The following is a 72089-nucleotide window of genomic DNA, read 5'->3' on the forward strand; positions in this document are numbered from 1 at the left end:
CTGCAAGACCTATCCACACATTCCCCTCAACAATTTTAAAAATGGCAAGCAATGAATTCCTAAAATCAGTGGGTGGTTAAGGCAGGGACTAAACATTGCCTCTATTCAATGGTTTGTCATGAATATTCCTGTATAAGCAACTCACCTTCACCAGTCTTGCATTTTCCAATGCCTTGTTTTAAATTTTGTTTTAATTTGAAGTTACCACCAGTATAAATATAGTGTGGTACTAGTATGTGGAATGTTCCAGCTGATTAGAGGTCACCTGTCTGGGATCTGATCCAATGGTCCCACCTCTCTTATGTGGCATTGGGCCAGAATGGTTCTCAGGTTCCCTACAGCACCAGCATACCGGCTAATTCTTTACTCCCATACCTGTCTACCTGGTGTCACCAATCTGAGGGAAGAAGAGACCTACAAAGGTGGAGGGAAAATGAAAATGTAGGGAATGCTTTTGGCGGAACTGGCCATTTCTGTGGTGGATAAACAGGAGCAGGGTAAAAAGAAAGTATAATAAGAGAGATTAAGTATAAGAGAAAGCGAGAGACAGAGGGGTCACATGCATTTTACCAGCTCTTATTTTGCGTTGACAGGTGGACGCAATAGACCCTTTCCATATATATGATGCAGTATACAAATAATAGTGCTTTCACCTTTATCTATCTTTCCATCATATTTTTTAAATGGATGCTTGAACAAAATGACAAAGATGCCTGGCAGTTACCCAGGAATTTAATAACAGTTGTTTATGTTTGTGTTCTCTTTAATTGAAACCCACACTGTGAAACTGGGGGTCCATGACGTTACGGAGTAACATGGGAGCTTTGAGGATGGATTTAAACTGTACTTAATGTAGACATTCTGCTACAATGACTCATTAGGAAAAAAAATTTTACTTATAGAAAAACAATCTTGTTCATTCTTTATTATTACATTATCTGTGTAAAGCTGCTTTAAACCAATGGCCATTGTTAAACGCAATATACAAATATTAATTGAATTGAACATTAGAGGCAAATTTTAAAGGGTAACATTTATATCCGGACCATGTGACCATTGGTAAATATATTAAAATTAATTGGATTTAAGTCCACATATTTTCTGCTTTTGTAGAGAGACTCTACTGTCTCTCTATTGAGAAAGACCAATATCACAGTAAAATCTGGTATGGCAGCATTCAATCAGCAGTTATAAGTAGATGAATTAAGTAGAAGATTAAATGTTTAGCTATTTAATAACTAAGTAATTCAGGTTTGGGAGAACTTAATAAAAACCCATTACTTATATATCTATTTACTACTACTGTAGATAGCTCATAGTTCGCTTTTAAGGTTTACTCGGAAGCACTCTTTAAAACCATAATAGTTTAGTTTAGTTTAGCAAAAATAATAAATCATGAGTGTAGGCTCTAAAGCTTAACATTTGTTTTATTAAGATTGGAAAAACTTAGTTGTGTATCTGACTGGATAGTCATGCAACATGTTTTGTTTTGAGTTTTTTTTTAGCAGCGTAGCTCAGACCTTTATTTTTTGGCATTCATGTATCTCAACGTTTTTCCACGTTATAATCAGGTGTAAGTTGGCTATGCTGCAAGTTATAATAAGTTGCTTGTTTTGTTCTGACTAAATTTAAAGAGAATTTAAGTCATACAAGATGGAGGAGTACTCAAAAATTCTGCTGATAAAAGATTAAATCCTCCACATCTGAAGGGGGAAGTAAATCAAAAAAATACATTTATTATACCAACCTGCTCAGTGTCATTTGAGTAAATTAAGCTTCAGCATGCAAGAATTCGATTACATGTGGCTGCTCTATTGTTTACAAAATTTCAGCATGTTTTTGATATTTGTTGAATTTTAGACTTTGATGACTAAATTTAAACCAGATTTCTGAAAGAGGTTTCACAGTAGGGCTCATTGTGAAACACACTATTAACCCAGCTGGATGCACCCATGGTATTTTTCAAACATAATACGAATTAGGATTCTGGGAAATGGCACTTTTCTTTAACAGCCTGCTCCTATAGGTAAGAGGACGGTCATTCCACACTTAGTTTGAGCTCAAGTCTTCATTGGTTGCCTTGCTGCATAAACTAAAAGAGAAGAATTGAAAAAGTAATAAGTGTGTGCAAAAAACCAGCAGAAACACTGCTGCCATCTAAGGAATGGACTTTTTAATTCAGCAACAAATGGTGTCTTGTTATTTTAGCAAAAGAACTGGTGGCCTCAACAGCACCCCTGTTATTTAAACTGGCTAAAGACTTTGCTTTAGCAAAAAGATTTACAAAGAGAAGATTATTTTACCTGTCACATACACATTATGGCACATTGCAATTCTTTTCTTCCCAGTGTCAGAGCTTGTTCAAAAGGCTTCAGGTATTGAACAGCAGAATGATAAAATCTGTGATCTCTGTGACTTTGACTGGGGCATAGATTTTGTTAGCAATTGTGCTAACAGAAAACATTTCCAATGCTCTAGAATAAAGTGTTGGTGTGTTTTGTACCACTTCAGCTGATGCTTAGAATTCTACTTGGTGATGCGAGGCGTAAATGCAATTGCTTGGCCATGAAAACCAATTCCATTAGGCTCCTGCTGATATTAATGCCAATAGAGGTTTGAAACTCTTTAGCAGAAACCCAGCTAGGAAGTGGAAGGCTACATCAAGTCTCAAGTGCTGAGGCACATAATCACCAATGCTCTCCTAATTTCCTGCTGATTCCACTTTTCAATAATGCCACCTACAGTTGACCATAGAATATCTAGCAGGGATAATATTTTAATAACTGACTTATTGCAAAGGTGGCATCCTATCCCAGGACAAATTCACTGAGCTCTTCAGAACAATCCAATGGTTTCTAAAAAAAATGTGTAAATGCAGAGTGCATGGCTAGGTGCTTGAATTTAAATGTCTGGGGTAATGGGCCAAATTAAAAGCTGTTTACAGAAGAACCTTAAGGACAGCCAGACCTGCTCAGGATTCAGCAGGCATGGAAAAGGTTTTCTGATTAGATGAAACCAAAATGAAATGACTTTTTTAAACTGCTAGATGATTGTCAATGTTCTCACGCTTAACTGCACTGGCTAAAACCATGCACATGTCTCATATATTACACAATTTAAAATGTGTTATTTAGCAAAGAAAACAATTATTAATGTAGTAAAATGTATCTTTTAGTAACATTTGTAGAAGGTCTCAAGTGGATAAGTTTTAGATAGCTTGTTATGTTTCTAATAAACAGTAAAGCAGAACACTTCTGTTCTTAAGTCCGGCAGTTTTTTTATAACAAACAGTTCTTCTTCATATTATTATTAATTCATTAATTACTTTATTTTTAATGTTAGATCATGCAGAATTGAGGGTGCTACCTCAACCTTACTACTTTTCATGACCTTGGAAGGAAATATTGTTGGTGTAATGATGCTGGAGAGCTGTTTAAACACTATTATAACCTTTATATGTTTAAAGTGTGGTGTAGGGGTGTGCTATGAAGCTGCAGTAACAGTCAAGACAGGTACCATGGATATGATTATAGATAAAGGCAAAAATGTCAGAAACAACTGAAAGTTAGTTACCACTGAAGATTTAATAGAATTTACATAATTCATAAAGCTAATGCTATTGAACTGTAATAAAAACTAGTCCAAGGACATTTACAGGTAATCTTATTTGCAATTAAAACTTTCAGAATTAAAACATAATTGCACACAGTAATGGGGTAAATACTATCTTTTCCCACTGTTGGATCGTTTTCCTATTAAAAGTCTTTATTAGTTTAATGTCCTAAACAGTTGCTAAACATAAAACCTGAACAATGTTCATTGAAGTGACAAGTGATGCAACAAGTGATCTCTTGAAAGCAGTGCTGTAGTAGTAGGTAGTAATGCATACACTTGTACTCCAAAAGTAAAAGAGCGCCATCTTGTGCAAATAGCCAAATTCACACCCGAGTTGGTCTATACAGTACTAGGGAATACCATCTAACATCGTAAACTAATCATTACTGCAAAGAAACCTTGTTTTGATAGTCAGTTAATTTTATTCATTCTAATGATAGATTGTTTTGCACTGTCTTCTTTATTATGTGATGATCAGCAGTAGAAATATGACTACCAGTGTTTAATTGACTGAGTGATTTTCTTCATTTTTGTAAATTAATATTTAGTTAATATTTTGAAAGTGGCCCCAGTGTCAATAACTTGTAACAGGTATCAGTATCTATCAGAATAGGTATTTTTTATTATTATTTATTATTAATGTATTTATTTATCTATTTATTTAAGTATTAGTCACAATTCAGAAATTACATATTCCTCAGGGTCTACGATTCATATTTTCTCAGACATATATAATGAAAGCATTATCGATCATTACTAACACTTATTTTTTTTTTGTCTGTTTGTATTGCACTTTGTCCAACAAAAAATGGAATATAGTTTTTATGTTCAGTAAATATGCTTACAGATTTATATCATCTAAAAACATTTCACACTGAAGTTCAATAGTAGTTTAGCTACTAGCATGCAGCCATACCATTCACTAATTTGAACAGTCAAAGTAGGAAAGTATAAGGATTTGAGTGATTCTGACAGGAGCCTAATTGTGATGGCTAGACCACGGGATCAGATCATAAAGACCTGTGAAGCTGTAAACTTGTCAGAGTGCCCATGCTGACCTCTGTTCACTACTGAAACTAACAATATGCAAGTGAACATCAAAAATGGAAAGTTAATTGATGAAAGTCTGGTAGGAGATCCCCTTCCCATTTTGTGAAGCTCAACAACATTTCGCTGCATGCTGTTATATGTATAATCTTTGGTCTTACCTATGAATAACTACGGGAATTTCACCATGTATTAACTCATTTTTAGAACCCTAGTGGAACAATTCTGTGTTCCTAGTCACAAATGTTTATTTAAAAATCTAAATAAAATGTAAAAAATTTTTTTATTATATTATTAATATTATATAAATATATTTACTCATATGAATTCATATGTGTATCAAATGTGTACCACACATTTAACAAACTGTGTTGTGTTTGCAATTGTTTAATATCATTTAAAGAGTATTTTAATGAGATTTCTAACAAAATATGAAAAAGTTATACAATAAGGAAAATTTTTCTTTTTCCATATTTGCCAAGGGTGCCAATATTAGTTAAAGACAGTGTACATCAGTAGACAGACAGACAGACAGATCCTTTGAAATAATGAAAACACACAATGTCTTTAAATTTCAACATGCATTCGGTTGTTCTGTAAATGTTCTTGAATACTTGAATGTTTCATACACTCAAATAAAAAAAACAACTGATGTTAATTAGAAGGTTATAACAAAAGTAATGAGATTTTTTAACTATTGTGTCTAATCGATACATTTAATTTGTAAACTCTACATAAATATTTCAGATTTAGGCATTAGGTTATAATTATGTCAATATTTTACACAAACAATGTTTAACCATTATGTGCAGATCTGTATTTTTTCCACCATTTAGCCAATATTTATATTTTAATATTGACAAAATAATACTTTTTTCCCCCTACCATAGAATTTTGTTTACAGAAAAAAAAATGGTTTTAAAACATAATCAAGCATGTAAACAGATGATGCTCAGGTAGTTTTTTCTTGCCACAGTTGCCACTGACTCGCTCATTAGGGACAAACTTACACTTCTAAAAAACAATCTTATTCATTCTTTCTCACTGCATTATCTGTGTTAAGCTGCTTTGAGACAACGTCCATTGTTAAAAGTGCTATGCAAATAAAAATTAAGTGAATTGAATTGATTCTGTCGATACCTGATCTCATGTCTTTAACATGAGATCATATTCCATCAACAGGCCAAAAGAGAAATTATTTTCATTCAAATAAATGTATTCCTCTGAAATTCATGTATTTTTAAGTGGGTTTGTTCCACAGGACAATATAAATTGTCTTTTACAGTAATTTTGTGCAATATATATTTTATTAAATCATGTATACTTGAGCTTCCACAGTTGCACATACCACAGTATAAACTCGACAGCAATTAATTTATAATTACATTAAACCAGAATGATTTCTTTAAGGTCTAGGAATTGATGATAGCTAAGAATAGGATATACAAAAAGATTTGTATGATATTTGCATTAAATTATTGATACAATTGTTTGAGATCCACGATAAAAAGCTGTACATTACGTTTTAGCTGTATATTATGTGTTTAACCAGTATATAAACATATAACTGTTGTATAGGTTGTAGAATATTAGTCATTATTTTCGTCTTAAACCATTATCAACGAAAATCCAGATATTTCTACAAAAGATCTGCACATGTTCTGTAATGTGTACTAACTACGTAACATGTCTGGACTTTGTATTTGCATTTCTTCACATTCATTTGGGATTAAAACAGAAGACGGTAATTCTTCCTTGAAATTTCATTACTGTCTCATATCGTCAGCCAGAACATAATAATGTAAAACTAATAATAAACAAACAATTCAAATAAATTAAGGCATAATTTGAAAGAATTCCTACAAATTCAAGTGAAAAAAACAGACATTTGTAAAATGAAACAGTCGAAATTTATAAGACAGTTAAACTGTTAATTGTTGTGTATAAAATATATTTAGCTGAATATGTTAAACTAATAGAGATAGTCTGATGTCAGGCTTTTCCACAGTGTAGAGTTTAGAGTTCATGTGAACCGCCATTTTCTGAATTTAGGCTCATGGACTGACTAAACTACATCCGAAAGACTAACAAGAAAGAAAACAATTGGTATAAAGAAATATGCAGATGGATTCCTTCGACTCATTCTAACTCAGTAATCACTGTAGACATGCGGTTTACTTTCTCCTGAAACATTTGAGCATTCTTTTGAATCAAACATGGCGCTCACACAGAACACATCCATACATCCGAGTTCTTTACACCACTGGGAATCATAGTAGGCGACTAAACCGAGGAGAAATATTTATTTCGTTTTCATATTCACATCAGGATTTAGCAGGGGAAAAAAAGAAAAAGAAAACGGTCGACTTACAAATCTGTTTACGTCCATATTCCTAAATAGAGCCAAAGAGACACAGTTCTCACCAAGCCATCGGCATCCTGTTGCTATTGTGTTGCAGTCATATAGATCTTTAAAACTTATCCTTAAGGTTATGCGATTATAAAGTACCCTACATTGATGTTTGTCATTTAAAGATGCAAATTTCTTTGTTGTAGGTGTCACCGGTGTTCAACTTTTACATACTCCTTCCTACAAGAATCCTATGTAAAATAAATCCAAACACATCACACCCCAGTTCAGCCTATAGAAAGTGTCGGATATCACAGGCGGAGCAACAAACAGCGAGCCGCTGCGCATTAACATTTCCGATATAAAAATCAAGAAAAAAGTAGTGTTAAGTGAGAGTTAAAAATACACACGAGCAAAACTATTTACAAAATAAATAAACGCGCGGGTAAAGATGCTTCACTAAATATACATTGTTTAGAAACATTCTAAGACAAGGTCAATTGAAAACGATGTATTTATACAACAAGCAAGTGTTTAAAGGGAAAAAAATCGACAATAAAAATACAAACTCTATAAAGTAGAAGAAGCCTTTTCTCCCGGCGGGTTTTAATCGAACAGCACTAAAGCAAACCAATGAATGAACACTGCTGTGCACGCCGGTGGGCGTGGCAAAGGGATGAGACACTCTTTTCTGATTGGGTGTTCATATCAACCAATCAAAACGCTTTATTTGTTTCCCACTTTGTGTGTGTGTGTGTGTGTGTGTGTGTGTGTGTGTGTGTGTGTGTGTGTGTGTGTGTGTGTGTGTGTGTGTGTGTGTGACAAAAAGAAAAAAATCACCCATATTAAACAAGAGATGCTGAATACAAATACTCAGAACAAACAGATTTGGATGTCATGTATGTTTACACAAACAACTGAAGAGCAAAAATATGTAACAAAAAGAATTCCAAAGGCCTTCTTTTATTGTGCCAAAGAAAGACAATCCATCTTTGCCTAATATCAAAATTGTCTCCGAAACCTCAAAGTGAATACATACATCTCCAATGGATTTTCCCTCCTTCCTGACATGAACCTGGCTCAAATCATTTTTCACCACCTCAGTGATGATGAACACTCATGATCTAATTTATTTAAGACAAACACGCTTAATTACTTTTTGTTTTAACATTAAAACACATCAGGAAAAAAAGTAATTTGATGTAAATATTTTTTTTATTATAAATACATAGCAATAGGGAAATATTATAAAGGGAACAGTAGATTCTTTCAGGAAGCAGTGCCATATAGTCTCAGGGAACTGTATTTGTCCTTGGGCACTTCAACACTTAAAATTGAATACTGTAATGTGTGTATAAATGACAGGTAAATCGCTTTCCTTTTTCAGTTTTAATGACTAAACTAATACTGCTGTTTATACTATTTAATAATTATATTTATTAATAACAAATATTTAGACAGCTTCTGCTTAGCAATATTCTCTTTGTTAAAAGTTTACATTTTCTAAAATAATCTTCCTATGTAGATGGCCTGGCTATGGCTACAAGCCCTACAAGCTGGCTACAAGCCCTACACTATAACCTTCACAGGCTGGAGCAGTTATATCAGATCTGGGTTTTGGAAGTAAATCTAAACAAAACTACAGCTCCAAATTTATCAGGATCCCAGTAACCAAAATATAAATATGTGTTGGGAGGAAAAGAAACAAATCACCAATTTGGTTAAATCCTTATTTATTAATTTATATAGATATGTTAGTTAATGGTCAATTAAATGTACCATACACAGTTTTTTTGTGGTGATTTAAATTGTACAAGTAAAAAGGTTCTTACAGTGTATAACGATACAGATATACAAATGTCAAGCAAAAATTTGCAGCATCTTAAAAATAATTAACCATATAGTTCATTGTGAATACCAAGATCAAAAACAACAGTCCACTCACACAACTGATCCTGAGCCATCCTTCAACTAAACCAACACACCAATGTTTATTATGCTTGCTTACAAACGTCTTGGTCTCCAGACCAGAACAAAACAATAACTCAAAAGTTCAAAAATTATAATGGCGCAAAAACACAATGCAGGAAAATGCAGTGATTGTAGATACTATAATGATGCAATGGAACACAACCTAAAAATAAACACAGGTAGTGCCTTAGTTACTGTTGACTGTCAACTGCATTTCGTTGCCTTGTACTTGTACATGTGTAATAACAATAAAGTTGAATCTAATCTAATCTAATCTTAGAGAATTGGGGAAAAAAAAACCCAATCATGCCTGCTTGAAGAATAAATACTCTTTGTAACTAAATTTACAAAATTGACTAAGGCCTTTAAAGAATTCTTAATTTTACAGTAAATATGTTTAACTTAACAATCAAATCTTTGAATAATGATTTGGTTGTTATCATAAATCATACTTTACTTAAACTTTGTTTTACTGTGCTTAAACTTTATTATTTTATCTGTTGCAAGATGAACTATACATTTACAGCACGGTAGTCATTGCCTTTACATATTACATATTTGTTCGACTTTAGTTTTATATATATATATATATATATATATATATATATATATATATATATATATATATATATATATATATATATATTTGTGTGTGTGTGTGTGTGTGTGTGTGTGTGTGTGGTTAATTGTTTTTTTTATTAGTGTGTTGTTTTTTTTTCTTGTGTGTGTGTGTGTGTGTGAGACTTGAAAAGTCAAAAGTGTAAAAGAAAAGATTTGTTTACGTATTTTTACAGTGTGTGTTTTCATGTTTACTATAAGGTTAAGCACCGCAAATGTCTTTTAGAGCTCTATCAAGCAGGATGTTTAATGAATGTCAGGTTCTCCCTCTCAGGCCTCCATAGATGTGTCTCCCCGCCCTGCCAGTTGTGTACTGAGTAGCGGGCGCGCGCCACGCCGCTTTACTACATCATTGACAGCCAATCACGAGGCAGGGAAAAAAAGTTCACCGAAATGAATACTACAGGAGTCCACACGGAATCACTTAATCCACAGCCAGGTTTTACTCACATCCAGTCTCTCTGTGTCCAGTCGCTATTTTATCGCCAGTATTTCTCCTATACCATTCCTTCCTAAGTCCTGCACTTATCCTAATTGATCACGCACGTCTCATTCACGTGCGGCACTGATTTGCAGTTTGAACACGTGGTTTACTAAAAAAACGGAATAAACGAGGGCTTTTTGGTCCCATTGTCTTCCCTCGATTTCATCTGGAGGCGGTGCCTACATTTATGTGTGACTTTTTCGGACAAATACACACAGAAACAGTGAATTTATTTTTCTTGAAGTCTGAAAGGAAAAGGAGGGGATGCAATAAGATTTTAGAGGCAGTCAGAGCGCAGGTCTCGTCTGTCAGAATTATCTTCTATCTATCCAGGCAGTGAGTGAGGAGAACACAGTGAGTGAGTGAGTTAGTGAGAACACAGTAAGTGAGAACACAGTGAGTGAGAACACACCCGCTCCGGCTGAGAGACAGTTAGCCTCTCTCTCTCTCTCCACTGCCCGTCCGAGGGACGCGATTAAAAGGATCTCCTTTTTTTTTTTGGCAAACGCGGTCGGCTTTCTTTCTGTTCTTTTTCCAAACGTGCAACATGAACAAGCTGTACATCGGGAACGTAAGCGAGCAGACGAGCGCGCTGGATCTGGAAACTATCTTTGAGCAGTGGAAGATACCGTTCAGTGCGCCCTTTTTACTCAAAACTGGTTACGCGTTTGTAGATTGTCCCGACGAGAAGATCGCGATGAAGGCCATCGATACACTTTCAGGTGAGCATGGAGACTTCATTGAATTTTTGGCACTTTGTATCCATCTACTGTGTGCACACGCGTAGAAGATGTGGTTTCGCTGCTGTTAGTGAGCGATGGTGTCGAGGTGTGTGTGTGGATTTGACCGTTTTTTTAACCTCAGCTTTTCCTCGCCGAAGATACAAAGTGGCTCATCTCTGCTCGAACAGGCCACAAAACTGCCTTTCAATAAAATTCGCACATTTCTGTGGATATACAGATTCAAACGAGTGTAAAATCCGCTTCAATTCACACTCCTGAGCGAAGCAGTTTCACTGTGTGTATTCTTAAAGCTCTAAGTCTTATTCACCCTTTCTTGCGTTCACACAGGCCTGATTTATTTGCCACTTGAAGTCTTTTAAGATACTATAACAATTTAAAACTATATTATTTGGTTAATAAACCCAACTTCATTGTTAAAACTGCATTCACCTCGTCGCCGTTATGAATGCTGACCTCCAGGTGGGTGGGTTGGTGGCTATTCGTAAGGTTCCTTTGATTAATACCAAAACATTTAAAAATGTCATCAGATATCCACCAACCGGTTATTTGCGTTTGTGTATTATGTATGGATTTGGAGAGACTCGAATGTTGTTTGTCCTCAAAGTCCGATTTCTCGCTGTGTTCCACTGAGGCCTCGTGGTGCAGGGGGCAACTCGTCTTCATATTTAACCACCAGGCCACTAGTGTGAATCACTTATTTATTTATCGAATTAATTTGAATCCACGGTGTGAATCTAATTTAATTGACGCAGTTGTACGTATACGTAATTTCAAAGAAATAGATTTTTTGAAAATATATTAACGGCTGCAAACTATTACTGAACACAACCTGTGACTAATACATGCAATTAATTTTCCCCCCAGGAAAAGTAGAACTTCATGGAAAACTTCTAGAGGTCGAGCATTCAGTCCCCAAGCGTCAAAGGTAATTACATATTCCACTTTAACAATCCGCTTTTTCTCGTAATAACATTTGCGTATATGATTGTAAATATTGTTTGTAGTTCAATTGTTCAACTCCGTGGGTATCCTAGACTCTTTGTTTTCACAAGATTTTCCCACAAACGTTTTATTGTGCATCCAAATACCTTTGGTACTGGATTCATTATTGAGCGCCAGATCTGTTTATAGGCCTTTTATCAAACATAACATACATATAGATGCACCGCTATTAAATAAAACAACTTGCTCCAAATCCGGCACATGAACATGTTCCCGACAAGGCCAGGTATTTTTCTTTTTATTATTCATTCATTCGTTCAATTTATTTATTTATTAATTTATTTATCTGTGGCGACCAATTTATAAGGAACTGCTCCCCCCGTGTCCTCTCACTTCCGCTTGTTTGCTCATGCGCGGTGTGTGAACGCCCCATTGCGCCCAGACACAGAGGGGTTCGAGGCCTAGTTAAGAGCTTCAGCTCAGATTGGGTCTGCATGCTGTATTTCCGCGTATTTAGATGCAGTTAAAAGCAGTGCTTTTAACACCAGCTTACTTGAGCGGGTCTGTAAAACAAATGCCCGTATCTCACTAGGTGTAAATTTGAACGGAGAACGTAACAGTTGTAACGTTAAGGGAGTTTACAAGCAAGTGATTGAACAAAAATATTTTTCAATTAAATTGTTCACACATTAACTGCGTAATGCTGCTTAAACGAATTTTACAAAATGTTTCTGGTGTAAAATATTTTGTGAAACCTACACAAATGGTAAACTCCTTTCAGTGAAAGTTGCTTCTCTTAAAATGTCATGTCTGGGGTGATTTGGGTAGAGTTAAATCTATCCACACCATTAATATTTTCCCCTTTATGTTGATTAAATGTGTTAATAGATTTGGGTATATGTGGGCAAAGATGCGGGACAATATTCTATAAAATAGCTGTCTAATGTTAAATGTGTTTATTGTGCCAGTTGATTAAAAGGAGAGTCAAAATAAGTTGCCATTCCTACAAGCATAAATTAGGTTGTAATGATGGCCTGATTTTTGTATATTGATAATGTATTGGGACCAATATATTCTACTGTGTGTGTGTGTGTGTGTGTGTGTGTGTGTGTGTGTGTGTGTGTGTGTGTGTGTGTCAGAGGTCATGTATGTAAAGTGGAATGTTTCTTAGCATGAAATGCAATACAGTGTGCTGAATGCTGGAAAAGCCACAGCTGCACAATCTCAACAGTCATAACACAGCAAAGGGTTCTTTGTGTGCATGCTAGTTTGTGACTTGTATTTTTTAATAATAGTAATCGTCTGCAATGTGTGTAGCTTGAAATTTTAGTAGCATAATACGGAATTGGTATTTGAGTCTGCTTAAACAAATTTTTTGTAACTTATCTACTGTGGGAGCTTTTGTCTCTTTCCACTGGGTCCTCCCAGGTAGCTTAAATGGATTTGTGTGAGTAGTTGGGGACTTGCAGGCAAGGTATGAAAGACTTCTTAAGTAGATTCAGATACTTGCAAAGGTGATGTGAAGCACTGTGTTAAAACATGCTTTAATAGAAACAAGTATGTGCAAAACGTTTTCTGTGTAGTTTAGTTAATTTGTGCCGTTTTTGTTTAGCTACATTTGAAAGTAGCCTCTTCAGTGAAAGTTGCATTGAAGGAACGTAGGATTGCTTATGTTAAGCCATTTAAAGACAAACTTTTAAGGATCTTGAATTTAGTTTTTACATTTTCCACGTCTTATTTTCCCACATGCTTGTATACCGGTGTTCGACGTGTTATGTGCCTTTTTTTTTTTTTTTCTTTTATAGTAGTGTCATATGGTTATGCACAATTCTAAAATGTTTGTGTTTTGAAATTTGCTGTGCATGTATTTGATTTATTTCATAAACATATTTTTGTAAATTAGTCTCAGATTGGGTTATTTAAAAACAATGTTTTTGCAGTGTGGGAAGTGTTATTTTTATTTATTTATTTTGTAAAAAGTCTGTACTTTAGGAGGGGTGGTGTTGCTGTGAAGTGTCATGTAAACCATTCCTCTAGTTTAGTGTCCTGGGTCAATGTGTTTATAAATCATGCTATCCCAAGGCTGTACATATGACTAACATTATATGCTGCAGTGCCTCTTGAACTTGCAGGTGGAATGGTGAAGAAAGACTGCATTTAAAAATACTGTTTAAAAGTCACAAGTACTTATTTTCAAAATGTGCCCCCAAAATTACTTTGTACGTGAGCATAAGCTGCAAGTTCAAGAGGCACTAAAGCATATAATGTTAGTAGTATGTACAGCCTTGGGCTAGCATGATTTAATAACTATAGTAACCACAGCCAGGGCAGAAGGGGGTCTTATAGCCTGAAGTGTGTGAGAGAGAGAGAGAGAGAGATAGATGTGATATAACTCTATTTATATTAACCCCCCCCCCTTATTAATAAAAATATTACAAGCAATTTGTTTTGCATTTCTCCCCCCTAACTGTACTAAACTTGTGCAGATAGATGGATAGATATTATAGAGAGGTCAGGGGTATGTTTATAGCATAATTAAGGTGTTAACTTCTTTTCAGGGCCAATGTACAGTTGCAGTGCAACATGTTTCACAAGAACACTTGGGCTCATAATTTTAACTAAAAACACAGCTCCTTTTTATTTAAATAGATTTATTATATATGATTGGATAGGTCATCAAAATAAAAAATGCACTGATTGGTGTTGGACATGCATTTTCCCCAACTAATCAGTCATGTAAATGTATGAGAAAAGAGGAAAAGTTATTTAATCTTCTGCATGCTAACAATACTACAATGCTAAAAATATCTAAAGCATTTGCACTTTAATTATATTAACACATTATTCTTTTACATTTAAACATCTGACCAGGGTCAGTGAGCCTTTAGAGCAACTCCTTAATGTTTTTATTTATTTTATTTACGCATTGTGTGACACCGACTGCTTCATACTAATCGTGTGTGTGTGTGTGTATGTATGTATGTATGTATGTGTGTGTGTGTGTATATATATATGTATATACAGTAAGGAAAATGAGTTTTTGAACACCCTGCTATTTTGCAAGTTCTCCCACTTAGAAATTATGGAGAGGTCTGAAATTGTCATTGTAGGTGCATGTCCACTGTGAGAGACATAATCTAAAAAAAAAAATCCAGAAATCACAATGTATGATTTTTTTTTTAACCTATTTATTTGTATGATACAGCTGCAAATAAGTATTTGAACACCTGAGAAAGTCAATCTTAATATTTGGTACAGTAGCCTTTGTTTGCAATTACAGAGGTCAAACGTTTCCTGTAGTTTTTCACCAGGTTTGCACACACTGCAAGAGGGATTTTGGCCCACTCCTCCACACAGATCTTCTCTAGATCAGTCAGGTTTCTGGCCTGTCGCTGAGAAACACGGAGTTTGAGCTCCCTCCAAAGATTCTTTATTGGGTTTAGGTCTGGAGACTAGCTAGACCACGCCAGAACCTTGATATGCTTCTTACAGAGCCACTCCTTGGTTATCCTGGCTGTGTGCTTCGGGTCATTGTCATGTTGGAAGACCCTGCCTCGACCCATCTTCAATGCTCTAACTGAGGTAAGAAAGTTGTTCCCCAAAATCTCGCAATACATGGCCTCGGTCATCCTCTCCTTAATACAGTGCAGTCGCCCTGTCCCATGTGCAGAAAAACACCCCCCAAAGCATGATGCTACCACCCCATGCTTCACAGTAGGGATGGTGTTCTTGGGATGGTACTCATCATTCTTCTTCCTCCAAACACGTTTAGTGGAATTATGACCCAAAAGTTCTATTTTGGTCTCATCTGACCACATGACTTTCTCCCATGACTCCTCTGGATCATCCAAATGGTCATTGGCAAACTTAAGACGTGCCTGGACATGTGCTGGTTTAAGCAGGGGAACCTTCTGTGCTATGCATGATTTCAAACCATGACGTCTTAGTGTATTACCAACAGTAACCTTGGAAACGGTGGTCCCAGCTCTTTTCAGGTCATTGACCAGCTCCTCCCGTGTAGTTCTGGGCTGATTTCTCACCATCCTTAGGATCATTGAGACCCCACGAGGTGAGATCTTGCATGGAGCCCCAGTCCGAGGGAGATTGACAGTCATGTTTAGCTTCTTCCATTTTCTAATGATTGCTCCAACAGTGGACCTTTTTTTTACCAAGCTGCTTGGCAATTTCCCCGTAGCCCTTTCCAGCCTTGTGGAGGTGTACAATTTTGTCTCTAGTGTCTTTGGACAGCTCTTTGGTCTTGGCCATGTTAGTAGTTGGATTCTTACTGATTGTATGGGGTGGACAGGTGTCTTTATGCAGCTAACGACCTCAAACAGGTGCATCTAATTTAGGATAATAAATGTAGTGGAGGTGGACATTTTAAAGGCAGACTAACAGGTCTTTGAGGGTCAGAATTCTAGCTGATAGACAGGTGTTCAAATACTTATTTGCAGCTGTATCATACAAATAAATAGTTTAAAAATCATACATTGTGATTTCTGGATTTTTTTTTTTTTAGATTGTCTCTCACAGGTTCATTCTTCTTCCTCATGAATGTACACATAGCACCCCATACTGACAGAAAAACACAGAATTGTTGACATTGTTGCAGATTTATTAAAAAAGAAAAACTGAAATATCACATGGTCCTAAGTATTCAGACCCTTTGCTCAGTATTTAGTAGAAGCCCCTTTTTTATCTAATACAGCCAGGAGTCTTTTTGGGAAAGATGCAACAAGTCTTTCACACCTGGATTTGGGGATCCTCTGCCATTCCTCCTTGTAGATCCTCTCCAGTTCTGTCAGGTTGGATGGTAAACGTTGGTGGACAGACATTTTTAGGTCTCTCCAGAGATGCTCAATTGGGTTTAAGTCAGGGCTCTGGCTGGGCCATTCAAGAACAGTCACGGAGTTGTTGTGAAGCCACTCCTTCGTTATTTTAGCTGTGTGCTTAGGGTCATTGTCTTGTTGGAAGGTAAACCTTCGGCCCAGTCTGAGGTCCAGAGTACTCTGGATTTTGTCCAGCACTCTGGTTTTTGTCCAGGATATCCCTGTACTTGGCCGCATTCATCTTTCCCTCGATTGCACCCAGTCGTCCTGTCCCTGAAGCTGAAAAACACCCCCACAGCATGATGCTGCCACCACCATGCTTCACTGTTGGGACTGTATTGGACAGGTGATAAGCAGTGCCTGGTTTTCTCCACACATACCGCTTAGAATTAAGGCCAAAAAGTTCTATTTTAGTCTCATCAGACCAGAGAATCTTATTTCTCACCATCTTGGAGTCCTTCAGGTGTTTTTTAGCAAACTCCATGCGGGCTTTCATGTGTCTTACACTGAGGAGAGGCTTCCGTCAGGCCACTCTGCCATAAAGCCCCGACTGGTGGAGGGCTGCAGTGATGGTTGACTTTCTACAACTTTCTCCCATCTCCTGACTGCATCTCTGGAGCTCAGCCACAGTGATCTTTGGGTTCTTTACCTCTTTTACCAAGGCTCTTTTTCCCCAATAGCTCAGTTTGGCCGGACGGCCAGCTCTAGGAAGGGTTCTGGTCATCCCAAACGTCTTCCATTTGAGGATTATGGAGGCCACTGTGCTCTTAGGAACCTTAAGTGCAGCAGAAATCTTTTTGTAACCTTGGCCAGATCTGTGCCTTGCCACAATTCTGTCTCTGAGCTCTTCAGGCAGTTCCTTTGACCTCATGATTCTCATTTGCTCTGACATGCATTGTGATCTGGAAGGTCTTATATAGACAGGTGTGTGGCTTTCCTAATCAAGTCCAATCAGTATAATCAAACACAGCTGGACTCAAATGAAGGTGTAGAACCATCTCAAGGATGATCAGAAGAAATGGAAAGCACCTGAGTTAAATGAGTGTCACAGCAAATGGTCTAAATACTTAGGACCATGTGATATTTCAGTTTTTCTTTTTTAATAAATCTGCAGCAATGTCAACAATTCTGTGTTTTTCTGTCAATATGGGGAGCTGTGTGTACATTCATGAGGAAGAAGAATGAACTTAAATGATTTTAGCAAATGGCTGCAATATAACAGAGTGAAAAATTTAAGGGGGTCTGAATACTTTCCGTACCCACTGTATATATCTCTCAAACCTTTTTTAATTATTTTTTTTATTTGGCTCGTTTGTTTTTACAAAGGAGGCTTTATTCTTAAAGTTTAGTAGAGACTGTCACAAATCTCTTGGAATTTGCTATCTACATTAGAATAAAAACTTTCTTTCGGCTTCTCCCGTTAGGGGTCGCCACAGCGGATCCTCCGCATGTTTGATTTGGCACATGGTTTTACGCTGGATACCCTTTCTAACGCAACCCTCCCCAATTTATCCGGGCTTGGGACTGGCACTGAAAGTGGCTGGGGTTAGTTCCCTGACCGGGAAACCAACCCGGGCCGCAGCGGTGAGGGCGCCGCATCCTAACCACTAGACCACCAGGGAACCTCAACAAACCTATATTTGTTTCTGCCCAGTTAAGCAGCCAAAAGTATTTTATCATGCTTTTTGAGAATGCTGACAGTAAATGTGTTGTGGGATACTTTGTCTGGCAGAATTTGTGTAATAGAATGACCATTAGTTATGCATACAGCTTGGTATTTCTTTGCAAGTTCAGTGATTTTAGAGTTGATGTATATCATATGAATATTGTCATTGGTCCCTTATTATTCCAGGTGTTGGCAACCCACATTTATCCTGTTTTGTACAGTAGTGAGAGTTGACCAGATTATGTAAAGAGGCTGAAAATGCTTGCTGTTGAATTCTCCTGTATTTGTTTTAATGCCTTAATTGTGTATATAAGCTAAGAAAAACACATGGGTCTTTACCATAGGCCTGTTCTTAGTTTAATCAGTCCAGTTTTGTAAATAAAAAAGTCCTAAAATAAGTCTTCCTGATGGAATTTGATTAATATATATATTTATATACCTACCGTATTTCGGACTATAAGCCGCTACTTTTTTCCCATGTTTTGAACCCCTTAAACAACGAAGCGGCTTATTTATGAATTTTTCCTGGGTTTTTCCCGGTTTCACAAACTTCAAGCCAAAAATGAGCCCCATAACATTAGACCAATAAAATTCCGGAACGGAAACGAAAAAACGCACCTCACCTGTGTTCTGAGCTGCATGGCATCGGGAGAAAAAAAGTTTTTTTTAAACGCACGACGATGCCAAAAGATAAACCCCTGAGAGAAATAGTTTTGAAAGGAAGGAGGACGACAGTGAACAATTACTTTCTTGGTCGGCTACTGTTTAGATACAAGCAGTTGTAACGCGTTGAGTCTGGGTCATGGGAGAGCTCACTAACTCCAGTTGCAACAGAAATCATATAAGCACAGACAGGTTTCCAAAACTTGTGCTTTTTTAATTTTTCTTAGCAGCAGCGTTATGGGTTAGTCAAAGAAACGTAGAAATCAGCATCACAAAATAATGACATATTCCTCGATCTCGCACACATGCAGTAATACCGGAAAAATGCGGCGGCAGGCTATTCCCAAAATGGCGCTCTGCTCTTAAAGGAGCCACAACAGTAACAGTCTTTTGTTAAAGCCTGTGTAAAGTTCATTAGTTTCACTGTAGACACCTGCGGCTTATACACAAGGTGTGGCTTATTTATGTTAAAAATAAAAATCTTTGTCAAATTCAGGCTTATATATGGGTGCGCTTTATAGTCCGGAAATTGCGGTGTATGTAAAAAATACAAATAAATAAATAAAAAACAAATAAAACCATACAGCATGCTTCACATGTATTCCTCTTGCATCTTTCCAAGAAATGAAAGGGGAGGGGAGTGGTAGCTTAATGGTTAAGGTGCTGGGTTATTAATCGGCAGGACAGGGGCTCAAGCCCCGTTATCGCCAAGCTGCCACTCTTGGGCCCTTGAGCAAGGCACCTAACCCTCTGTTCTCCAGGGGTGCCGTATCATGGCCGACCCTGCACTCTGACCCCAGCCTCTGAGTAAGCTGGGATATGCGAAGAACGAATTTCACTGTGCTGTAATGTATGACACAAAGGTTATTCTATTCTTTTCATAACTGTGCATTTCTTTTTTTGCAGATCAGTAGGTAAAATTTGGCAGCCAGTAAAATGTTAAACATTTTTAGACAAGTTTGATTACTTTCCACTTAATCAGAACCATTTCAATGTTATTTCATGTTTTAATGTAAGCTGATATAAAGGATGTGTATTAAATCTATCATAATGCAGCTTTTGGTCACTCTTTTGATGAATAAATGTGTTTTGTGACATTGCAATGTGAGTGGTTTCTTCTGAACTTGTGACTTGTATGGTTTTTACTTTAACTTACTTTCTCAGAAGCTGTAAACTGCAGATAAGGAATATCCCACCACACATGCAATGGGAGGTAAGTGTACTTTTGTAAGCTACCGTATTTTTCGGACTATAAGCCGCTACTTTTTTCCTACGTTTTGAACCTTGTGGCTTAAACAACGAAGCGGCTAATTTATGAATTTTTCCTGGGTTTTTCCCGGTTTCACAAACTTCAAGCCAAATGAGCGACATAACATTAGACCAATTAAATTTCCGAACGAAAAAACGCACCTCACCTGCGTTCTGAGCTGCATGGCATCGGGAGAAAAAGTTTTTTTTTTTAACGCACGACGATGCCAAAAGAAACTCCCGAGAGAAATAGTTGTGAAAGGAAGGAGAAAGACTTTCTTGGTCGGCTACTGTTTAGATACAAGCCGTTGTAACGTGTTGAGTCTGGGTGAAGGGAGAGCTCGAGTTGTAACTCCAGTTGCAACAGAAATCATATAAGCACAGACAGGTTTCCAAAAAAATAAGGGCTTTTTTTTTTTTTTTTTTTCTTGCCAACAGCATTACGGGTTAGTCAAAGAAACTTAGAAATGAGCATCAGAAAATAATGACACAATCCTCGTCTTGAACACACGCAGTAATATCGGAAAATGCAGTACCAGGCTATTCCCAAAATACCGCTATGCTCCTAAAAGAAGCGCAACATATTTCACCCGTTACACCGTGTCTTTCGTTAAAGCCTGTGTAAAGTACATTAGTGTAGACAGGCTAATAGACAGGTGCGGCTTATTTATGTTAAAAATAAAAATATTTTTTAAATTCAGTGGGTGCGGCTTATATGGGTGCGCTTTATAGTCCGGAAATTACAGTAATCAAAGTTACAAATATGATTTACAAAAATGTATTAATTCACTTATTAAATGCACCTTTCTGCCTGGTTGTGGTCTAATTCTTAAACACTCACTTGACTGACTTTTCTCTGTCCAAGTCTCTGAACTCCATTCAGATTAATTAAAGGTCTACCTGAGATTATGACCAGCCTTTTTGCATTAAAGTGGATAGATTCTGCCATACAAAGATTTAGATTTGAATATCCTGCATATATTTAAACTTGCTCCAGAGCGCTCTTGACCTCAGACTGTGGCAACGGTTCAACTTCCAATAGGACCACAACCCTAACCACACAGCCAAGATAACACAGACGTGGCTACGGGACGACTCCTTGAATGTCCTTGAGTGTCACAGCCAGAGCCCAGACTTAAACCAGATTGAACATCTCTGGAGATATCAGAAAATGGCTGTGCACAGACGTTTCCCATCCAACCGGCTAGAGCTTGAGAGGTTCTGCAAAGATGAATAGGGAAAAACTGCTCAAAAATAAGTGTGCCAAGCATGTATCAGATTTTAAACATACTACTTTCATGGCATTATGGGGTATTGTTTATAGATTTTTAAAAGAATAATGAATTTAATCCATTTTGGAATAAGGCTGTAACAAGTGCTGTGAATACTTTCCAGATGCACTGTACAAACAGATCCCCTTTTTGCTTCCAGTATTTAAGCAAGATGAGTGTGCCTTGGATTATTTCCCACTGCCTGTGTGCAATTTTAAGGCTCTGGTCTTCATGTGCACTTCACCCACTATACACACATCAACAAACAACCATTGGATATGCTTAAATTGCTGACCTCTAATGCAGCCAATGGCAGGTGCTGCTTGGTGACAAAAGAATTAGGATGTGAAGAGGAGACCGGAACTGGGTGTGTAGTGGTGGAGGTATAGAGGTGTGTGCAATGCTCCTCCTGCTTATTCTTTCATGTTTAACTGCATAATACGCTATACAATAGCACACCTATTTAAAACAAGTGTGCCACTGGTTAGAAATATTCACGGTAAGAGTTTCTCAATGTTGCATCTGTCATTTTGAGAAAGAAAACATGAACCTAAAATCAGTGAGTGCTGTCCACTAAACATGTTTTTGACACATTAGATACTTATAGAGAAGCTTATAGAGATTCTGTGGAATTAAATGACATTGCCTAATATCATGCAGCAGTTTTTGTCACGCCGTTTGGCTATTGGATAACGCTCTGCTACACAATCTTTCATTTTCTTTCCGCAGGTGTTGGATGGATTATTAGCTCAGTACGGCACAGTGGAGAGTTGTGAGCAAGGTTACTACATTCACAAGACATCGCTACTATTTTTAAGCTAGTTTTAAAAAGATTAAAGCTGTAGCCTTTACTTTACTTAATACTTATTCCTAATAATGTTTTACCTTAACAGTATTACTTGACAATGACCTGTGTACTATCAGAGTGTATTTTTAACTGCAAAGCACTTGTTAAACTCTGGATAAAGTATGTCTGCTAACAGTTAAAAAATATTTTTATTTCTGTAGTCAACACGGACACTGAGACAGCCGTAGTAAACGTGCGTTATGAAGTTAAGGAGCAGGCCAGACAGTGAGTACTCCTCATTCTGTGTTTAGGGAGAATACGGAGTTTCATTGTTCAGTTTTTAAAACCTGTAGTTGTTTCAGCTTTTTGATGCCACCTACAGGCAGAACAGAGACTTTACAGGACTCTTTTAGATGTTTTTTCTTTTGTGTTCATAGCTAATTGTCTAAAAAGGTTTGAGGGTCCTGTAATTCATTAAAATTATATTTATTTTTTAAGTTTGCTTTTGTCTTTACCATGTTTTTTACTTGTGCTGTATTTGCTTAGCTTTTTGTTTTAAATGTATTTTTGTTTTGTCCTTGTTCTATTTTAACCTGAGAAGGGTCTTAAAATGTTCTACTTTTTAAAACCTCTATTTATATTGGTATGGGCCAATAGTGGATTCAGATCTTCCCACTGTCGGTGCAAATTTGACAAGCTGGGAGCAGAAAAATGTCTTGATGGTGCTATGCATTTAAGGCAAGTTATTTTCAGCATGATCTCTTCTTACCAACACACTCAAACCTCTTTCTTCCTTGCTTTTAGAGCAGTTGAGAAACTGAATGGTTTCATGATGGAAAACTATGCACTGAAGGTGTGCTACATACCAGATGAGACTGTACTCTGCAATCCCCCAGCAATGGGAAACAGAAGAGGAGGAGCACCACGTGGCCTACCACGCCAAGCCTCTCCCTCTCTGGGTACTCGCCCTAAGCTGCAGTCTGACATTCCACTGCGCATGCTTGTGCCCACACAGTTTGTGGGTGCCATCATTGGCAAAGAGGGTGCTACCATTCGCAATATTACCAAACAGACACACTCAAAGTAAGCATGATTTTGTTACGCACTGTTGTTTAAAAAATAAAAATAAAAAAAATAAATAAAAATGTGGTAGCTTGGTGGTTAATACTTTTTTAAATTCTGATTAGAGGATTAAGTTCAAATGCCAGTACCACCAAGCTGCCACTGTTGGGCTCTTAAACAAGGCTCATTAACCTCAAATGCTCCTATTTCTAAGTCACCTTATATATGGGGCATCTTCCAAATGCCGTAAGTGTAAACTAAAATATTTGTGTGTGCTGAGATCTCGCATATGGATTTGCCTCTTCATTGCCCATTTATATACTAGTGTTAAATGTCTGCAGATGAGCAAATATTTAAAGGATTAAGTAATAAATACAAGTAATAAGATGCACTAGACACACCTGCTTTTTGACAGTGTCTGAATGTTCTGGTTCTCCTTCTTATATAAACATGCAGAATTGACATCCACCGTAAGGAAAATGCAGGAGCAGCAGAAAAACCCATAACAGTCCATTCGACTCCAGAGGGCTGTAGCTCTGCCTGCAAGAGCATCATGGAGATTATGCAGAAGGAGGCGCTAGACACAAAAATGTCAGTTGGTATTCTTATGTACTTCCACTCATGGACACATCTGGCTAGCTTCATTTGATCAGAGTTGCTCTTTTATTTGTATTACCTCTAATTGTGGATTTGCTGTTTCCTTTAATCTGCCTTTATTGCTTTTCACGGACAGCACTGAAGAGATTCCGCTGAAGGTTTTGGCTCATAATAACTTTGTGGGACGCCTAATTGGAAAAGAGGGCCGTAATTTGAAAAAAATTGAACAAGACACTGGAACCAAAATCACCATCTCACCGTGAGTGATTTGTTAATAGTATTGCTAGTTTTCATAATGTTTTATTTTATTGCTAAATTGAGTATATTTACTGCCATGTAATTAACGACGTAAACTTTTTGCTCTTTACACCAGTCTACAGGACCTGACACTGTATAACCCAGAGCGAACTATCACAGTGAAGGGCTCAATAGAGGCATGTGCCAGAGCCGAAGAGGAGGTCATGAAGAAAATCAGAGAGGCCTATGAGAATGATGTGGCTGCCATGAATGTATGTGGGAGCACTCAGGCTTTGTTTAGTTTTGAGGCTGAAAACAACAAAAAACAGCATTCTCGGATGTCTGTTTTTAAAACAGTCACTTTTACAGTTGTTGATTTAAGTCGCAAGCTTATTTATATATAAATGTGTGTGTGCAGCTTCAATCTAATTTGATTCCTGGTTTGAATTTGAATGCTCTGGGTCTATTTCCTGGTGGGACATCAGGCACAATGTCACCCTCTATGGTGCCAGGACCCATTTCGGGACCAGCGACTGGATACCCTTCTTTTGGGGTAAGTGTGAGTGGGTCATTTACCATTTAACTCTGGACATTGGATGCTTTTAGCTTGTTTTGGTCCATGCTGACCAAGGAGTAGGTCCTATCTGGACTAATGCGTTTTTTTTTTTTTCCCCCAGTCGATGTTAGTCTTGGTGACTGACACTGTATTTTCATATAAAATGTGAATTTTAAGAAAGTTTGGATTCTGTATAAAATGTAAATAAACAGGGATTTGCAAATACCATAAACCCATATTCTATTTACAATAATGCACAAATGAAAATTTTAAATGATTAATTGATTTTGATAGCTGCCACATTTGGGACAGGACTTTGTTTACCACTTATCAAACTAGTTTTTTTACTACCAACATTTTTTTTGGGGGGGGGGGGAGATATTGACCCATTTGTGTGATACAGGATTTTAGCTTTCCAGTCCTGGGTTGTCGTTGTATTTTTTGTTTCATAATGCGTTAATGTTAAAAGACCTGACTATATGCAGGCCAGTTCAGTACACATACTCTACAACTATGAGTCCATGCTGTTGTAATAGATGCAGTATGAGTTTCAGCATTTTTGTGCTGAAATAGGCAAGGCCTTCCCTGAAAAATGTCTGGATGGGACACATGTTGCTTTAAAACCTTTTATATACCTTTTAGCATTGATGGCACCTTTTCAGATGTGAAAGCTCTCTATTCTGTATACACTAATGCACCCTCATACCATCAGAGATGCAGGCATTTGAACTTAGCACTGATAAAAAGCCAGATGGTCCCTCTCCTCTTGAGTCAGGTCGTCTGTGTTCATGGTTTCAATTTTGAAAGTCTCACACCACAGAACAGTTTTCCACTTTGATTCAGTCCATTTTAAATTAGCTTTGGCCCAGAGAAGAGTGCAATGTTTCTGAATATTTACATATGGCTTTATTTTTTGTGTGACGAACCTGTATTGGTGTATGACCTGGCAAACTATGTTTAGATATTGAAATAAAGTGAGAAACCTCCAAAAATACAGAGGCTCTGCTTCCTTTAGATACTCTTTTTAAACTTGGTCATGTTATTGATCTGTTGCCAATGAATGCTCATGTCGCCACTGGCTTGCTCATCAGGGACAAACTTACTTATAAAGAACATATTCACTTTTAATCACCACATTATCGGTGTAAAGCTGCTTTGAGACAATGTTCATTGTTAAAAGTGCTATACAAATAAAAAGGAATTGAATGTTATTTAAAAAAAATTTCCTGTTTCTTTTACAGCCTTTTAAATACTTTTGTTTGAATAAAGTTTAGGTTTATGAATTTTGAAAATCTCCATTCTTTTTTTATAATTTACATTTTGCACAAAATCCCTCATCTTTTTTTTGAAAATGGGGTTATGCACTAAATTGCAAGATTAGTCTAATGTTGGCAAATAAGTGTTTGAACACTGAGTAGTTGTACCCATTTGTGATGGAGTGCTGTGGTGTGATTGTGTTAAGGGCTATGTGTAGCTATTGATAATGTTAGTAATCAAGTATTCTGCCGATTATTCCAATAATCATTGAGTAATTGGATAAGTACTTTTTCTTTAACATGCAATACTGGATATGCAAGAGTTTCCTTTTTATAAAAAATATTTCCATCCTGAAATTACATACAAGAATATCTGTGGAAACTAAACCCGTTTAATTGCCATATTACATAAAAATACAAATCCAACAAAAAATAAACATTAATTTTAAATTACTTTGCACTGTACTGTTTTTCGTGGTTTTAGTTTGAAATGATCTCAAACTTTGAAAACTTTGACAATCAGGCTTCTATGGGATTCAGGTCAAAGAAAATGACAGTTTTAATTCTAATTAGGCCTTATTTAGTTTATTTCTCGTAAACCACCAACATTTCTGGTGCATCTACCGGTAACCATGTTGTTGGTCTGAAGTTTGAAGCTGTTGGTGTATAAACGAGGCTCCTCTGCTTCATCGGTCTTGTTCCGTCTCCTCCAGAGCTGATTTGTTGGACATTGTTCTCTCCAGGGATTCGGAGTCTTAGTTTTATCTCATGTGATTATTTTGAGTGTATTTTATTTTCAATATGTAACGCTTTCTTGTACTACACAGGGGGCGCCGCTGCCCGATTGGCTTTAAAAAAAAAAAAAAAAAACCTGGTGAGAAATGGTCGGAATTATTCATACCTTTTTTTTCAAATGTAGCAAAAACAGGTTTCATTATGAACGTGAGTGAACGTGGCATTTTGGTCCTCGAGCAGTATCTTGCCCCTTTTTGCAAGTCCCCAAAACGCATTGCATCGCATGGCTGTTGGCTGCTTTCACCCTCATGTTACACTAAAAAAAAAAGAAAAAAAGGATCAGTATTTGTGTACAACCCCAGTTCCAAAACTGTTGAAACAATGTGTAAAATGTAAATAAAAATAAAATGCAGTGATTTGCAAACATAATAAATCCATTTTTATTCACTATAGAACAAACATTTAAACTGAGGAAATGTAATATTTAAAGGAAAAAAAATATTGAACTTGATTGTTTTTAGACAAACTTTTATTTACCCGTCCAACTTTGAGACGTTGCACTAAACAGCTGGAGGATTTAACAGGTCAGTAACATGATTGGGTATAAAAATTATTTTAGAATAATGTTGCACAAAATTTTGATGACTGTAACACACCTACAGTACATATCAGAATATTCATAATATTTGGTGCCTGTGGCATTTGGGCCCTTCCATTACAGAATCGTACCGGTTGTAATGTAATCTGCATAGGTTCACAAACACAAAAAAAGAAATTTAACACATTTTGCTGTGTCCTCCACAAAGGTGGCAGGTTGGAGCTCAATCATGCAAATATGAAGGCACACGTAAAAGTGATTTCAGAAAGGTTGCAGTCTTCTTTGGGTCAAACTCATTTAAAATAGACTGAAGCAAAGTGTGAAACGGTTCTGTTTTCAGACTAATTGAAATTTGAAACTGCACAATTATGCTAGCTCATTTAAACCATGCCACTGAAAATAATTATCTGAAATGAAGTGTTATATTTTAGAGTAGCTATGCTGATGTATAATATTTGAACATTACTATATAACTGATTGCATTCTCAACCAAAGTATGTAATGTCCATTTAAAGCAATGTGTCTATTCTGAAGCTACATTTTATTTTTCTCTCATCATAAGTGACCTCATAGGAGAATAATCAGTTTTTTTTTTTTTTTTTTTTTTTTTGTGAAGGTGCATGACTCGCAGTTAACTCAATTTCCACTTTTACTTGAGTAGAATCATTACTTTTTCCACCTCTGCATATAAGGACTGTTTAAAGATGTGGTGATACTCTGTTGTGAGCATTGCCCTATCCCAACTTTTATTGAAATTGAGATTTCCCCTTAATCCCCTTTCGTCCTCAATTTAAATGTTCTATTGTAAATGGCAAATCCTACAAATGTGTTAATCATTGCAGTTTGTATTTATTTATATTGTACACTGCATTCCAGTTTTATTTTGCGCAATTTGGATTGTATTTTTCATGTATGTGATTAAAGTTGGACAAAGCAATTGCTTGATTTATTATTTAATTTTTCTTCCCCTCTTTTTTTTATGTAGGTGATCTCATGTTTAGGGAAGGCCCTAAATATCTGCACCTGAACTATTAAAATACTTTTATATTACCTGGAGATTTGCATGTGTGGGGAAAAAAAACTTGTGATGTAGACTTGATTGCATAATGAGATGCTTTATAACATTGTAATTCAAAGTTTATGCATTGAATATGAAGGACTGGTTGTAAAGCATCAGCATGCTATCAGTCATGCGAGTTTGCTTTGCTCAACTTTAAAAACATTATTCACAGTTGTGCTTATAAACTATTTGCACAATATTTGAAGCTGAAATGTACTAGACTTGGGACATGTAGCAATTTTATTCCTTTTTGCAAATTAAAGTATGTACAGTCACTTTGTGTTCACAGCAGCCTGAGTCTGAGATGGTGCATCTCTTTATACCAGCACTGGCTGTTGGAGCCATCATTGGGAAGCAGGGCCAGCATATAAAACAGCTCAGCCGTTTTGCTGGTGCATCAATAAAAGTAGGTGATTGATAATAATCCCTCCCTCCACCACACCATACATTTATTTTTATATATATTGTGTGTATATGGCACCAATTAACTGTTGTAAAAAAGTACTGGAAAGTTTCAATACGTGTACTGTTGCAACCCTAAAAGAAAAAAACTTACATTTATTTATTTTTACGCACACACAGAAACATGCATACAAAGTGTTCTGTTATGTAGCTATATATGGTTGAAATGACAAAGTTCAAAGAAAGATGGAGATGGAAGAGACAAACAGATGCCAGAGGTGCAGGCCCAGCTGAAAGCAAAATGCCATCGAATCGAAAGTTGTTCAGTTTAATTTGTAAAGGTGTTTCTTCATTTAGAAACAACTAGATTGAGATTTATATCGGCTTGACCCTTTTGAATGCACTAGAATCCCACACATCACCCCTGCTGTTTAAAAAAATAAATAAATAAAATTTTACATTTGAGATTTTTAGACTGGTAACTTTACCTTAAGTAAAATGTAATTAAAGTAACTACTTTTTACTTGTAGAATATTTTGTTCCTATTTCCACCTCTGAAAGTCACACACTAATATTTCATTAGACTACTTTTTGCTTTAGTTATAGCAGGCATTTGCCTTGGCATCTTGATAATCTTATGGCTAGTCAGATTAGTTTTTCCCTCAAGTTGCATTAATTTCTTGCCACGATCTTGCATTGACTGGAGAGTTGAACTGCAAAGTAAACTCTTCTCCAGCACGTTCCAAAGAATCTCTGTGGGTTTAAGGTCTGGACTCTGTTGTGGCCAATCCTTGTACAAAAATGATCTCATGTTCTCCGACCCATTCTTTTAAGCCCAATAAATAAATCTTGGAATAGGCCCATGCCATCAGGGCAGGAAAAAATCTGTTGTATAAACCTGGTCATTCAGTATATTCTGGTATAACATGGTATTTGTGATGCAACGTTGCTGAACCTAGACCTGATTGACTGAAGAATCCCTGGATTGAAACACTGCCCCATAGGCTTGTATGGTAAGCATGATTGGTGCATCACTTCATATGTCTCTCCTTTTATCCTGACAGATCTGGAAAAGATTTGTCACATGACTTTTGTCCATTGCTCCAGAGTACAATATTTATGCTCTCTAGCAACTCGAAACTTATTAATGATGGATGGTTTTCTTATAGCTACACAGTTACTTATCATTATTAAACATGGCAGTGAGCTCTACACTTTTTGTACAAATTGTTTGCATGAAATCAAATAAGTGGTCTTCGTTCATGATTATTTAAAGTTTTTATATAAAAAATCCTTTTTTTTTTTTTTTTTTTTAATTTAATCCAAAATACCATTAATTCATTTACTAATTGACTTGAACATAACACAAGCAAAAACATTTTTGCCCCCAGGCAATATACCGTAATTTCCGGACTTATATAAGCCGCACCCACTGAATTTGACAAAGATTTTATTTTTAACATAAATAAGCCGGACCTGTCTATAATTGAAACTAATGAACTTTACACAGGCTTTAACGAAAGACACTAAATGCAATATGTTGCGCTTCTATTAGGAGCATAGCGGTATTTTGGGAATAGCATGTCACTGCATTCTTCCAGTATTACTGCGTGTGGAGTCCGAGGATTATGTCCTTTATTTTCTGATGCTCATTTCTTTGACTAACCCATAATGCTGTTGCCAAGAAAAATTAAAAAGCACGAGTTTTGGAAACCTGTCTGTGCTTATGATTTCTGTTGCAACTGGAGTTTGTGAGCTCTCCCTTGACCCAGACTCAACGCTTTACAACGGCTTGTATCTAAACAGTAGCTGACCAAGTAAGTTATTGTTCACTGTCTTTCTCCTTCCTTTCACAACTACAGTGGTACCTTGACCTACGAGTGCATTAATGTACGAGTTTTTCGAGGTACGAGCGGTCACTCTTTTTTTTTTTTTTTTAACGCGAGCAAAAAAATTGAGGTCCGAGCTTGAGACGCCGCTGCTAGATGGCGAAGCCAGAAAGCGAAGATTGTGTCTCAAATTAAGATAAGCAAAGAAGAAAAAGTAAAAATTTTAAACTTTAGGGATACGTAGTGTACAGGAGTGATGGTAAAAAACGAGTTTTCCTCTGCCTCCGTTTATCGCCTCTAGCCCCCCCTCCACACACACACACACACCGGCGTTTTCGTTAGCTCAAGTCGTCTCATCTCCATGGAAAATACACTGAATAAAACCTTATTGTATCTTTACATACTCTTTTTATCATGTTTTTATACGATAAGATTTATTAGATTTGTTATTTAGAAATGTATTTTCCAATTTAATAACGTGAAACATAAAAACAGGGATTCATTTTGAGGGTTGGAACGGATTAATGCCATTTTAAGTATTTTCAATATGGAAAACTGATTTGATGTGCGAGCAAATTGAGATGTGTTCGACCACGGAACAAATTAAACTCGTAGGACTCGTACCACTGTATTTCTCTGGGGAGTTTTTTTTTGATCATCGTCGTGCGCCAACGGTGGAAGTTTTTCTCCTGATGCCGTGCAGCTCAGAACACAGGGTTTTTTTTTTTTTTTTTTGTTTCCATTTGGAAATTTCATTGTCTATTATGTCGCTCAGTTTTTTGGCTTGAAGTTTGTGAAATAGGGAAAAACCCAGGAAAAATCCATAAATTAGTCGCTTCATTGTTTAAGCCGCGGACTTCAAAACGTGGGGAAAAAAGTAGCGGCTTATAGCCCGAAAAATATGGTACTGTATTTGTAGCATCTAAAAAAAAATAATGTTAATTCTTTAAAACAATAAATGTTAATAAATTTAAATAAAACTATTTTATTTTGCACCTTAAACATCCATGCAAGAACTTCCTAAAGTCCAATAAATAAAACATAACGGATTCCTTTGGTGGCCAGGGGTAGACTACTCTGCCACCCAGATAGTGCCAGGGATTATTTTGCCCTTTAATGGCAACACCCCATCATATAATCCTTCAGTGCAAGAGGTTGACTCGTGCTTCTTCCAGGCCTATTTACAGATTTTCTCAGGGCACATGTCTAGATGACTCTTTAGCCACCTGGTCTGGTCCCATCCAGAGGCATCATCCATGTCTATTCTACCCTTTTCCTTTTTCACAAAATCTCACTGCATCACCACCCTCTGTAAACAAAACACTACTGCTCACCTCTGGCAGCTTAGTACAAGGCTGGCGATTGCCAAATAACTCCCCAGGGCTGCAACCAGTAACAGAATGTGGAGTGGAGCGATAGGCCAGCAAAATGTGTACTTTCCCTATGCCAATCTTTATCGAAATGAGCTGCTTGTATGGCTTGGCACAGTGTTCTGTCTTTCGACCTCGCCATTCCAGTGAAGCCAGTATGTTGTGATGCGCCTGTGCTGAATTGCATTAAGTGCTAAGAATTCTTTGAATTCAGCCCCTGTAAATTGTGTGATTGTCAAACAATTGTCTCTGGAAATCCATGAGTGTTACAACTCCGAGTTGACTCTGATATTTTCCAGACAATGATTTCTGGAGGGGTTTCTGAACTCATGCAGTGATACTGATTTAATTTTTTTAAAATACAGTGACACTTGGGGGCTGAGGAACATGTGCATTTAATACCGATTTTCACCCTTGTCCTATGATATGCGTTGTAGATAATGAGATTCATAGTCTTTGCAATTTTGTTAAACATTATTCTTAAGTTGTTCCACTATTTGTATTAATTAGTTGCAAAATGTTCTTCCAACTGTTTCTTTTTAGTAACACTAAACATCGAATAAATTTTTCCCCAAAAAACAAATAATAAACCCCCCACCCCGGCCAGAGCATCCTAACTTTTCTAGAATTGTGGGATGTGTTGCATTTTCATTTTCTTCTTAATTCCTCTGTGTAGATTGCCCCTGCTGATGGAATGGATGCCAAGCAGAGGATGGTCATTATTTCTGGACCACCAGAGGCCCAATTCAAGGTACTAGAATTGGATCAGATAAAACTCAAATTGTTGTACTGTTACCCACAAAAATTCAGTGTAGTAGGACATTGTTCATAGCAAATCTTTAGTCAATGTTTGGGTTGTTTACATTTTAAAGAATTTGTATGAAACTGATCTCACTCAATGGTCATAGTGTTTAATTGGAGTGATAGGCATATCATTTTGATGATCGAAAAGTCGGACAACCCACCCCAAGCAGAGGATTAAAAAATAAATAAATAAAATTCAATTAGATGTTTTGCTTATTGTAATACTCTAATCCGGGGTATTCATGTATAAAATGTACTTAAAAATCCAAAAGCCACATAGCGAGTATCTTTCAATTTATATATTTTAAAGCTTATTGTGGTTGTTGAGTATATGGGGTATTTCTTCTTTGAACAAATTTCCCCATGCATAGTTTTTCATTTCTGTAAAAAACAAAGAAAATGATCATTTGAGTATTCAAGGTGAAGCAATTTGTGTAAATCATTTGTATTGTATTTTGCAGATAGCAAGTTGACAACTATGCTTAAAATCAATATAAAATATAATGCATTGCTTTTTTTTTTTTTTTAACAATTCTTAAACACAATCTGAATTTGAAGATGTAAGCATCTAGAATATATAATTAATTTATGTATATCATTTAATTATTATACAAGATTAAATTAAATATGCAAACAAAAACAAGCATCTGCATGTAGTAAACCGACTGTAAACCATGTTTGATAAATTACTGTTATAGTAGACAAATGTTATTTAAAAAAAATAAATAAATAATAGAACAGTGGCGGGCTGTGCATTTGATACCTAGGCCTTCAGTGGGGACTTACCCGACTTAATCCACCTCTTAATACACCCACCATCACATCGCAATTATAGAAACCATCAATACAATACAAAAACGTAATATAACACGTAGCATTACAGAGAAGGGCATTTCATATCTGGAGGGTGAATACCATTTTACTAAAGCAAGCTTCAAACCTCTACACTACAACTGCAACTGTGCACCTACATCATCTGGAGCAGTTGAGAATAAATTTTTGTCTAATAACATGACAAAAAAAACATTAAAAACTTAAATAAAATACAACCTATTTACCAGAGATGCAGACTCCTAATTTGCACTGCTCCTCAGAGGCTTTAAGCCAGTGGTACCGCTCGTATTCACTGGTCTGGAAGTGGTAAACAAACCCTTTCCTGGGCTGAGACAAGCAAGCTAGCTTTCGGGGTTGGCCGACCTCTTCTCATGATGTGTAGCTTCTCTTGAAAATTGATTTTTAACAATGTCTGAGACCAAATCATTTTATCTTTCTTGGTCAGCCACTGTGGGTGTAAAAAAGACTAACTCGGATGTACTAATGTGTGCAGAGCGCTACAGACATGTTTTGCTACTCAAACTTGGCTGTAACAGTTTCCCTTTGACTGACCAATCAGAAGACAGAAGAATGGTGGCCCTGTAAGGCGATTTTGAAATCTAATTGGTTAAGGAAACGGACCCATTGCTAATATAGTCTAAGACACAACAGCCAGCACTACTGATTGTGAAGGCTCTGGCAGATTAGATTGGCATGGCAGCACATAGAGGCTGAAATCTGAAACATACAAGTACTGGAAGCAGTGCAGCCAAGAGAAATGCTGCAAAATGAAGAGAATCTGTTGAAGAAAATTTACTACACTTTCATGGAACAAATATTTGAATTTAGGTTGTAAATGTAGGTCTGTGCTTCTGATATTGTTTAGGCCAGCAAAGAAGGCCTTGATGGCCTACCACTGAGAACAGCGAAATGCAGCAAGCTAACAGGCTTGATTCTTCTTCCTTTTTTTGGCTTCTCCCATTAGGGGTTGCCATAGCGCATCACCAGTCTTCGTTGTGCAGATCCGTAACACCACGTTTTTCACGTACCCGTGCATCACTGTGGTACTTCTATTCCACACAACTTGCAGGTACAGTTTTGCCTGAGTTTAATATAAAATGCTTCCATGCCTTGGATGGATACCTTTTCCTGCTGCCGGTTGACCCTGTACTGTCGTCTGCCTTTTTAGCAGGCGGCTGTATTATCATGAACCACACCTTTTGGGTAATGTTTTGTGTAAGGCAGAGACTAAACAAACTTGCAGTCCGCCACTTAATACGTTCGTGAGGGGGGGAAATGCGTGCTGAACCGAAAGCCCTATACCGAAAAGGTTTGGTACAAATGTGTACTGTTACACCCAATTTATATCACAAAATTATACACCCCTCACATTTTGGCAACCGTTTTAGTATATCTTCTCAAGGGACAATACTATAGAAATGAAACTTGGATATATTAGTCAATGTGCAGCTTGTATAGCAGTACAGATTTACTGTCTCTTGAAAATAACCCAATATGCAGCCAGTATTCTTAAAGCTGGCAATAGCTGGCAACAAAAGTGAGTACAAGTGAAATATATATTTTGTGGGGGCACCACTGTTACACAGGTTGTTGCTGGGATCCTCTTTGTGACTTCATAGAGCTGCTGGTTGTTACACATGGAACTTCTCTACCTTCTGCTTGAGGATGCCCCACAGGGGGCTCAAAGGTGTTCCGGTCTGGACACAATCTGCGTCAAGCAATTGTCTTGTCTTATCAGACCACAGGATATGGTTCCAGTAATTCCTGCTCTTGGACAGGTTGGCTCGTCAAGCGGTTTGTGCACGTTCTTGTGAGCCAGCTTCAGAAGAGGCTTCCTTCTGGGATGAGCGCCATTCAAACCGATTTGTTGCTGTGTGTGTGGTGTATGGTCTAAGCACTGACAAGTGGACCTTCCACTTCTTCCAACCTCTAAAGCAATGCTGGCAGCACGTTCTTTGCCATGAGGTGACATGTTGAAAATTAAGTGATCAGTTATATTACAGTATTGTACTCAAAGCACCAAATTTTAACTGCTCTAATGTAAGACAAATTTGCATAAAATAAAAGCATATAATTTCATGTGTTCATATGAAGTTGTATTTGCCTAATTAAAAAACTGATAAAAATTAGATGGTTGTCATTATGTAATACATACAATTGTTCACAGTACTTATTTTTACATGATGATGAACTCTTTTCTAATCCTGTCCATCGTTGTCACTCCCAATGAAAACCTCAACATCTTCAGCTCTGCTACCCCCAGCTCCACCTCCTGTCTTTTACTCAATGCCATGGTCTCTAAACCATACAAATTAGGAGGTCTCACCACAGTCCTATAAACTTTCCCTTTCACTCTTGCAGATACCCTTCTATCACAAATTACTCTTGCTATCACTCTTTTCCACCTGCACACTTTTCTTAACTTCTCTAACACACTCTCCATTACTTTGCACTGTTGACCTCCGGTACCTGAACTTCTCCACCTCTTATCCCTGCAGCCGCACCCCTCCACTGCCCTTCCTCTCATTCACACGCATGTACTGTCTGTCTTCTGACTTTCATGCCTCTTCTCTCCAGCACATACCTCCACCTCTCCAGGCTCTTTTCAACCTGCTCCCCACTCTCCCCACAAATAACGATATCCACAAACATCATAGTCCACAGAGACTTCTGTCTGACCTCGTTCTTTAACCTGGCCATCACAGAAAAGGGCTCAGAGCCGATCCTTGATGCAGTCCAACCTCCACCTTAAACCAGTCTGTCGTTCCCACTACACAATGCTGTCACACTGTCCTCACCACGCTCACATACTTCTGACACACCTGTCCTCGCTGCTCTCACTTCCTCCTTACTAATCCTATCCACTTCTTGCTTCATTATCTTCACATCATCCACCCTTCTCTCTCTCTCACTTTCCTCGTTCATCAGCTGCTCAAAATACTCCCTCCACCTTCTCAACATACTCTCCTCACTAGTCAACACATTTCAATCTCTATTCTTTATTGCTCGAACATCCAGCTTGGTCCCTCTGCCTGGTCAATTGGTGTCCTTCCTTATTGTCCAATTTCTCAAACAGCTCCTCATATGCATTTTATTTTGCTTTCGCCACATCCCTCTTTATCTGCTGCTGCATCTCCTAGTAGTCCTGCCTTCGTTTCTCATCTCTGTCGATCCCAATTCTGTTTTGCCAACCTCTTTCTTTTTTTATGCTTTCCTGTAATTTCTTATTCTACCACCATGTCAGTCTTCCTTTCTATACCCAGATGTCACACCAAGTACCTTTCTAGCTGTCTCCCTTATCTCTTCTGCAGTAGTTGCAGAACCTCATCCAGTAGCTCTTCAGCACCACCGAGCCCCTGTCTGACCTTTTCCTTGAACCTCACACTACAGTCTTCCTCTTTCAGTTTCCACAATCTTATTCTTCTTTTAGTCCTCACTCTCCTCCTCTTCTTCTTTACATCTAAAACCATTCTACAGACCACCATCCAATGCTGTTTAGCTACATTTATTCCCTGCCAACACCTTACAGTCTCCAATCTCCTTTAGGTTGCATCTCCTACATAGAACATAGTCCACCTGTGTGCACGTTCCTCTCATATATCACCCTATGATCCTCCTTCTTCTAAACCAAAGTATTTACTACTGCCATTTCCATCCTTTTAGCAAAGTCTACCACTCTCTGCCCTTCCACATTTCTCTCCTTAGGGCCATACCTACCAATCACCTCATCACCACCTACATACCCATTAAAGTCTACCCCAATCACTAATCTTTTTCTTAGGTACACCATCTACCACTTTATTTAACTCCAGAATATTCCTTCTCCTCCATCTCACAACCCACTTGTGGAGCATAAGCACTGAGGACATTTATAATCTCCCCTTCAACGTCCAGCTTCACATTAATTACCCTATCAGAAACTCTCTTCACCTACACTTCTCCTTTTCTTGCTGTATCTGTAGACGTCATCCTTATTCTCCTCCTTTGGCCAACAGTAGCCCAATTTCCAACGGTACAATGTTGGCAAACAATACCTTTTGGTGGTCGTTGGTAACCCGGGCCTTGACCAATCCGGTATGAATTTTTGATTCATGATCTGCACATTTGATTTGGCACATGGTTTTTATTCTGGATGCCCTTCCTAACGCAACCCTCCCCATTTATCCAGGCTTGGGACCGGCACGAAGAGTGCACTGGCTTGTGCAACCATAATGTCTTGGTTAAATCAACTTTTTAATCATGTAATTTATTGAGACTTGTGTGTGTGTGTGTATAAATGGATGGATGGATAGATGGATAGGGGGGTGTGTGTGTGTGTGTGTATGTAAAAATTGAAGAATGACAAACCTTTGATGCAAGTGTTTAAAATGTTTGTCTATTTTTATCTCAGGCTCAGGGACGTATCTTTGGGAAGCTGAAGGAAGAGAACTTTTTTGGGCCAAAGGAAGAGGTCAAACTAGAAGCTCACATTAAAGTGCCATCATTTGCTGCTGGCAGGGTCATTGGTAAAGGGGGCAAAACGGTAATGGACCCATTTATGATTGTAGAATGTTTCTATATTTAATAGTACATGAGGCTTTACATTTGTCTCTTTTTGTATTTTTCTTTTTTATAAATTTTTAACGAAGGCATCAATATCACTATGATATTCAAATGTGGTTTAATGCCTATTTGGATTGTTGGACATAGATTTTAAAAATAAGGGTTAGTGTCTCCTCACTCACTAACACGAGGTGATTAGGTTTTTTGCATTAGTTGTATTTTCATGCATCTGTAAGTTTAATGAATAAAGAGTGATTTGCATTTATAGACTTGACCATTTGTTCACAAAAATATTCAGATTTTGCCATGATTGATTGATAAACACTAATAGATACCACATTTAACTTAAAAAAAAAAAAAAAAAAAAAAAAAAAAAAAAAAAAAAAAAAAAAAAAAAAATTTTAGTAACTTGAGATCAAGAAGCAATTGCATTTAAAATGGTCACATTTGTGTTTAGGTGAATGAGCTACAGAACCTAACTAGTGCAGAGGTTGTTGTCCCCCGTGATCAGATACCGGATGAAAATGACCAAGTGGTAGTGAAGATTTCTGGCCACTTTTATGCAAGTCAGGTAATCAATTCCAGAAACTACATCTAAACTGGTGCAACTGGAGCCAAAGTAATATCAATATAAAGAAGAATACATAAATTTTGTTGCAGAAAATCTTTTATTTTGCTTACATGTGTGGATCATTGATGGGTGTGCATCTTCTTTTGCAGCTGGCTCAGCGAAAGATTCAGGAGATCCTCTCACAGGTGAGGCGACAGCAACCCAAAGCCTTACCTACTGGGGCTTCTGGACCACGGAGGAAATAATTCACCCAGTGCATGGTGATGATGAGTGCCGGATATCAGATGTGCCTATCTCTGGAGTTTACCCCACCTACTTTTTTTTTCTTTTTTTTTTTTTTTTACCCCACCCATCTCCTGCCGTTTCTATGAGAATATATTTAGTTCTAAACAGGGGAAAACGCATTTTTGAAAAATAGTCACCCCTTCACTGCCAGTGTGGTAACGGCACAATAACTATATTTTTCATGGGGTTTTTTTCTCCTTTTACCTCTCCTTTTTTTTTTTTTTTATTGGCTGAGCCTTACTTTCCTGGGTAGAGGTGGGTTTCTAAAAGCTGGGTATGGGATGAGATATGCCATGGTCAGAGATTTTGTCCCAGTATTGTTGATGGCATTTTATAAATTCAGATGCATTTTATAAAGAGAATTATTGTAGATACAAGATGAAATATAGAATGTGGCAGAGCAACACGGTCACTAATTATTACAGGAAGTGTTGATTGGTGTTAGCCAAGAAAACTAAGTTAATATGCATTTTTACTGATCTACCTCAGGCTAGAGTACCTCAGGGGAAGAAAAAAAAAAATGTATTTTTTTTTTTTTAGTGTTTTGCTTTGTTAATTTTGTATACTTTATAAAACCTTATAGTTCTTGAACATTTTTATTTTTTTAAGAAAAGGTAAGTCTGCTGTTACCACAAGACCCTTAAGCCCCACTTTTGTTTTAATGCAGACAGCTAATAAGTGTACAGAAGGATGTCTGCACAAGTGAGGTTTGCGGGCTTAAGGTTTACAGATAGGAATATTGTAAAACACTTCAGTGTTGCAGAAGAGCCACCGTTCTCTGGAAACATCAAAAAAGACGAACACCAAAAAAAACATACCAACAATACATACCGCAGCAATGCCATTTAGTTTAGCAATTATTGTAATGCCCTTTTGGCATGTACATTTTCTCCAGACATATAAACTGTTCAGGGATTTGCTTCAGGGATCATGTTAAGTCCTGCTGTCCTGTGCCTTCATCAAATTATCACAGACCAGATTAAAAAAAAAAAAAAAAAAAAAATCTATCCCAAGCCTTTGTTTCGATATTTCTTTGATGGCTTTCATTACATTTCACTTCATTACACTTTTCCACACTGCAAACATCTGTATCGAGTGTCCGTCTCTGCATATTGAAGATTTTCAGAAGTTTCAAATGCTTTTGATGTTACAATTCCAGTGGGTGCAACTTTATAGGCAGCAGTAATGAAGAAATAGATAACATTTTTTTTCCCAGTTTAAAAATGCAAGAAAAAATAACACACTTTTTGGAAGAAATATGGAGGAAAATTTGAGTTTCTTTATTTCATGCAAATGTAAATATGATTGTGGTAATAGAGCATTATTTATGCTTCCACGCTAGTAATATTGTCTACCTCAGCGGAGTCAAGAGTGGGTGGTGTTGAAGCTTGTGCCTCTCACTACATAAAGAACTCTGTAGCGGTACATGGAATCCCCCCTTGGGGCATTTGTTCTGCTTTGGCTTGGTGTGTTGTGCCTTGTGCTCACCGGGGAGGCACATGTGGTGGTTATTTGTTTTGTGTGTGTTTATTTTAGTCTCCCCCCCCCCCCCACACACACACACACACAGGTTATCTACCTCTTGGACACATTTGAATTAGAGGCATATTATTTTTTTTTTTTAATTTACGTTCGATTCTAAGTTTCCTTTCCTTACCTGCAAATGCTGTTTATTTGAAAACAAGAACATTATATATAAATCATGACAAGTGAGTAACCCCCTCCCCCACCTTATTTTGACTGCATTGTGATCTGATTACTGATTTAAATCCTCATTGTGTTGCTTTTTCTGTTTCTTGGTTTTGATGGGCTTTTTCATGCATAGATATAGCAACCCATTGTTTATTCTGAGTTTGATCATAACCCAGAAGTTTTTTGGTTTTGATTTCTTATTCTTTAAAATTGACTTGCCCTCTTATTTATAAATTACATGAATGAATTATTTTCCTCAATACTTATGAGGCTACCATTTATTCTTGTATACGATTTCTTGGCTGTGTTGTGTGGTGTAATATTTCAGTGGGAATGTGATGTGGAGTTTACAGAAAGTGGTCCAAATTCAGCATGAGTCACAACCCCTCTGACTGTGCTTGTCCCTTCACACACTTCCATTTTTCAATTGCCTCTAAAAAAAAAAAAATTAATAAATAGTCATGTTCATAAAAAACTGCTTGTGTGACTTGTCCCTTCACACACTTCCATTTTTCAATTGCCTCTAAAAAAAATTAGTCATGTTTATAAAAAACTGCTTGTGTGACTTGTGCGTGTACACAAAGTTCTGTTTTACTTGTCTGTTAAACCATAGTTTAAAATAAATTTAAACATTGTGTAGTGTCCAGAAACTTGGATCAAACGAGTATCTAGTTTTAAACAAAGTATGTACTTTCATACAGTTATGCTATATTGCCAAATGTACGTGGACACCTGCCCATCACGCATACAGTGGTGTGAAAGTGTTGGCCCCCATTCCTGATTTTTTTTTTTTTTTGCACTTTAATGTTTCAAATCAATCTAATTTTATTAGTAGTAAAAGATAACACAAGTGAACACAACATGCAGTTTTTAAATAAAGGTTTTTATTATTAAGGGAAAACAAAATCCAAAATCACATGGCCCTGTGTGAAAAAGTGTTTGCCCCCTAAACCTAATACCTGGTTAGGCCACCCTTAGCAGAAACAACTGCAGTCAAGCATTTGCAATAACGAGTCTGTTACAGCGCTGTGAAGGAATTTTGGTAAATAGTTTACAAATAAATAGTTTTAAAATCATATATTGTGATTTCTGGATTTTTGTTTTTAGATTGTCTCTCACAGTGGACATGCACCTACGATGACAATTTCAGACCCCTCCATGATTTCTAAGTGGGAGAACTTGCAAAATAGCAGGGTGTTCAAATACTTATTTTCCTCACTGTAGCTGGAACGAGAACAAGGTACCATGTTTGATTTGTTTAATGTGTATATGCATTGATATGTGGGTTAATCTATTTAACTGTGAACAAGTGTTTTAATGTGTTATCACTGTCACATCTGTGACATCATTGTGTGACATCACAAAAGGGTTTCTTATAAATGGCTATTCATGTTTATGTTTAAGAGCTGATTGTATTATTTGTTATTTATCTGTTCTGTAGCTCTTACGGTGTTTCACTAAGAAAAGGTTTTTCATCAAGGAAAGGTAGACTTTGTGTTTCCCAAAGAAAAGGCTGACGGCTGAACACAAAATAAAGGCTTTTTGAAACATCAGTACGCTTCACCATTGTCTGGCTGGGGGTTTGCTACACCACACATGCAGTGGGATCCAATTGGCACTGGTACGTCTCTAGATGGTTCAGGATGTTTGCGAGTTTGGCATCTACTTTTTTAAAGTTCATAATCTTCATGAGGTGGGACGTGACTGGAGCTGGCCAAACCTCGGGCTGGGGAGAGAAAGAGAAGCAGTGGAGAGGAATTAGCGTAGCTGCTGTTCATGATATTAACAGCACAAGTTAATAATGTGCATGTGATCAGATGTTCTGGAGCACAAGGTTATGATGTTATGTGTAGGCTTTGCTAAAAAATGTTTTTAATCTGCACTTAAATTGGGAGAGTGTGTCTGAGCCCTGAACACCGTCAGGAAAACTATTCCAGAGTTTAGGAGCTAAATGTGAAAATGCTCTACCACCTTTAGTGGACTTTGCTATTCTAGGAACTACTAGAAGCCCAGAGTTTTAAGATCTGGGGGAGCGTGACGGATTGTAGCGTGTTAAAAGACTGGAGAGATACATGGGAGCCAAACCATTTAGTGCTTTATAAGTGAGTGGCAGTAGTTTGTAGTCTATTCGAAACTTAACCAGAAGCCAATGTGGGGACGATAAGACTGGGGTTATGTGATCATATTTTCTTGACCTAGTAAGAACTCTTGCTGCCGCATTCTGAACTAACTGAAGCTTGTTTATTAATGACGCAGGACATCCACCTACACTGTTAAAAATGTTCCCGTTAAACAGTAAAGAACTGGCAGCACGGTTGCCAGCAACTTACTGTAAAATTACCAGTGTCTTAGTGTAGGTTAAAATTAGTTGTCTCCTGTTTATTAAAAAACAGTAAAGAACTGGCAGCACGGTTGCCAGCAATTTATTGTAAAATTAACATTGTCTTATTGTTGGTGAAATTTATAGTTGGCTAGTGTTTTTGCAAATACAACATAACACTGTTTATACATTAAAGTATATTTCTGAAAATATAATTAGCAGTTTTTTTTAAACCTTGTAATTAAAAAAAAATGCCAAAGTTTAACTACAAAACACCACATTACTACCATGTATAAATGTACACTTTCTTCTTCTTTCGGCTGTTCCCATTAGGGAGCTATACCACCCTGTCCTCTACATCTGCCTCTTTCACACCAACTACCTGCATGTCTTCCCTCACCACATCCATGAACCTCCTCCTTGGCCTTCCTCTTTTCCTTCTACCTGGTGGCTCCATCCTCAGCATTCTTCTACCAATATAATTCATGTCCCTCCTCTGCACATGTCCAAACCATCTCAATCTCGCCTCCCTCACTTTGTCACAAACTCATTTCTAATCTTGTCCATCCTTGTCACTCCCAACGAAAACCTTAACATCAGCTCTGCTACCTCCAGCTCCGCCTCCTGTCTTTTACTCAATGCCACTGTCTCTAATCCATACATCATTGCAGGTCTCACCACAGTCCTTTAAACTTTCCCTTTCATTCTTGCAGATACACTACTATCACAAATCACTCCTGTCACTCTTCTCCACCCACTCCACCCTGCCTGCACTCTTTTCTTTACTTCTCTAACACACTCTCCATTACTTTGCACTGTTGACCCCAGGTACCCTAACTCCTCCACCTTTTCCAGCTCTTCTCCCTGCAACCACATCACTCCACTGCCCTCCCGCTAATTCACACACATGTACTCGGTCTTACTCCTACTGGCTCTCATTCCCCTTCTCTCCAGCGCATATCTCCACCTCTCCAGGCTCTTCTCAACCTGCTCCCTACTCTCACCACAAAATCATATAAATGTACTCTTTAACAGAAGTAAATCAGCTTTAGAGAGTTGTTTCAAAACATCTCTTCTTTATTAAACTGTCTTAGTATAAAACCTAAATAACATTAAAGAAAATTACACAGGTTCTAAAATAAAAACAATGGTCAACCAAAAGTCCAAAGCATATTACATGTATGGAAATACATCTAAATGTAAAAAAAAAAATTACTCTCGAAATTAAGACAAAGTGAATGACACAAAACACCCAAGTATATACAGTATTTTTGAGTGAATATGCATGTGTGTGTTTTAAGTGTGTATGCGATGTTTGTGTGTGTGTGTGTAATGTGTGTAGTCTGTGGTGTGTATTACTTATATAAAGTCACACCTAAAATCTATTAATTTAAGTAGACTGGAGACACGTCCGCTTTGATACTCCTACAGCCTTGTCCTCTTTTCCGGATTTATCCCGATTAACCGCCTGAAAAACAAATGTGTGTGTTTAGAACTAGTGGAGGAGAAATGATTACTCACAGAGAACATATAGCAACGTATATTCTTGTATAAAGAACAGTTTTTATTCAGGAAAAAAAAAAGCTACAGCACGCAGATCCTTTGGGCAAAAAGTTAAACACAATACCACCGATATATACGTTTTTTTTCTAACGCTGGAGGCTTCACGAATTTGAGAAAAGCAGCGGAAAACAAGTCATTTTAGTATGATACAAAGACAATGTGATTTCAGTGAAATGGAGTTTGAAAAATTAACTTTACAGAAGGATTCACATATTTTGCTGAATGAAACTCACCCGGTAATTGGGAATAATGCAACCCGAGTCTGAAATCCAGCTGCACAACACAGTGGTGCATTTGGCGTATTAATCACTGAAAATGAGCAAATAGAAGAAAGATTACCTTACAATATCCACCATACGTGTTAGCTGTCATAGCAAATGTAATGAATTTTTGTCGCGCAAACAAAAGGAAACTCACCTTTTAATGTTATTAAGACGGATAAAAGTCCCCGCGTGCTCACTGCAGTTTACAAAAATACTGTATAGTAATGTTTTATTTTCTCTGAGTAATAAATATGGCAAAATGCCGTTATATTGTGTCTACATAATTTTACAACAACAATAAAAGCAGCACATTGCTGTTTTAAACATAACATTATTATACTGTTGAAATTCTGCCGTAAATTAACAGCAATTTCTAACAGTGTAGTAATGCATTACAGTAGTCTATTCTGGAGGTCATAAACGCATGGACGAGCTTCTTCTATTTCTTAGCTTAGAAATATTTCTAAGGTGAAAGAAGGCTGTTTTTGTAACTTGGTTGATATGATTTTTAAAAGATAAGTTGCTGTCTAAAATAACTCCCAGGTCTTTTACTGTTGAACCAGTGGTTACAGAACATCCGTCTAAATGCAGGTTGAGATGCTGGTGCTTCTGTATACTAGTTTTTGGGCCGATGAGCAAAATCTCCGTATTATCAGATTTAAAAGTAGAAAGTTATGGGTCATGCAATCTCTTATTTCCTTAACACACTCAGTTATCCGAGTTAATTGAGCTATATCGCCTGGTTTAGATGAGATATATAGTTGGGTATCATCAGCATAACAATGGAAGCTAATTAAATGCCTTCTAATAATATTTCCTAAGGGAAGCATGTATATTGTGAAGAGCAGGGGTCCTAGAACTGAACCTTGTGGCACGCCATAGTTCACTAGCATTAGCCTGGATAGCTCTCCATTTAAATCTACGAAATGATAACAATCGGACAGGTAGGATTTAAACCAGCTTAATGCCTGTCCCTGAATGCCGATGTAATTCTGTAAGCGATCTAGGAGAAGATCATGATCTATAGTGTCGAACGCAGCACTAAGATCTAGTAAAACTAACAGCGAGATGAAGCCTTGGTCTGAAGCTAAAAACAGGTCATTAGTGATTTTAACTAGGGCAGTTTCTGTGCTATGATGGGGCCTAAAACCTGATTGAAACTCCTCAAAGATATTGTTCTCTTGCAAGTGGGAACATAACTGGGCAGCGACAATCTTTTTTAAAATCTTAGACATAAATGGCAGATTTGAAATTGGTCTGTAATTCGATAGCGTGTTTGGATCCAGATTAATTAATAACTGCTAGCTTGAGGGATTTACATGACCTAAAGATAATGAGGAGTTAATAATATTCAGAAGAGGCTCACCAGCTGTATATAACACTTCCTTTAGTAGATTTGTTGGAATTGGATCTAACTGACATGTTGTTGATTTAGCTTTGATAATAACATCATACAGCTCTTCCTGTCCTATACATGTAAAACAGTGGAGTTGTGGAGTTGAAGGTAACACTGTGTCAGGAGATGGTCACAGAGGTTGTATTGTATAAGGTTTAAATGTTCATATTCTGTATGTGCTATACTTAACAACAATGTAGAGCTACAACACAACACAAGCTACATAAAGTGCATCGAGTGCAACCTAGTGCAAACAGTACAGACAGACAGTGCGGACAGACAACATAAGACGACCAGTAAACCTACTGTATACTTTGATTATACAGTACTGTGCGAGGAGAACTGTGAAACTATACCCGGGAGTGAATATAAACAGACACAATGTAGTGCAAAAAACAGCATGTAAACAGTATAATAGAGTCGATACAGTGAAAGGTGCAAAAAACAGCAGGTAAACAGTGTAGTTGGTCAAGTATAAATAATAAATAAATGATGGTGGAATGGATTGAGATGAGTAATGAGTGTGTGTTAAGTCCAGGTTGTTCAGTTTGGTAACACACATTTGTGTGTGTGTGCGTGTGCGCGCGTTTGCGTGTGCGTGTGCGAGTTCCCTTTCAGTTCTGTGTATTGAGGAGCCTGATGAATCCGGACTGACTGAGGTCTCCCAGTCAGGAAGTCCAGGATCCAGTTGCAGATTGAGGTGTTCAGGCCCAGTAGGCTCAACTTCTCAATTAGGTGCTGAGGAATGATTGTGTTGAATGCTGAGCTGAAGTCAATGAACAGCATTCGTACATTTGAGTCCTTGTTGTCCAGGTGGTTGAGGGCCAAATGGAGGGTTGTGGAGATGGCATCGTCCGTGGAATGGTTCGGACGATACGCAAACTGCATGGGGTCCTGGGAGGGTGGAAGCTGGGCCTTAATGTGTCTCATGATGAGCCTTTCAAAGCACTTCATCACTATGGGTGTGAGCGCGACGGGACAATAGTCATTGGGCCAGGAGACAGTAGAATTCTTCGGCACGGGAACAATGGTTGTTGTCTTGAGGCACGTGGGGAACAACGTTGCTGCTCAGGGAGATGTTGAAGATGTCAGTAACGACATCCGCTAGCTGTTCTGCACATTCCCTGAGCACTCTGCCAGGAATGTTGTCAGGTCCAGCAGACTTCTGTGGATTAACTCTATATAGAGTTTTCCCCACATTTCAGCTGTGGTTAGACTTTGCACCTGTGAGTGGGAAACAAAGAGACTCTGAAACAAAGAGACTCTGCCTTCAGAACAGCAACGACCAAACTGTCCCATGCCCGCACACGCAAAGAAAATCCACGACCACTTCCAGGACAGCGGAGACACCTGGCGCATGTGGCAGGGCATCCAGGCGCCTTCCTCGCCTTCACGTTGTTCTGTACCTCAAACCGGGCGTAGAAGTCGTTCAGCGCATCTGGGAGGGAGACGTCACGGTCACAAGCAGGCAATGTTGTCTTGTAGTTTGTGATCGCCTGGATGCCCTGTCACATGCGCCGGGTGTCTCCACTGTCCTGGAAGTGGTCGTGGATTTTCTTAGTGTGTGCGCGCTTCGCCTCTCTAATGGCATGGGACAGTTTGGTCGTTGCTGTACTTAATGCCTCTTGTCCCCTGTTCTGAAGGCAGAGTCTCTTTGTTTCAGCAGCACACGCACATTTGCAGTCATCCACGGCTTCTGGTTGGAGCGTGTAGTGATGGTCTTGGAGATGGTCACATCAACCATGCACTTGCTGACAAGCAGTCTGTATGCTGGAATTAACATAACAGAGCAGTGGTCTGAGTAGCCGAGATAAGGCAGGGCTCCGCACGATACGCGCCGGGGATGTTTGTGTAAACAAGATCCAGCATGTTCGCTTCACTTATTGCAAAGTCCACATGCTGATGGAGTTTAGGGAGCACAGTCAGCGAATCCTGAGATTCACATGGTTGAAATCTCCGGCGGTAATAAACAATCCATCGGGGTGAGCATTCTGCAGGTCGCTAATACCGCTGTAGAGTTCACACTGTGCCTTCTTAGCATTAGCGCTGGGAGGAATGTACACTCCGACAATGAAAACAGTGGTGAATTCCCGTGGTAAATAAAAGGGTCTGCATCTAACAGTCACAAACTCCACTAGTGATGAGCAATAGCTTGAAACAAGCACAGAGTTCTTGCACCATTCCGTGTTGATATAAACACACACGCCACCACTGCAAGTCTTACCGCACAGAGCTGCATTTCTGTCGGCACGATACACGGTTAGCGCGTCTAGCTGGATGGTGGCTTCCGGAACTCTGTCACTGAGCCACGTCTCCATGAAAACAAAGACACAGCATCTCTAAACTCTCGCCGTGTGGTCCGCTGGAGTCGGATGTAATCCAGTTTATTGTCCAGGGAGCAGACGTTTGAAGAAAAATGGACAGGAGATAGACATATTGTAGTAGCACTGACCCTGGTGTCAATATGAGTGATTCTAAATTGGTTCTCTGAGCCATTCTCTCTTTAAAGGTAAATGCAAACCAATATTGACTATCAGGATGCACTGAAACACTGAAGAATGCATGGGCTAGATAAACCACCAAAAACCAATTACTCCCTGCAGGGATTTGTGACAAAATGGTGTAAGATTTGGAGCACTGGGAGCTCTGGCCGCCACAGCATCGTTCATTGCTTTCAAATCCTCGACGAATCTCCACTCTTCTGGTTCACCAGGTGCCCATATCTTTTTAACAGGAAAGATCGGTGTTCTCACTGGTGAATTGTCACATGGGATAATGACTCCAGCCTTCAACAATGATTCAAATACATGATTATGCCTGCAACCGCTTCTGGTTTTAGTGGATATTGCAATCTACAAGGCCTAAAGTCTGATTTAGGTATATTGTGCACAGGTTGACAGTTCTTAATGAGGCACACATCTTGTTTGCTAGTGGTCCAGAGGGTGTTAGGCACCTCCTGGAGCTCTTCGTCACTCACTCTTATCTTAGGGTATGCCCGATTCATAAAATAATCGTGTGTTATGATTACTGTTCTTTTAGCCATTACCAATCAGTTTAGCATTTGTCAGTTACGTATCATCCCCAAATGAAATTTAATTCTTAAAGAGGTTTTCCATTTGACCTGCAATGCCTGTGGTGCCTTTTCTGATCAGGGAAGAATCACACAGCACACAGAGTGGAGCTTATGTTGTTCTTCGGTTTATTGCAGGCAGCAGGCTGTGTGTGTGTGTGTGTGTGTGTGTGTGTGTGTGCGCGTGTGTGTATATATATGTGTGTGTATATAATATTATATATATATATATATATATATACACAGTTAGGAAAATAAGTATTTGAACACCCTGCTATTTTGCAAGTTCTCCCACTTAGAAATCATGGAGGGGTCTGAAATTGTCATCGTAGGTGCATGGCCACTGTGAGAGACATAATCTAAAAAAAAAAAATCCAGAAAATCACAATATATAATATATATATAGGTCCACTGTTGGAGCAATCATTAGAAAATGGAAGAAGCTAAACATGACTGTCAATCTCCCTTGGACTGGGGCTCCATGCAAGATCTCACCTCCTGGGGTCTCAATGATCCTAAGGAAGGTGAGCAATCAGCCCAGAACTACACGGGAGGAGTTGGTCAATGACCTGAAAAGAGCTGGGACAATAATTTCCAAGTTTACTGTTGGTAATACACTACGACGTCATGGTTTGAAATCATGCATGGCACGGAAGGTTCCCCTGCTTAAACCAGCATATGTCCAGTCACGTCTTAAGTTTGCCAATGACCATTTGGATAATCCAGAGGAGTCATGAGAGAAAGTTATGTGGTCAGATGAGACCAAAATAGAACTTTTGGGTCATAATTCCACTAAACATGTTTGGAGGAAGAAGAATGATGAGTACCATCCCAAGAACACCATCCCTACTGTAAAGCACGGGGTGGTAGCATCATGCTTTGGGGGTGTTTTTCTGCACATGGGACAGGGCGACTGCACTGTATTAAGGAGAGGATGACCGGGGACACATATTGCGAGATTTTGGGGAACAACCTCCTCCCCTTAGTTAGAGCATTGGAGATGGGTCGAGGCTGGGTCTTTCAACATGACAATGACCCAAAGCACACAGCCAGGATAACCAAGGAGTGGCTCTGTAAGAAGCATATCAAGGTTCTAGCATGGCCTAGCCAGTCTCCAGATCTAAACCCAATAGAGAATCTTTGGAGGGAGCTCAAACTCCGTGTTTCTCAGCAACAGGCCAGAAACCTGATTGATCTAGAGAAGATCTGTGTTGAGGAGTGGGCCAAAATCCCTCCTGCAGTGTGTGCAAACCTGGTGAAAAACTACAGGAAACGTTTGAACTCTGTAATTGCAAACAAAGACTACTGTACCAAATATTAACATTGACTTTCTCAGGTGTTCAAAACTTATTTGCAGCTGTATCATACAAATAAATAGTTAAAAAAAAAATCATATTGTGATTTCTGGATTTTTTTTTTTTAGATTATGTCTCTCACAGTGGCCATGCACCTACGATGACAATTTCAGACCCCTTCATGATTTCTAAGTGGGAGAACTTGCAAAATAGCAGGGTGTTTAAATACTTATTTTCCTCACTGTATATACAGTATATATGATATAAATATTAGAAATATATATATTAGAAATATATAGACATTATAAAGAAAGCCTTACCTAAAGTTGTTTCCTGTTTAGACAAGAGGATATACTAGCCGGAGATGTGTGAGCCCAGATAAAGACTTTCTGTATACCTTACATACTAACATTGTAAATATTCTATAGACACTAACCAGACAAAGAAATGTGTGTGAACCAGTGTGAAAACCATCTTAACACTAACAGTATTTGTTGCTGTGACCAATCATGAATTCCACCCTAAATGCTGAAGGGTTAGGGTTATGGGGCTATTATAGGGCTATGAACCCAGGGACCCATGTCTCTCCATTTATTTTTCATTCACTTAGCCAAAGAGACATGTGGAAAGGAATCCTCCATGGTGAAGGAGTATAGCCCTCCTACCTTTACACAGATTCTAGACAAATCTATTTCAACAGCACAATAATGTTTACCCTTAAAAAACATTCCAGCAAAAGCTGGTCCCCTTTGTTTCACTTACTAAACCACTCCCTCTTATACAGTTAACCTGGTCCCCCCATATGTATGTGTGCTGTGCAGTGTAAGTCCTGTGGTGTCATTATAATTAGTTTTGTTTGGGTTAGTGCGGCATTATCTTCTGAGATGAGCTGCTGATTTTCTGAAGTCATTGGGGTTTCACCACTCGTACACATAAAGGAGTGGTATTGGGTCAAACTTTATACACTGGCCCACTATTCAGTTGAATACCTAATTTGCTCCTTAAGTCTCATCCCATTGAGTTTACAGGGCAGCAGTCAGACAATAAGATAAAGTATTTAAATGTTGCATTCTCTAAGTGGAACAGTGAAATGCTCTACTTCAGATATTCCTGCAGCCCCTATAGAGTGCAGTGATCGTCCGCTCATCTTAGGTTGTATAACAAATTCTTCTGCTCTTATCACTGAATTCCATGCCACTCAGTCTACTAAAATAAAGAAATAAGCTTTCTTTCAATATCAAGTGACATCATAGGCATTTTCTTGTAAGATGAGTTGGAATGTTCCTGGTATCAATAGCTTTTTTAACAGCTTTTCAGCATGCACTGTGTGCTGTTCTACCAGTGTGAGTTTGCCGGTGTCCCATGTCAAGCATGTGTTTTTTTAGCCTTGTCGTGCACCAATTGCACTGTTGAGCAAGTGAGCTTTGTAATAATAATCTGAGTATATGTTATCTATTCCAGTCCACATGTCTCACAAAGGTGTTATCTGCAGGCCACGGTATGTGCAGTTTTGTGAAGTACACGGCCAGTTTGTTTCCAAGAGTAGTCGCAATTCATGTGTGGTTGGACAGAATTCTTGTCAGAAGCTACGGAAGTCTGCTGCAAACTCCTCACTACCAATGTCTCGAGGTTCCAGTAGGTGTTTTAGGACATCTTCAACTATCCAGGGTCAGGGTCACTAGTAAAGTTATCAGGCCATGGTTGTTCCATTCTAATTCAATGTCTGGGGCTTGAATGGCCAAAAGTGAAAAGCGGGTATTAAGAGGCCCTCCCCATGCATGGTTTGGTTCCATGTTCAAGTGGAAATGAGAGGTAAAGAGATGCATGTTGTGAGTATCATGGAGGCAGGTCTGCAAGCAGAGGAGCCAAAGGAGATGGACTAGGCCAGGATCTGGAACAGATTTAACACACTGGACTGAGTGATGATGTTTAGATTGATCATATTTTCCCTTATTTTCCCTTAGGTCCCTTAGTTTTTCAGATCTAATATGCACCTCAAAATCAGTTTTTTCCATTTAATTTTCTCTTTTTATTACTTTCAACACATTCAATTGCCTTTTTCTAAAACTTCCCTTTTCTGAAAAACCAAACTCCATTACTCACATATTGAACTGTGACACTGAATCTGCCCATAATTAGTGTACATCAATGTTACATTTGGATGATATTAGTTGTCAATATTTACAGGGTTTTTATTTTGGTTTCACTTTTGCCCATGTTCCTCAAGGAAAAAAATAAATCAGAGATCAAATTTACAATTCTCAACTATTTTATTTTATTTTACCCGGATTTTACTCGCATATAACACATCTGTCATAAGTTTGATTTCTCCTGCAAACCAACTAAACTAAATACATTTTTTATAATAAATATTTACCTATTTTGACTGCAGAATCCGAATTTAAATTCTGCATATCCTACTGCAAATTATCTTTTGATCATCTCTCGATATAAGCAATAATGTCAAAGAGTTAATTACTTACTTTAGAGAATGAAATTGGTGTTGGTGTTCCGGTGTTCAGACAGAAACACAGAGTCAAGGTGTGGCACAACGATGTCCAATTTTGTGTTCCAGCTGAAGTTGATGCATTTGTACGTGTGTACAAGTCTGGTTTGCATGGCAGACAGGCAAAGCATGTTTCACACGAAAATTATGGACAATAAATAAATAAATGAATAAAAAAATGCAGCACAACATTTTAAAACAACAAATAAGATGTAACAACCTATAAACAACTATAAGAAAGACAATAAAATGCTTCTTATTTTCTAGTAAGTATAATGGCACTATAAGCATAATATATTTTTAAATAACTATAAACAATGAGAAATTTTACTTATGTTTACATGTCCTCCCACAATATTAGTCTGAGAAGACTGGTAAAACACAGACGATTTCGTCGTAATGAAGTGTCTGTCAGTTCATGTTCAAAAGAGAGAAGAGACAATTTGCTTAGGCGAACACTAAGCACTGAGGACCGTAGACATGCTTTTATGCATTTTTGGGGGGGAGAACAGGATTTTACCACTGCATGATGTCAACCAAATAATACAAGCACTTATTACTCTCCTGATGACATTAGGAAAGATGTCCTCAGGACTAACCTGAACTTCCCTGAGAGATGGGAGGTTCTGTCTAGCATCTGCCTTCTGTTTTAGTTGCTGCATGAACACTGAGTTAAGCATCACTAATTCTTGTTATATTGTTTAATTGCAACTGTAAGTGACTCCGGGTAAACCAGGTTAACAGGCAACAGCACCGCTAATGAAGCCATAGGTGTTGTCATAAAAACGGCTGTTCCTGATTTGTCGATCCAATACATCATTCCACAGATGCCATTTTTAATGCTGCCACTTTTCCCAAGAGAGCTTGTAATTATGGAGGCAGACAATTAAGCAGGAAGTTTCTTTTCTTTGGAGGCAGTGACGTAACGTTTCTGCACACTGGTTTACACAAATTCCTGTTATCTGTTTAGTGTCTATAGGGTCTTTACGATGTGACGTAACGTGACGTATTGTGTGTACGTAAGGTACATATATGGCTATTATGTCTTCTTACCCAATCAGGAAACAGCTTTAGGTCAGGCTTTTTTTCCATTGTGTATAGAAACACATATATACTTTGTTCCGTTCTGTGTGCTGTGTGATTCTTCCATGATCAGAAAGGGCACCACGGGCAATCGTAGATCGCATGGAAAACCTGTCCAAGAATTAAGTTTTGTTTGGGCATGATAAAAATCTAACATAAATAAAAAGAAGGAAAGTGTCTCTCCTTCTTAAAAAGTAAGAGACCCATACTCTTTATGGTTTTACACAAGTCACCAGGAGATTAATTGTCTTTGGATCAGTGTTTTGACTATGTATTTTTTACATTCATTTTTAAAACAGTTTATAGAAGGTTTACTGTTTTTCCTCTTGCTTTTATGTCTATGATATTTACCCATTGTAACAATAATATTTACTATCAATTAAATCTTTTTTCTGTAAGAAACGGTATGGTTTTATTCATATTAACATTTTATTTCGAATTTCTCAATGAATTAATTATGTTGAATAAATTGACCAGCTTCATCTAGCAGATCTACAACATATAAGATCTTTTTTTCATACCACTCTTGTTTAAATTCTGTCTTTCTATTTATTGTAATGGTACTGTTATTCCACAAAAGTAGAGTCATGCTGTGTGAAATTATGGGTGTACGTATATCATTTTCCAGTAATACAAAATTTGTTTGTGCAATTTTGAACGCTTATTTTGGCAATTTGGACACCTCAATCGAACTTTCTTAAATACATATTTTGGTATATTAAACCACATTAAATTAGGCTGTGTTAAATAGGTTTTATCCATTTTAGTTTGTGTACTCCAATCATTGATTCAAATTCAAGCTTTTAGACCTCCAATTTCATATTCTTTAATCGTCTGAGATTTTTTTCACATAGAGTTAAGCTTTTTAATCAGATAAGGAGAAACATAAAGAGAGTAACATGGGTAAATCAATTTAGATACACCTTCTGCTTTGGTCAAGAGAATTCCGCCCATAATAGACAGATCCAATGATTGAGATTTTTTCATAGTCAATTTTCTTTTCTATGTTTATTAGTTCTCTCGTATGAAATTATTTAGACATTAAAAATGAAGTATGTCACTTCATCTTTAACAGGAATGGATTCTTTATTTTCTTTATTACATGAATAGAGAGAAAAGAGTTAACATTTTCTTAAATATAAACATGGCCTGATGCTCTAGAAAAAACATAATTAATGTTAATGTTCTTGAATATAGATTTATCTCTTAAAAATATTACTGTGTAATCAGCAAATTGACTAATTTGATGGACATAATCAGAAATGATTTATTTTAATTGAGGATAGTTGACAACTAAATTAGCTAATATTTGTGTGCATAATATAAACAGTTTAGGAGAAATTGGACAACCTTGTCTAATTCCAATCAAAATCACAACTTTCTTTTACGTTTCCTTATAATTGGATTTCTAAAGGTTACTATAGAAAATAAAAATGTCATAATTGATTACTTTTTGTTCATCTGTTATATTATCATTAATCTTAAGATTACTAATAAAAATTTTTGTTAGCCTTGTTGTTCAAGGCTATTTTCTCCTTTTTTGATCCACCACGCTCTTAAATAAATATAAGCTCAATTTGCCTTTTCTTTTTTTTTCTTTTTTTCAATTCTTTTTATTAAAAAATCAACAATTACAAATACAAAAATGTAAACATAAATTCTCAATTTTTCCTTTTTTAACAAACAAAGAAAAAACACCCCCACCACCCAAAACACAAACAAACCCCCAGACAAAGACACACACACATGCGCACGCACACACAACCCACATCCCCCTGCTTAAACAACTGAAGAAACAAAATAAAGGTCATGCATACAGTCCAATTTTGACCAATTTAGATCTTTAATCAGGTAGCACCCGTAGTCTCCTAAAATAAGAAATAACAGGTTGCCACTTGCAAAAAAAAGTGCCAGTAGAACCCATCAGTGTATATTTTATTTTCTCCAACTTAAGAAAAAACATTAAGTCTTTAAACCACAGAGAGATGGAAGGACATCCTATTGTTTTCCAGTGTAGAAGTATGCAACGTCTGGCCAATAAAGATGAGAAAGCTAAAACATCTTTGTGTGCAGAACTCAGTGATACCGACTCGTTGGTAACCCCAAATATAGCGATCAGTGGGTATGGCGTCAATTGCACTCCAAATATCGAGGACATAATGCTGAAAAAACCTGTCCAGAATGCATGTAATTTCAAGCACAGAAAGAACATATGACTTAAATGACAGGGGGAAGCATGACATCTGTCACAACTGTCCTCAACCCAAGGATAGATTTTTGCCTGTTTCGATTTGGAAAGATGAATTCTGTACAAAACCTTAAACTGAATGAGACTGAGGCGGGCACAGAAAGTGGTAGACCGTATCCTATCTACGGCCTTCTCCCACTGTTCATCGCCAAACTGCAGCCCCAAATCCTCCTCCCATGCGGTCCTGGTTTTATCTGTATTACAGCTATTGAGAGATAAAATAAAACTGTATATCTGGGAGATCAAACTACGCTGGTGTGGAGTAAACATGACTAAACTCTCCCAAGGTTGCTTGGGGGGTACAGAGGGAAAATTGGGAAGGCATTTAGATACAAAGCTGCGGACTTGGAGATATCGAAAAAAATGAGCTGTAGGCAGCCCATACTCCAAGGATAGGCTGGCAAAACTTCTAAAGACGCCATCTTTGTACAAATTATAAAGTTGCTTAATGCCTTTTTCGTGGCATAGCGAGAAAGCTGAATCCAAAAGTGACGGGGGAAACAAATGATTTCTATTCAAGGGACTCAGTGCTGATAAAGCCCTAAATTTAAAGTGACGCCTAAACTGAAACCAAATCTTAAGTGTGTTCAGTACGACTGGATTGTCAGTATATTGAGATGGTTTGACTGGAAAAGGTGAGCAAAGCAGAGCAGATACAGAGAATGATCTACAAGACAGTAGCTCTAGATTGCACCAAGTGGATTCTGCGGAAAAACTTTCAGTTTTTGGATATGTGCAGCCCAGTAGTATATTTGAAAATTGGGCAAAGCAAGCCCACCACTGAGCCTACATCTCTGCAATAAAGTCTTACGGATTCTGGGCGGTTTTCCACTCCAAAGAAAATAATTAATGATTCTATCTAAAGAATCAAAAAAATACTTGGGTAAAAATAGTGGAAGCGATTGAAAAAAATAAAGAAACTTGGGCAGAACTTTCATTTTAACTGCATTGATTTTTCCTGTTAAAGACAGAGGTAGACTGCTCCACCTCTGAAAATCCGACTTCATGTCCGCCACAAGCGGAGCGAGATTGGCATGAAAAAGTCTGGGTAAGGAACGGGTCACCGTGATACCAAGGTATTTAAAGCCTAAACAGTTGAATTTGAATGGCAGATTCAGACACTGAAGTTGTAGAGCAGTATTGTTTACCGGATAACACTCACTCTTATGGAAATTTAATTTGTATCCCGAGAAAGAGCCAAAATCACCCAAGATAGATAAAATGACAGGAACAGAGGCTGCAGGATCAGTCACATATAACAATAAATCATCAGCATATAAGGACACCCTATATTCTGCCCCCTTGCGAGTTATACCCTTAAAGGCTAATGAGGATCTAAGTTTAATGGATAATGGCTCAATGGCAAGGGCGAATAGCAGTGGTGACAGTGGGCACCCCTGCCGGGTTCCACGCCCGAGACTGAAATAATCAGAGCTAATATTATTTGTACGAACACTGGCTTGCGGAGATTTATAAAGGAGTCAGATCCAGGAGACAAATGTATCACCAAACCCAAATTTCGTCAATATTGCAAACAGGTATTCCAACTCGACTCTATCAAACGCTTTCTCAGCATCCAATGAGACTACCACCTCAGGCAAAGGAGATGACTGCTTAGAGTAAATTATGTTGAAAAGTGTATAAAAAATGAGTGTTAAAAAATGAGTGTCGCCCTTTTATAAATCCAGTCTGCTCCAAAGATATGATATGTGGTAGTACATTTTCTAACCGGGATGCGATCACTTTCGCCAGCACTTTCACGTCGGCATTTAGCAGCAACAGCGGTCTATATGATCCGCACAGGTTGGGATCCTTGCCCTTCTTCAAGAGAAGGGCTATTGAGGCCTGATTAAAAGTAGGTGGTAGCACACCCCGACCCAGAGATTCATTGAACACACCAAGGAGCAGCGGCACCAATTTATCGATAAACCTCTTTAAAAACTCAACTGGAAAACCATCTGGGCCTGGGGCTTTATTAGACTGCATCGCCCTTATTGAAGCTCTGACTTCGTCAAGAGATAGTGGAGAGTCCAAGTCCCTTACAGAGACCGTATCAACAACAGGAAGATCGACTCCTTGAAGGAAATCACCCAGTCTCTTACTATCAGTAAGGCATTCAGATTTATAAAGAGCAGAGTAATATGACTTAAATACTGCATTGACCTCTATGGGATCGGTAACGGTGACATTTGAGTCATTATTAATCTGCGGTATTAGGCGCGATGCAGACTGCCGTCTCAGCTGATGAGCGAACAATCTGCTTGGTTTGTCACCGTATTCATAATACGATCCACGAGTTCGTAATAACATGCATTCAGTTTCCCTAGTGGAGAGGAGATCGAATTCTGCCTGCAACTCAACACGTTGTTTGTATAGCTCTGGAGACGGGTTGGACGCGTAGCTCTGATCGAGTAGGCTGATAGCCGATGAAATTTCCCTGAGTTTAGCTCTGTGCTTCCGATATGTGAAAGCAGAGTATGAAATGATTTGCCCCCTGAGATAGGCTTTCAGAGTCTCCCATAATAATGAGCATGGAGTAGAGTCAAGACGATTAAACAACAAGAATTCATCAATAGCTTTAGAAATAGACGCACAGAAATCCTTGTCTGCTAGGAGATGCGAATTAAACCGCCAGGGAGATTTTGTAGGTCTATGGGTTGAGATTTGGATATCCAACGCTAGAGGAGCATGATTAGAGATCACAATGCCCAAATAATCTGTAGATACAACGGAGCGATTAAGACGGCTATCAATAAAAAAATAATAAAATCTGTAATATGAATGATGCACCGTGGAGAAAAATGAAAAATTTTTTAACCCGGGATTGCGACATCTCCATGGGTCTACCAAGCCGTTTTGTGACACGAAATCGGAGAACGATTTAGACATTGCAGATTGGGATACAGAACGAGATCCAAAACAGGGTTAAAAACACAATTCAAATCACCACAAAAAATTATCAAATGGGTATTTATAACGGGAAGACTGCCAAGTAACCTATTCGCAAAATCAGGATCATCAAAGTTTGGACCGTAAATATTAACCAGCAGAACCTTGGTCTGCATCAGCGTACCAGCCACAGTGACATACCTGCCATTCCTATCTGCAATTGTATGGGTAGGTGAAAACTGTATGCGTCTATTTACTAGGATTGCCACCCCTCGTGCCTTAGAATTGAAATTGGAGTGGAAAGTTTGACCCACCCAAGGACGGTGAAGCCTATGATGATCTCTGACTCTGAGGTGTGTTTCCTGTAAAAATACTATGTCGGCGCGTAAGCGTTTCAGGTGGGTAAAAACCCTAGACCGTTTAATAGGATTACCCATACCCCAAATATTCCAGCTAAGGAACCGGACAGGTGCACCACTGAAAGCTAAACGTGATTCTGTATTATTGTCAGCCATTCATCCAAAAACAACTACACACAAAAAAAAAGAAAACAGGACCTGTGAAGCCAGAGGGATCACGACACGGAGAACAAGCCCATCCTTAACAAAGAGAAGGCTCCAGCAGATTAAACACAACATAAATTACGCGCAACTATATCTAGTTCACTGCTGCTAATTCCTGGTCTACATAAACATATAAACAACGTTTCTAGAGGAAAATAAGTTCCCAACATAAATCAACCAAGCGTTCATGAAACAAACATTAAGTTTTCAGGATCACTCACACTTTGATTTTCATAAAAATAACACTTAAAAAAAAGCAAACAAACAAAAAATAATAATAATAAATAAATAAAAAGTTAAAAACCAGCATCACCACGCGGAGTCTGTGAATAGTGCAGTGACATGAAAAACAAGGAGCAAACATCACGACCAACCGCGACAAAAAATATGTTTACACTTTAGACACACTTTGGAAAGTTTTTATATACTCGCTGGCCTCGTCAGGTGAAAGAAAATCTGTCCCAACACCGTTGTGTGTAATAGGTAGCCGCGCTGGATAAAATAACCCGTACCGCACACCTTCAATGCCATTGAGCTGCCACCGCACCTCGTAAAGGCAGCCCGTGCTTTTGCAGTTTTTACCGTATGGTCTGGAAAAATAGAAATGTTCAGACCCTGAAACTGAATTCGCTGCAGTTCTTTGGCATGCCGCAAGACATCCAGACATTCGCTATGATAGTGAAATCTGGCCTCACCGCAGCCTCATTCGCAGCTTTATCACTGGACAGCTGCGCCTTCATCGCCTACAGCTCCGACTTTATTGTCAGCAAATCGTTTCCCAATGTACGTTCCAATGCACGTAGCTCGGTCTTAAATACCTTGATGATTTCGGACCTCAGAGAGGACAGCAGCTCTGACTTTAATGAGTCAATATAAGCCTTAGAAGCTGCCTGTGAAACAATGGGCCCTTCACACGGGGGTGAATCACGAGAAGGCGAGGCCCCAACTGTTGCACCAGGCCACAGTTGCAACTGAGTTGTGCTACGGGTCTTAGAAGTTTTACCAGACATCATAATTAGCTTTAGATTCAAATACACAAACAAGAAGGGTAAACCAAGGGATTGAGAGCAATGTAGCCTACAGCATGTTATGGTCGCTCAACTGCTGGATGTCCGAGTGGTGCTCCAAAAACAATGTGGGCTTCATTAATAATTGGAGCATTTTTGAGGGCAGAGCTGGCCTGTTAGGGCGGGACGGTATCCATCCCACTCGGGAAGGTGCTGCTCTCATTTCATGTAACATAGGTCATAGTCTCCGAACAGCACTAGTTAACAAGTGACTGTCTAGAGCCAAGGCCAGGGAGCAGACAGACAGGCTAAACCGACCGTCTGCTAGCTGCACAGAGTCGTCACTCAGGATCCAACCAAATTGAGACTGTGTCTGTCCCACGAGCAAAACCAAAATATAGGAATTCTCAGAAAGTCTGTTTTAGTAACCTGATTAACATTAAATTAAATAGGACTGAACGCACAGCCAGCACCTCTGATCTATACCACGTTACCGTGTTAAGCGTACTTTCACGTCAGCTACAGCAGCGCGTTTTAGCAATAATCTTCCAGAAATTACGATATTAAATAGATCTCCGTCTGACCCCGCAGGGCTTGACTGGGCCACTAAATACCTAGGATCAACGTTACTTTATACTCTAGATGATGTAGCTCCCCTTAAGACCAAAATGATCAGGGAGAAAAAATTAGCACAGTGGTATATTGACCATACGCGCACCTTAAAACAGACCACTCAAAAATTTGAGCGTAAATGGCGTCAAACTAAATTAACAATATTTCAAATAGCATGGAAGGAGAGCCTCCTAAATTATAGAAAATCTCTTAGTGCTGCTAGATCAGCATATTTCTCCACCCTCATAGACAATAACAAGCATAATCCTAGATTTTTATTCTGCACGGTAGCAAACTTAAAAGGAAATAAAATCACTGCACTCACATGCGCACCATCATTAGGTAGTAATGATTTAATGAACTTTTTAAATAATAAAATTGAAAACATCAGGCAAGAAATCCAGACGGTTAATATAAATCCAAATTATTTTACAAGTAACCCTGTAGACAGCAGTGCAATTATAACAATCAATTACAAAGCTTTACTCCTATTCATGAGAATGACTTAATTTAATTAATTTCCTCATCGAAATCATCAACCTGCATTTTCGATCCCTTGCCTACAAGTTTTCTTAAACAGATAATTCCAGAGGTAATTGAACCTGTTTCAAAAATAATAAACTCTTCCACTAGCACTGGTTACCTAAATCCTTCAAACTGGCAGTTATCCACCCCCTAATTAAGAAACCTGACCTTGACCCATGTCAGCTGTCATCGTATATCTGCTACAGATAGACCCATGTCAACAGGCCAATATCAAATCTCCCCTTTATATCCAAAATTTTAGAAAAGGTTGTAGCACAGCAGGTATGCTTACATCTACTTATGAATAACATTTTTAAATTGTATCAGTCAGGATTTCGGCCTCATCATAGCACAGAGACGGCGCTAGTTAAGGTGGTAAATGACCTGTTATTGGCCTCTGATCAGGGTTTTGTCTCTTTACTTGTTTTGCTCGACCTTAGTGCAGCTTTTGACACCATTGATCACACTATACTGTTTGCTAGACTTGAGAACGTTGTTGGAATAAAGGGAACAGCTCTCTCTTGGCTAAGGTCTTATTTGACTGATCGCTATCAGTTTGTTGATGTAAATGGTTCTCCACACTCTGAGGAAATGTTTGGTGTTCCTCAAGGATCTGTCTTAGGCCCACTGCTTCTCTCTTTATATATGCTGCCTCTTGGTGAAATTATACATAAACATGGTATTCGCTTCCATTGCTATGCTGATGATACACAGTTGTATAAGCCAGATGAGAGAGATCAGCTTAACAATGTTGAGAAGTGTGTAAAGGACATTAGACAGTGGATGCTTGATAACTTTCTTCTGCTCAACTCAGATTAGATGGAAGTATTTTTACTAGGACCACATGCAGCTAGAAGCAAAGTTTCTGATTACGTAGCATCTCTGGATGGTGTTTCTGTTCAGTGTGTATGGCTGTCAAAGACTTTGGTGTTATTATTGACCCTAGTCTTTCCTTTGAGACTCACGTGAATAATATCACCAGGCTCGCCTTCTTTCACCTTAGAAATATTGCTAAAATTAGAAATATAATGTCGTTACAGGATGCAGAAAAACTAGTACATGCTTTTGTTACTTCTAGATTAGACTACTGTAATGCTTTACTGTCTGAGTGTGCGAGTAAGTGCATAAATAAGCTTCAGTTAGTTCAGAATGCAGCAGCAAGAGTCCTCACTAGATCTAGGAAATATGACCACATCACTCCTGTTTTAATCAGTCTACACTGGCCCCCAATCAAATCTCGCATTGATTATAAAATTCTGCTACTGACGTATAAAGCATTTAACGGTCTCGCACCGCAGTATCTGAGTGAACTTCTTTACCAGTATGATCCTCCACGCCTGCTTAGATCAAAAGGTGCAGGCTGTCTGTTGGTTCCTCAAATAACGAAGACTACAGCAGGGGGCAGATGTTTCTCTTATAAAGCCCCACAGTTATGGAACAGCCTTCCAATCAGTGTTCGGGACTCAGACACAGTCTCAGTGTTTAAGTCGAGGATGAAAACATATTTATTTAGTCAAGCCTTTAATCAGTAGATTTTTTTCTTAGGTAAAGGCGAAGATCTGGAGGGAACATGGATATAGAGTGTTTGGTGAACTGGGATATTTTTATGCTGTCGTCCCCTCACATTCACACGTTCACTCAGGTTTGTTGACGGTGGTGTAGTGGGTCGTCTCTTATCAATAATAGTCCATATCCTTCTCTTCCTGTCACCCTCTTCTCTCTCTCTCTCTCTCTCTCTCTCTCTCTCTCTCTCTCTCTCTCTCTCTCTCTCTCTCTCTCTCTCTCTCTCTTTCTCTCTCTCTCTCACTCTCTCTCCCCCTTGGTTGAGTTAAACATGCTCCTGAGGCTCCAGTGACCACTGTTCCTGCCCCTCTCCCCTCCGTGGATCTTCCCACTTCGTCCAGGCCTGCCTCTGGATAGTGTTCTTTTCGATTGGACTCCACTCTGTGCAGCGTGGGACGATTTCTCATCAACACCTTGGGTGGGTCCATGAAATTCCGGAGTAAGAACGGGCGCTTTGAGGATGGATTGGACTGTAGTTAATGTCAACAGTCTCCTACACTGACTCAGGACTACTTTTCGCTTCTGATCATCATCACTGTACCCGCAACATGGTATATCTGCTACAGATAGACATTCGGTGCAACCCAGATGAGGATGGGTTCACTCTTGAGTCAGGATCCTCTCAAGGTTTCTTCCTTATGCCATCTCAGGGAGTTTTTCCTTGCCACAGTCGCCACCAGCTTACTCATCAGGGACAAACTTACTTATAAAGAACATATTCACTTTTAATCACCACATTATCTGTGTAAAGCTGCTTTGAGACAATGTTCATTGTTAAAAGCGCTATACAAATAAAAAAAGAATGGAATTAAATAAACTCTATAATTTTTAACGTCATTATTAAACTTCCAAATTAAGAGGTCTTAGGAGAGTTTTGAGGTTTCTTAATTATGGATAAAGACAGAGTAAGCATACAGTGATCTGTCAGTGGGGCAACTGAAATTGAGAATTCTGAGAATTTTACATTGTTCACAAGAAATAAGAAAATAATCTAATCTCGAATACTGCCCGTTTCCCGAGGGGTTAAACAATGTATGCTATTTTTTTCCAGTAAAATATTTTAATACAATTAAAAATGTACTTGTTATTTATTGCCCATTGGTCTATTTACTGTAAAACTGTACAAATTGTAAATTACTGTATTTCATCGGGTAACCCAGCCATTAGGGAGGCACAAGTTAGTGCACTCTTAGTGCCGCTCCCAAGCCCGGATAAATGGGGAGGGTTGCGTTAGGAAGGGCATCCAGCGTAAAACATGTGCCAAATCGAATATGCGGGTCACGATTAAGAAATTCATACCGGATCGGTCGAGGCCCGGGTTAACAATGACCGCCACAGGTATCGTTAGCCAACAGGGTACCGGTGGAAATTGGGCTACTGTTGGCCGAAGGAGGAGAAAGAGAGGAGGAAGACATCTACAGAGACGGCAGGGAAAGGAGAAGTGTAGGAGATTAGAGGTTAGGGTTGGTACTTTAAATGTTGGCACTATGACTGGTAAAGGGAGAGAGGTAGCTGATATGATGGAGAGGAGAAAGGTAGATATGTTGTGTGTTCAGGAGACCAAGTGGAAAGGAAGTAAGGCCAGGAACATTGGAGGTGGGTTTAAACTGTTCTATCATGGTGTGGACGGAAAGAGAAATGGTGTAGGGGTGATTCTGAAAGAAAAGTACAGTAAGAGTGTAGTGGAGGTAAAGAGAGTTTCTGATAGAGTTATGAACATGAAGCTGGAATTTGAAGGGATGATGATAAATGTCATCAGTGCCTATGCTCCACAAGTCGGCTGTGAGATAGAGGAGAAGGAAAAATTCTGGAGTGAATTAGATGAAGTGGTAGATGGTGTACCTAGAAATGAATGATTGGTGATTGGGGCAGACTTTAATGGGCATGTAGGTGAAGGGAACAGAGGTGATGATGAGGTTATTGGTAGGTATGGCCTAAAGGAGAGGAATGTGGAAGGGCAGATGGTGGTAGATTTTGCTAAAAGGATGGAAATGGCAGTGGTGAATACTTATTTTTTTTAAAAAGGAGGATCATAGGGTGACGTATAAGAGTGGAGGAAGGTGCACACAGGTGGATTATGTTCTATGTAGATGCAACCTATGGAGATGCAACCTGAAGGAGATTGGAGACAGTAAGGTGTTCGCAGGGGACAGTGTAGCTAGACAGCATCGGATGGTGGTCTGTAGGATGGTTTTGGAGGCGAAGAAGAAGAGGAGTAGAGTGAGGACTGACAGAAGAATAAGATTGTGGAAACTGAAGTAGGAAGAGTTTAGTGTGAGATTCAGGGAGGAGGTCAGACAGGGGCTCGGTGGTCGTGAAGAGGTGCTGGATGATTGGGAAACTACTGCAGGAGTGATGAGGGGGGCAGCAAATACTTGGTGTGACATCTGGAAATAGAAAGGAAGACAAAGAGACATGGTGGTGGAATGAGGAAGTGCAGGAGAGCATAAGGGGAAAGAGGTTAACAAAACAAAAGTGGGATCGATTGGGTGATGAGAAAAGTAGGCAGGAGTACAAGAAGATGCGGCAGCATGTGAAGAGGGATGTGGCGAAAGCCAAGGAAAAGGCATACGAAGAGCTGTATGAGAGGTTGAACACTAAGGAAGGAGAAAAGGATTTGTACCGATTGGCCAGGCAGAGGAACCGAGCTGGGAAGGATGTGTTGCAAGTAAGAGCAATAAAGGATGGAGAGGGAAATGTGTTGATTAGTGAGGAAAGTTTGTTGAGAAGGTGGAGGGAGTATTTTGAGCAGCTGATGAACGAGGAAAATGAGAGAGAGAGAAGGTTGGATGATGTGGAGTTAGTAAAGCAGGAAGTGGACAGGATCAGTAATGAGAAAGTGATAGCAGCGATTAAGAGGATGAAGAGTGGAAAGTCGGTTGGACCAGATGACATACAGGTAGAAGCATGGAAGCATGTTTAGGAGAGATGGCAGTGGAGTTTTTAACCAGATTGTTTAACAAGATTCTGGAAGGTGAGAGGATGCCTGAGGAATGGAGAAGGAGTGTGCTGGTACCGATCTTTAAGAATAAGGGAGATGTACAGACCTGCAGTTACTACAGGGAAATTAAGTTGATCAGTCACACCATGAAGTTATAGGAAAGAGTAGTGGAAGCCAGGCTGAGAGAAGAGTTGACCATCTGTGAGCAACAGTATGGTTTCATGCCGAGGAAGAGCACCACAGATGCCTTATTTGCTTTGAGAATTTTGATGGAGAAGTATAGAGAAGGACAGAAGGAATTGCATTGTGTATTTGTGGATTTAGAGAAAGCGTACATCAGGGTGCCAAGAGAGGAGTTGTGGTATTGTATGAGGAAGTCAGGTGTGTCAGAGAAGTATGTGAGGGTGGTGCAGGACATGTATGAGGACAGGGTGACAGCACTGAAGTGTGGGAACAACAGACTGGTTCAAGGTGAAGGTTGGATTGCATCAAGGATCGGCCCTGAGCCCTTTCCTGTTTGCAGTGTTGATGGACAGGTTGATGGACGAGGTCAGACAGGAGTCTCCCTGAACAATGATGTTTGCGGATGATATTGTGATTTGTGTTGAGAGTAGTGAGCAGGTTGAGAAGAGCCTGGAGAGGTGGAGGTACATGCAGGAGAGAAGAGGAATGAAAGTCAGTAGAAGTAAGACAGAGTACATGTGTGTAAATGAGAGGGAGGGCAGTGGAATGGTGTGGTTGCAGGGGGAAGAGGTGGAGAAGGTGGTGGAGTTCAGGTACCTGGGGTCAACAGTGCAAAGTAATGGAGAGTGTGTTAGGGAACTAAAGAAAAGAGTGCAGACAGGGTGGAGTGGGTGGAGAAGAGTGACAGGAGTGATTTGTGATAGTAGGTGTGGGAATAATCTATGTACATATGTGTTTTGGATACAACCTTTGCTCTGAACATTAGGTTTTCATCTTCTGATACATACTGTAAGATATCAATGATCACTGGTCCTAGATTAGGTTGACCCAGAACACTCAGTTCGTGTCTTTATCCTTTCTTCATACACTTCACTGTGAGAAAACCCAAACTGTCGCCTTTTAGTATGGCTAATCTGCGATTTGTTGTTCTCACAGTATGGTAATATGTATCTTGTTGCCATTAGTAGTTATAATAATTTTGTTGTATGCTTCTGTTGACCATACCCTGAACTATCCTTTTGTGGCATTTGTAACTTTGCTCGTACACACACAATGGTTCCTGTATTTCTGTGTTAGGCTTATCTTTTGCAGGCTCAACATGACCTTGTAGAGTTGTCTCTCCTAACTTTCTCTTCTGTTCACATACACACACACACTCACACACTCACACACACACACACACACACACACACACACACACACACACACACACACACACACACACACACACACACACACACACACACACACACACACACTTGGCAGCCCTCCCTTTCTCTCTCCTTCTCTTTGGAAGTATATCTTCATGTGTGAGACAATAAACTTTGAAACTTCTCTCTGAAAGCTGCCTTGTGTGTTTTCATTGAGACTTCCCCAAGTACTTGCAGGAGAGCAGAGATCGAGAGGAATGGCTGAATTCAGGGGTATCCTGTCTATACGACAGAAGGTGATCCTGTCCAGGGGGCAGATGATGAGATAATTCCTTACAGTAGGGTATCTGCAAGTATGAAAGGGAAAGTTTATAGGACTGTGGTGAGACCTGCAATGTTGTATGGATTAGAGACAGTGGCATTGAGTAAAAGACAGGAGGTGGAACTGGAGGTAGCAGAGCTGAAGATGTTGAGGTTTTCGTTGGGAGTGACGAGGATGGACAAGATTATAAATGAGTTTATTAGAGGGACAGCGCATGTTGGACATTTTGGAGACAAGGTGAGGGAGGCGAGATTTAGATGGTTTGAACATGTGCAGAGGAGGGACATGAATTATATTGGTAGAAGAATGCTGAGGATGGAGCCACCAGGAAGGAGGAAAAGAGGAAGGCCAAGGAGGAGGTTCATGGATGTGGTGAGGGAAGACATGCAGGTAGTTGGTGTGAAAGAAGCAGATGTAGAGGACAGGGTGGAATGGAGACGGATGAGCCGCTGTGGCGACCCCTAATGGGAGCAGCCGAAAGAATAATAAAACTGTATTTCATTGGGTCTCAGTAAATAACAAAGATAAGCAATGACAACAGTGTAAAATGTTTTTAATTGTTCAATTGTAAACAAAAACAAACAAACAAAAAAACAGTTAAAGTCTTTTTGTGTTTGAAACAACATATGGATGAGCAAATGGCAAGTAAAATTTTCAGATGAACTTCTTTAACGGTATTAATAAATGAACATTTTAACATCTTAAAAGGTCATGAAACAAACTTCATTTTAGGCTAGCAACTGTTTAAACCTGTAGTAACTACCTTTTAAAAACAAAAATTTACAAATTCAGCCATAAGAACAATCTTAAAAACTTAATAATAATAATAATAATAATAATAATAATAATAATAATAATAACTTGCCTGAATAGAAAGTATTAGGTTTTAGTAGCTTAATAGTTTTGCCAACTGAAATCCAAAAACTAGGAGGACAAAAGGAGGACACATGACCATTCCAGCCAGAGTTCTTTCTTGGCACCACTTCTTTTGCTGACTTGGAGGAGCACATGCTGTTGTCTGGGTTTATCCTCACAATGAATCTCCACATAAGAGAAATAATTATACAGATCATTTGATGTGTTAAAAAAAATACAAAATTGTCTTTTAAGAATGTCCTCTCTTGATTTTGTATCTATCCAGTCAACCAGTCTTTAGTTTCAAGAGCATACATCCAAAGGATTTGAGATTTTTTAGGCACCTAATTGGTAAATCTTTTGGTACACATGGCTTTTAAACGCTCTCGTTGTGCTTCTGTGTGAGCGCTCGGTGAGGAGCGTGAAGTGTCAATCATTGTAGCCAATCACAGTCATATCTGTTGAGTGCGTGAACATTATGGCTAATCAGCGATGTTTAAGTATCTGCTCAACTGTTACTGAAGTCAGTATTTTTGACAACACTAGTTTACTCTAATGTTATAGCATACTGAAAGATGTACTTACCTCTGTATAAACTCCAAAGTAGTTGCTGCTTTCACCTGGTACTTGAAGTTAAACAAGTAATAGGAACCAAAAAGAACAGCAAATGCAGATGACAGTATATGAATTAATATGACATGCTGTGAATACACACACAACAGCTTTTTTTTTAATCTATGTAGAAAACTTAGATGTTGTAGAGTACAAGGTAGCCTCACTTTCCAAAGCTGGAAGAATAAAACTGAAATAATGGTACCTGTATCCCATAATTCTCAACATATCTCTCTCTCACTCAGCTGCATACACACAAACTTCTTTCAAACCACCACTCATGGCACAAACCCAAGGGTGAGAGAATTTCTTACCACTCATAAACCAATAAAACAAAAAAGACCTAATTTGTAGGGTTAAAGCTTTCTTACAGACCCACATACAACAATTTTATAATTATAAATAATTGAAATAATAATTGAAATATATTATAATGTTAATACATATATAATTTATATAATAAATCCTTAACATTTCAGGAGAATCAGGATCTTCTCGAAAAATATTTTCTTTAATTGAACGCTGCATAGTCTCTACAACAGCTGGGTCTGTCACTAAAAAACGTTGTCCTCCGATTGTAGAAAATTTGCAGTCAGTAGTCCTCGAGTCAGTCGTCATAACATCATAATTATAGATGTGCGGCAGAGTTCCAGTGACTCCTGTCTGTGTAACCGGATGGAAAGTACGGAATAACTGGGAGATTGGACTGATAGAAAATACGTGATTGTCTCCACCTGCATATCTTTACTGATATTATAACTACTATCGTTGTGATGAAAACGAAAGAAACAGCCGCTAATGCTAAAACGAAATAAAAGGTGAGGTCATCATTATATTGTTTGGTGTGCGTAAAGTCTGTGAATTCTGAGAGCACTTCAGGGAAAGTGTCCGCTACATCTACGTTGATGTTAACTACAGCTGAGCAAAATGTATATATGATATACACAGACGGTGACTTACGAAGAATGCGTAACGCCTCTCGCAGTTCAAAAAGCAACATATGACTTAGAACATATCATAAGCATTTTGAACTGCAACAGATGTTACACATTCTTCGTAAGTCACAGTCAGCTGGAAGCTGGATGTCTTGCTTTATAAAATTTTAAATATGGATATTTTTATTACCCAAACTCATCGATTCGCTTCATAAGACCTTTAGAAACCCCACGGAGCCGTGTGGAGCTGTATTATGATCAATGGATTGAGTTTTTTGAGTTTCAACTTCCATTAACTCACATTATAAAGTTAGGAAGAGCCAGGATCAACTTAGAATGTATTCATCTGAAAGAAGAAATGGAGGAAGCCCAGGATCACACACATGAAAGTGTTTTAGATGGTTGAACACCAAGTCAAACTTGACACTATCACAAATTTCTTGTCCTTCAGATACTAACTCATTGTTTTGGTAACTCTGTTTTTTAAACATATCTCTGTTTATGAAACAGAAATGTGTACTCTCAGTACGTTTGTAATTACCAGTGAAACCGCCAGTGCTATGTGACCCCAAGTTATCTCCAACGATGGCAATCAAGTCAAGAGGCTTTTATTGTCATTTCTACTATACACAGTGGTACATAGTACACAGTAAAAACGAGACAACGTTTCTCCAGAACCCTGGTGCTACACTAAACAACATAGAGCTGCAACACAACACAAGCTACGTAAAGTGCATGAAGTGCAACCTAGTGCAAACAGTGCAGATGAAAAACAGTATGGACAGACAACACAAGACAAGACACAAAACCCAAGATAGCGCCGACCAGTAAACCTATTGTATACTTTGATTATACAGTACTGTGTACAATCACTGTTCCCCTTACTGTCTCTCCATTCTCCAGTACAATTCCAAATTGCTCTATGTCTTTGAGATCACTCTAAAGGGGTGTGAAAACTTGTTGCTGCCCAAAAAACTTAAAATCTTCTGCTCTACAAAACATGACCAACTGCATAGGATTAATAGACGATCTATTGTGAGGACAGATTTCTGAAAGTGTCATGTACACAGAAACCATTTTTTTTTTCTTTACATTTTCTCCCATCCCTTATATCCTAAAGTACATTATGATTTTGTGGTGTCTACCCCTTGGCCTTATCATACTGTTCTTTAACAGATCCATTGTTCAGAAATGCCGCCATTGTTTCTTTTAATGGTATGTAATGGAAATAGCCTAGATACACTTGCACAGACTCCACATAATTGAAATGATTTTTGAAAAAAGACTTCAGAGTCTGATCTATCTTAAAATATCCCTCTTTATACATCATAAGCAAGTTTTCTTTAGATAACCCACTTATTATTTAATTCATTTGAGAGTCTGGAATTTATAAAAATGTAATAAGAATTTGTCAGAAATGTGTCTTTGTCAAGATAAATGGCTGGACCATCTTGAAATTCCACACCATGAAAGCCTTCAGTAACGTTATTCACATCTGGCCAATCAACAGAAATCTCAGTAAT

General features: G+C 38.4%; 1 protein-coding gene across 3 annotated transcripts; it reads left to right on the forward strand.

Annotated features, from left to right (window-relative positions):
- Positions 1 to 10096: 10096 nt before the first annotated feature.
- Positions 10097 to 40653, forward strand: igf2bp3 (insulin-like growth factor 2 mRNA binding protein 3). Of its 3 annotated transcripts, none has more exons than XM_083543306.1 (15): positions 10097 to 10807; positions 11693 to 11753; positions 20093 to 20141; positions 22177 to 22228; positions 22456 to 22519; positions 23039 to 23317; positions 23753 to 23887; positions 24030 to 24152; positions 24267 to 24402; positions 24549 to 24683; positions 28628 to 28741; positions 32613 to 32687; positions 37965 to 38096; positions 38574 to 38687; positions 38837 to 40653. In XM_083543306.1, exons 1-15 carry the CDS (start codon positions 10633 to 10635, stop codon positions 38930 to 38932), a joined length of 1740 nt encoding a protein of 579 aa, XP_083399432.1. In that variant the 5' UTR covers positions 10097 to 10632; the 3' UTR covers positions 38933 to 40653. The 3 variants fall into 3 exon arrangements, with proteins under 3 accessions (XP_083399432.1, XP_083399431.1, XP_083399433.1); XM_083543305.1 differs by having other exon boundaries at positions 10100 to 10807; positions 28625 to 28741; XM_083543307.1 differs by lacking the exon at positions 10097 to 10807 and adding an exon at positions 10918 to 11287 and having other exon boundaries at positions 28625 to 28741.
- The last annotated feature ends 31436 nt before the right edge of the window (positions 40654 to 72089 follow it).

The sequence above is a fragment of the Silurus aristotelis genome, assembly GCF_946808225.1.
Source record: "Silurus aristotelis genome assembly, chromosome: 6".
NCBI lineage: Eukaryota > Metazoa > Chordata > Actinopteri > Siluriformes > Siluridae > Silurus > Silurus aristotelis.

What these genes read in the sequence shown, in the direction of transcription:
- igf2bp3 (XM_083543305.1), top strand. Translation starts at nt 10,633, where the DNA reads ATGAACAAGCTGTACATCGGGAACGTAAGCGAGCAGACGAGCGCGCTG. An exon ending in CACCACACATGCAATGGGAG is followed by an intron (nt 20,142 to 22,176) that starts GTAAGTGTACTT and finishes TTCTTTCCGCAG; the next exon opens with GTGTTGGATGGATTATTAGC. An exon ending in AGTGGAGAGTTGTGAGCAAG is followed by an intron (nt 22,229 to 22,455) that starts GTTACTACATTC and finishes TTATTTCTGTAG; the next exon opens with TCAACACGGACACTGAGACA.